General features: G+C 58.0%; 2 protein-coding genes and 1 long non-coding RNA gene across 7 annotated transcripts in view; all 3 read right to left on the bottom strand.

The window, feature by feature from the left end:
- Window positions 1-5095: 5095 nt before the first annotated feature.
- On the bottom strand, window positions 5096-32560 carry LOC141987141 (B-cell differentiation antigen CD72-like). The gene is made up of 8 exons (XM_074952204.1): window positions 32476-32560; window positions 32292-32390; window positions 24669-24758; window positions 18885-19241; window positions 17173-17315; window positions 11913-12013; window positions 5786-5977; window positions 5096-5487 (listed from the first exon to the last, which is right to left on the bottom strand). The coding sequence occupies exons 1-7, from the start codon at window positions 32558-32560 to the stop codon at window positions 5830-5832; spliced, it is 1023 nt and encodes a 340-aa protein (XP_074808305.1). The 3' UTR covers window positions 5096-5487; window positions 5786-5829.
- A 6651-nt stretch (window positions 32561-39211) lies between these two features.
- Window positions 39212-41532, bottom strand: LOC141988031 (uncharacterized). Its single transcript, XR_012639632.1, has 3 exons — window positions 41500-41532; window positions 40245-40348; window positions 39212-39560 (listed from the first exon to the last, which is right to left on the bottom strand). It is a non-coding gene; the product is annotated as an uncharacterized LOC141988031 (long non-coding RNA).
- A 22871-nt stretch (window positions 41533-64403) lies between these two features.
- The window catches only part of LOC141987136 (beta-1,3-galactosyltransferase 5-like), a 7730-nt gene continuing 7245 nt past the window's right edge, over window positions 64404-64888 (bottom strand). For all 5 annotated transcript variants that reach the window (XM_074952193.1, XM_074952196.1, XM_074952194.1 and 2 more), the window contains exon 2: window positions 64404-64888. This exon is cut by the window's right edge and continues 4254 nt beyond it. The gene's annotated coding sequence lies outside the window, so the exon portion shown is untranslated.

The following is a 64888-nucleotide window of genomic DNA, read 5'->3' as shown; positions in this document are numbered from 1 at the left end:
TGCTCCACTGATGTGGGGATTAAGGCCCAGACACCTATGTCTGTTCACCTGGCCTGAGAGGAAACAGTCCCCTTCCACCCACCAGGTAACAATGCAGCAGGTAGGGGAAACTGAGGCACACACAGGCTTCACACAAATATTACAAACGATTTCCAATTTGTCACAGTCTCACTGCAGACACTGGCTGGCTGCGTCAGTCACTAAAGAGTGGACGTGTCTCTCCCAGGGCTCTGTCTCAGTTGGACTCGCTGGTCAGAGCTCACAGCACGAAGCAGGGGGGCTGGAGCCCCAGAGACTCAGTCTCAGAGGCGGTGAGACCACGTGGCTTACTCTGGAGGAAGAGTGAGGCCTGTAGGGGGCCTGTCCCACTGACGGGCTCCTCCTAGAGACTGGTCCAAAGCTGGGGGCGTAGCACCGATCCTGTGGGACTGGGACCGCATGTCTTGAGGCAAAGTTCTCCAGTCCAGACTGGGCGGGAGACACCTCCAGCGTGGACCAATGTGCATTGCACGTCCTACAATAGGTGTCTATTAGCATTCGAAGTCTGATGCCACTGACGAGCGGGCAGAGCCTGCAGAAGGACGCTGCCAGGAAGAGGTAAATAGTGGGGTGGGGGTGGGGACCCTAGGTGAACATCACAGGTCTGGTCTGGTGCATTTGGGGGGAAGACACCCCAGCACCCTTCACCTAGGCAGTGATCTGACGGCAGGTTTTCTTCATGAAAAGGGACTTCAGCCAGGCTTGGTTGTAAAGACCAGGGTGGATTCAGAGGCAGGCCACCCAGGTGACCTTTGGGTGAGAAACTTCGTTAGACAGGAGGAGAACTTGGTAGTTCGGTTCATGAGAACACGTCTTCTGACGTGTACGGAACCGTTTGCTCCCGTCTCTCACGCTGGTTTCTGCTTGACTCGCTTGTGTTACTCAAGCGCTGTGTGTGGTACCGGGGAGGGAGCGAAGGGAAAGCTGGGGTACACTGCTCCTTTGGGAACAGGGGATCTTGGATCTCTCGGGGGATGCAGTGACTGGGGCTGGATCACAGCGTGGAGGGGACACTTTGCGGTTCCTTAGGGGCTGGGGGGATCGGCTGGCAGCCTGCAAGGCAAAGGCAGGGCTGGTACAGCCTGGCGGAGAGGACTGGAGGGCTGCCAGGCTGGGGGCAGCAGGGGGCTGGCACCGGCAGGGATAACAAGGCGACTCTCAGCCCTGGGTGCTCTGAGAGGCGTCACAGTGCGTGCACCCTGTCCGGGCAAACCCCTCAATTGTCCCTGTCTGCCTGGGGTTCTAGCCTGCGTCTGCCTTGCAGGGGGACGTTTCTCCCAGGGACACGAGAGAGCCACCCTCAGTTTTCTCCCTTGCTCCCACTTCGCGTCGGCCTTTCTCCTGGCCAGGGCAGCATCAATCCCCAGCCACGTGGCTTCCGGCTGCTCTTCCCGGATTCGCCAGGGCTGCCTCCCTGGCTCCCCCGGCACTGCAGGGTACAGCTCTCCGCCCTGGCTCTGCCGCCAGCACAGGGCCTGGCTCCGGTGGGGGGAGACGGGGCTGCCACAGCGATGCTCAGTGCAGCCTGGCTCTGCTCTGCCTCGGTTGGTGCCGCTTGCGGCTGCCTCTGGGTGGGACTGCAAACCAGCCGGACACCCCTCGCCCTCCCCAGCACAAGCCCAGCGCCCCCAGCCGCTGCTGGCGCACGGGCAATGGACCGTCCCTTGCATGAGTGAGGCGGGGCCTTCAGGATTCGGCCCCGCGTCGGCGACCCAGGAGCCTCTCCGGCTGCAGGCTGCTGCCCATCCTGGCAGCGTGGGGCGAGTCCAGTGAGCCCATCAGCCCCAGCCAGCCGGGGACTGACCCCAGAAAAGAGCTGGGGCTCCCCTGTTATGGGAAGGGGGCTCAGCCACGGCACGGCTCTGTGCTGTCCTGGGAGGAGCCCCCGGCCCGGGTGCCTCTGTCGCTCACCCTATGCGGAGAGGTGGGTGGGGGAATGATGCTCCGCGCTGCCGTGGGGCTACCCTAGGCCTTGAGCGACTGGGCTCTGCCTGGGCTGTGAGCCGCTGGGGCACGGCTTTCCCGGGTACCGGTGAGGGCTGTGTATGGGTGCGCTCAAGGGAACGGATGCAGGGGTCCCCCTCCCCTGACACACGGGCTCCCAAGAGAAGGTGAGACGGGAACATTTTAAGGGTTTATTGGTGAGCTTTACAGAGGTGGGGTGGGGGAAACAGCCCCCCCCCCGGCTGCTGCTGCCCATCACCATTGCAGCTGGGTGCCTTCCCATCAAATCTAGAGCGACAGCACGGTCCTTAGGGGGCTTCACGGAGCCTCTGGCATCCTTCCCCTTTGGGGATAAAATCGGGGTTGGGGGATGCAGTGGGGGGCAGGGGGTTCGGACAGGGAAAGCCTTGTCGAAGAGGGAGGTGTTGCAGAGTTCCTCAGAGAGGCTCTGACTCCGGATTCACCTGATCTCCAGAAGCTCATGCCACCGCCGGTCCCCTCGCCCGGGCATCCCGGGTCCCGGCTCAGGCGCTGTGCCCTGGACTCTGCGGTCTGCATTGCCCCAGTGGAGCGCAGCTGTCGGGGGGCCAGAGAGCGACAATCTGGCTCTGGCGGAGCGGGGGCTTGATCCGGTGATTGCTCTGACGGTTAGGCCTGGGCAGGACCTGGGGGCCGCTGGACGGAGCAGAGCATGGGCCTGACGGGCTCATGGGAGCCCAGACCCTGGGGCGGGTGGCAGCCGCAGTCTGGGCCAGCTGGAGCCTGGCCAGCATCTGCACAACTGGGCTAAGGCCGGGATGTGCCAGGAGCTGCTGCTCTTCGTGTGTTGATGCCGTGCCGTGCCCGGCCTTGCCCTGCACTCCAGCCTGGGATCAGACACAGCCAGCACTGGCAAGGGCTGTCCATGACAGAGTACACTGCAGGGCATGTCCTGGACAGCAGGGGACTTGGGGAGGCAGGAGTGTGGGGCCTTCGTTTGGTGGGGTCTGGGCCTGGGCAGCAGGCTTCCTGGTGAGGGGCAGTCTGGGGACGGGAGACAGTGCAGCAGGCTCTTGGGGCGTGGGGGTGCATGGATCACTGGGCTCCCAGGAGGGGAGGAGCACTGGGAGTAGAGGGGAGCAGGTCACCAGGTGCAGGGTCCCGGGGCTGGGCCCTCAGCCGCTCTCACTGGGGATCGAGGCAGGTGTAGGTCGTGTTCCCCCCAGGAAAGTGGGAGGGGCAGAGCTGTGGCCCCACTGCAAGGTGAGGGCACTCTGCTCACAGATCCAGCAGCAGGGGTCTGTGCACGACCTGTCTGTGATGTTATGAGTGTAATATAATATCTCACTGAAAGGTGATAGGGCCTGTGACGTTATTGACTTGAACTGGGACCGTATAGAACATTGTTGCAACCAAGGTCCTGTCGTGGCACCAAATCTTGTATAAAGGGGGTCAAATGAGGTGTCTAAGACACGGTTATGGTTTGCTGCTTGTGATTATGCTGTCTGTATGTGTGTATCATTTTTGTAGTTAAAGTTATGAATACTGGCTCTAGACTGTCTGTAGTTCAACCTTGTGCTGTGCTTCAGGGTGACACCCCAGACACGTTGGTGTCAGCTCTGCCTGGCCTGCTGGATGGCCCATTAAGGACCATCAGCTACACAACTGACCCATTGAGAGAAGGCAGACACGCCTTGGGACTCAGCAAGGTGTGCAGGGACCTGCCGATAGACAGAAGTCTGAGGTGTTTCCAGGCCATGGGATGGGCAGCTTGATCTTGGGACAAAGAAAGAAAGACCACATGGCAAGAGACTATCATAAGCTGCTGCAGCTCCTCCATCTTGTCTTCAGTCCTGCTTCTTTCCTCTGGAGGGACTTTGCTACATAATGGAAGCTCTGAACAAAGGATTGAATGACCCATCCCAGCTGGGGATGTTCTCCAGAGATTTGATTTGAACCTGCCGTTTATTCCATCACTGCTATAAGCCTGAACCAAGAACTTTGCCATCACTGTCTGTCATTGATTCCATTGAACCTATTCTAGCTCTCATCTCTATCTTTTTCCTTTTATGTATAAACCTTTTGATTTTAGATTCTAAGGGATTGGCAACAGCGTGATTTGTGGGTAAGATCTGATTTGTATAGTGACCTGGGTCTGGGGCTTGGTCCTTTGGGATCGAGAGAATCTTTTTTCTTTTACTGGGGTATTGGTTTTCATAACCATTCGTCCCCATAACAACTGGTGCTGGTGGAGATCCTGGGAAACTGTAGTGTCTAAGGGAATTGCTGTGTGATGTGTGCTTAGCCAGTGGGGCAAAACCGAAGTCCTCTCTGTCTGTCTGGTTGGGTTTGCCTTGGTGTGCACAGAAACCCCAGCCTGGGGCTGGAACTGCCCTGCTTGAAGCAATTCGTCCTGAATTGGCACTCTCCGTGGGGTCCCACGAGAACCAGCATCGTTACAGGATCAGAAAGAGTTAATTAACTCACAGACTGATCTGACCCATGGCCGAACTTTAGAGACTGGTTAGGAAGAGATGGAAATGAACAGAGCTTTGAAATGCAGCCTGTATTGTTAGAGGTAGAAGGGGAGATGTTTTCTCAGGTGTTGTGATGTCAGCAAACCAGTCTTGCCTATTGCTATGGCTTTGATTGAAAGATCAAAAATGGAATATTAGTATTTAGGAAGACACTTGAGTGCAATAGTGTTATTGTCTATGTCTCTTTGAAGGTTGTGGTAACCTGTGTCTGAACTGTTAATGGATAAATTACCCTAGATGTTTGGAAGAAGGAAAGTCAAACCAATTGTTTTCTCAGGCCAAAAGGCTGCAGGAAATGTATAAAAACCCTGGGACACGATCCTTCTTCATCTCAGATCGGCTCTGGGTTTCAAGAGGGGGAAACCTTAAGCCACAAGGATTGAGATCCCCAGTCACTGCCTGGAGTCACCCTGAATATGGACATTGGACTATTACATATGGACTGTTTCTAAAAGGACTTTTGGCCACTACAAGCTCAGCTCTGCTCTGTATCTGAACCTCAAGAATTGAACCCAAGTCTATCTGTATATTGATCTTTTAACCAACATGCTCTCTCTTTTTTCTTTTTTAATAAATTTTAGTTTAGGTAACAAGAATTGACTATAAGCGTGTATTTGGCTGATCCTTTGGGATTGGAAGAACCTTTTCTTTTATATGACGAGATAAGATTTTCAGTAATCACCATAATATCTGACGTGTGTCTGGGTGGAGGCCGGAGGCTGGTACTTTAAGGGCACTGCGTTGTGTGGACGTCTGAGTACCCAGGGAGGGGCTAGAGAAGCTGGTTTGGGCTGGCTGGGTAAATCTACATATTGGAATATCCACCAGCGTTTGGGGTTTGTCTGCCCTGCTCTGTTTGCAGATCGCCCTGATTGAGTGACCTCAGCTGGCTCCCACGGGCAGCACCGTCAAACCATCCGACAGCCCAGGGCCCAACACCCTCCCACAAGCCAGGTAGGAGGCGGTGGAGCGCGTCACTGGGAAGAGCCTGGGCGGAGAGAGCAGAAAAGGCAGCGTCAGCAACTGCTCCATCAGGACGTCTCCTGGGGCCTCCTTCATGGAGATCCCTGGGGGTAGCACCCAACCCTCCACCCCACAGCGGCTCGGACAGAGCCACCCCGCAACCCCCCCGCTCCCCTGTCCCCCGTGTGCCCTGCCCCCCCCCAGCTCCGCCCTGCCAACCCCCTGCTCCCCTGCCCCCCGTGTGCCCTGCCCCCCAGCCCCACCCTGCAGATGTGGACCTTGCCCGAAATGTCCCCAATACGGGGATGGTGCTGCAGACTCACAGGACTGTCCGGTAGGGCTCTCACCGATTGTCCCTCCAGGGACTCTAAGGAAACCAGCGTCTGGCTGGGCTGGGCTGGCTGGGTGCCTTCTCGCAGATCCATGGCTTTCGATCGTAGCACGAGTCCTTGTTTATGATGCCATTTCTTATTGCTCCACATGACGAAAAGCTGTAACTCGGGTAGCTCCAGTCTCTGGAAAGAGAAGGGGCATTGCTGAGACGGCCCGACCCGCCCTACGCTGGCTGTCAGCTCTGCCACCCTGGCGCACTAAGGCCAGGTCACCATCGATTTCAAGGCCAGAGTCGCTTCACCCAGCGACAGCCGCAGCCCAGCCAGGAGCCCCTCCTTCAGCGAAAGCGACACCCACTCGGCACGGAAACCCGGGGGATGGAGACTCCGCCGCGTGCCTGGGTGAGTTGTTCCACTGGTTAATTCCCCGCCCGGTTTTCTGCCTTATTTCCTGTCTGATTTTTGTCTCTCTTCGTCTTTCAGCCACTGGGGCTTGCTCTGCTCTCGTCTGCCGCGAGATTGAGGAGCCGCCTGCCACCAGAAATCTGCTCTGTATGTAGGTGCCCTGGGCCCAGATCCACAAAGACACGCAAGTCCCAGGCCTAGGCACCCTGCGCTGCAGAAAATCCCCCCTCGGCTGCCGCTGAGCCCTGGAGGAGCCTAAAGTCACTCAGCACCTAACCTTTGGCTGTCAAGGGTTCCTGGCCCTGGCTGCTCTGGTCACAGCTGAGCTTCTGCCTTGGAATCCTGTCCCCCCTGGGCATTCACACCTCCCCTGCCTGCTGCTGCTTCTGCCGGCTCCCTTCAGCCTCTCCTGCCCCTCTGCCCCTCTCGGTGGGCTTGGCACAGGGCTCGTCTCCCTGTCCACCCTGGTCCAGTCGTGCTGCTTCTGCCCCCGGCTCTGCGGTGACTCAGCTCTGCCTCTCCATACTCAGCTTCATGGATTCCCGGGCCAGAAGGGACCACTGTGCAAATCTAGTCTGACCCCCTGCACAGCACGGGCCCTAGGACCGGCCTGACCCCCTGCACAGCACGGGCCCTAGGACCGACCTGATCCCCTGCACAGCACGGGCCCTAGGACCGACCTGATCCCCTGCACAGCACGGGCCCTAGGACCGGCCTGACCCCCCTGCACAGCACAGGCCCTAGGACCAGTCTGACCCCCTGCACAGCACGGGCCCTAGGACCAGTCTGACCCCCTGCACAGCACGGGCCCTAGGACCAGCCTGACCCCCTGCACAGCGCAGGCCCTAGGACTGGCCTGACCCCCTGCACAGCACAGGCTAGAGACCTGCCCTGAAATAATTCCCAGAGCAGATCTCTTAGAAAAAGATCCCATCTTGAGTTAAACATGGCCAGTGATGGAGAATCCACCATGGCCATTGGTAACTTGCTCCAATGGGTTAATTACTCTCACTATCAAAAATGTACACCTTATTTCCAATCTGAATGTGTCTAGCTTCAACTTCCACCCAATGGATCATGTTAGATCTTGCTCTGAAGAACCCAGTATTAAATACGTGTTCCCCATGCAGGTACTGATAGACTAATCACCTGTACCTGCATGGGAATCACATGTACCTTCTCCTTGTTAAGTTAACTAGACGGAGCTCTTTGCGTCTCTCACTGTAAGGCAGGTTTTCCAAACGCTTACTCATTGTCGTGGCTCTTCTCTGAACCCTCTCCAATTATCAACGTCCTTCTTGACCGGTGAACAGCAGAACTGGACACACTGTTCCAGCAACGTTGGCTTCCTTCTGGGAGTTCCCCAGTGTTCCAAGAGTTACTGAAACTCAACACTCACTGTCCAGTTCAAGGGCCAGTTTCCCAAAGCTTAAAGCAATTGTTGGCATGGCTGACTGGGCACACCTGTTGACAGTTGGGTAGCTGTGATGGGATGGACTTGCCCCACGACAGTAGCGTTAACAAGAACTGGAATTGTTCAAGGCCATCCCACCGGATGTCCCAAATGCCACGATTTCACAAACATGAAGTTACTCTGGTCAAAAAACATCCTGCTTAAATGGAGCTGTGACAGCAGCCACAAAACATTTTAAAAAAAACCAGTGGAAGACAGGGGACTACCCCACAGGTGCTGAAAAGGCTGATGTGGGCCTGAGAGACCAGTAACCCACCTGGGTACACCGGGAGGATGGGCCATGGCCAGGTAGTGAGGAAACCCAGCAGGGGGTGCTAGAAACAGAGGGTGGTTGCAGCGGGAGGGCTGCCGGGGGAGCTTCACAGTCCCTCTCCGGGGAGTGGGGAGTGAGGAGACCTGGGGGACAGCCAGGCTCTTGCAGGGTGAGGAAGAAGTGCAGGGAGGTGGGAGCAAGGAGTCTGGTGGAGTGACCCCTGACTGCCCGGCCTAGGTCCCTTGGCTGGAGCCCGGTGTAGGGGGCAGGCCTGGGCTCCTCCACTAGCCATGGGGCAGGAGTCGTGAAGGTCCCTGAGAAGGGGGGTGGATGACTCGAAGCCCTGGGAAAAGGGTCTATGGAGCAGTGGGCCCAGAATGGAGGGTGACAGATGGGGCGGAGGGAGTGTATATTTGTTTCTGTGGGACTTTGTTACCGCAGAAGAGGTGGGGCTAAATGTGACCCAGCCAGAGGGCTGAGTCATGGGAAGAAAGAGACCACTGCAGGGCCACAGTAGTTGTCAACAGGGGGTGTGAGAAGCAGCGATCCTGCCACTCGCTGCCCAGCTGCGAAGGGGCGCACCAACCCCAACTAAATCATCCCAGCCAGGGCTTTGTCAAGCCGGGCCTTATAAACCTCAGTCGGCATGGTTTCATGGAAGGTCAGGCTTGACAAGCCCTTTTTACAGGGTTACAGGTCTGGCTGGTAAAGATACAGTGTGATAAAAGTAGCTGTGTTCATCAAGGTACAGCGTGATCAAGGTACAGCGTGATCAAGGTACAGTGACTTGGATTTCTCCAAGGCAGTTGACTTAGTACCACATGGTATTTTGATTTAAAAACTTGCAGTATAGGTGTAAGCAGGGTCTGAAAGAGCTCTCCCCTGACAGCTAGCTGGGGAGGGGAAAAGGTTTCAGGACCAGACTGTATTTACATGAACACACCCACTCGGCGTCGGTATCCAGCATTCAGCACGGTGCTGCCCAAAGTGACCAACGCTGGCTGGTGTTGGGATACAAATCACTTCACTCCTGACTGCAGGGGGGAGTGAAACAGTGTTATCCATGTTACCTTTATTGTATGACTAAAGGGCAGCCGAACCGTGCTGAGCCTGTCCTGATTGAGGGGGTCGCCCTCAACTGAAAGGAGCTTGCTAAGCCAGGGGCTCGAATGCCAGAGCCCTCCCCTGTGAAAGTAAGAGGGGTGGGGACAGGTGTCCCTGCTAGGAGGTGTGGATGATACTTATGGGTCCCAGGTACAGTTTGACCTGCCCCTCCCCACTGTTCACAGATACAGCTGAGTGCGGCGTCTTTTGTTACGTGCTCACTAGCACTGACATCACTTGTGGGGGGCAGCGTTTCTGCCCAGCCTGCTTCAGCAAGGCAGTTCCCCCCCCCCAAAAGCTGACAGTTCCTGAGAGCTGGGGGAGCCTCAAGGGACGGACCTGCCGAGGTCCCAGCAGAAGGCAGGAGGCAGTGGAAGATGACAGGGTGCACTGGAGCAGCGAGTGGCTGGCCGAGCAGCGAGCGGGTTGGCCAGAGGAACCGCGGCTGGCAGGGCAGCCAGACAGGGCAAGTGCTCAGAGGCCGGAGCAAGCCAGGTGCCTTCTCCCCCGGGTGGGAGGGGAACTCCCACAGCTGCGCCTCTGATCCTTGGGTCCTCACTGACCCAGGACAACCCCTATGAGTGGGGTGTGGTGAGGGAGCAGAGGGGGGCACAGAAAAGGAACTGTTGGTTGTAGATCTCAAGAACACGAGGCGGAAGCTCTGCCCCACGCACTGTGGGCTGGGCGTCCTGCTCACAGTTTGTGTTTATGAATCTTGTTTGTGGCATTTTCCCTAATTAATGTCAGGTGACTTTTTCCTTTCATTAAAAGTTTCTTTCCTACACTCAGCCTCAGAGTTTGTGAGAGGAGAAGTTTTGCCTCTCGAGGTGCTCAGGGGTGGGGATGTAATTGTCCCAGGTCACTGGGTGGGGGCTTGAGCCGGTTTTGTGTTGGATAGGTGGAAAGGAACCCCCAGATATTGAACCCAGCCCTGGTTGCTGCTGGCTCCACCTGGCAAAAGGTTTACAAATGGAACTAATAGGGCACATGTTAGATGGATTAAAAACTGGGAGGTTGCAAAATGTCTTTGTTCCCAACGAGCGGGGCCATTTCTAGTGGGGTCTCCCAAAGATCGGTTCCTGGTCCAACACTTCAATATTATCAAGAATCTAGATCATGATATAAAATCTTGGCTGGTAATTATGCAGGTGACACAAAGGTTGGTGGGGTGGTGAGTAATGAGGAAGACAGGAGACTGTCACAGTCATCTGTATGGGCTGGCTAAATAGTCACAATCCGACAAAACGTGATTTAATACAGCCAAATGCATGGCAGTGCATCTGGGAACCAAGAACACTGGTTATTTCTACAGGACATGAGACTTTGTCTTGGGAAGCAGCGACTCACAAAAGGACTTTGTGTGGCCTCAACCTGAGCCGTGAATGCTAGGCTGTGGCCAAAAGGGCTAATGTGCTCCTTGGGTGTATAAAAAAGGGACTTTCAGTAGAAATAAGGAAGTGATCTTAGCCTGACCATGCTGCGTACAGAGGCGATACTAGAATACCGTGTCCAGTCCTGGTGTCCGCATGCCAAATACCAAAGAATGTTCAGAGGCGGGTCACAAAAATGACCCAGAGGATGGAAAACAAGATATATGATGTGAGGTTTAAGAAGCCCAATCTAATCCGCTTATCAAAGACAAGGTTGAGAGGTGACACCGTCTCAGTGTCTAGGTTCTGACACATGGAAAAGAGAGCTGACACCAAGGGGCTTTTCAGGCTAGCAGATAAAGCCATAACAAGGTCCAATGGCTGGAAGTTGGAGTTGGACAAATTGATCCTTGAAATCAGATGCTGTTTCCTAGCTGTGAGGGTGATTAACCACCAGAACCGCTCACCATGGGAGGTGGTGGTGTCTCCATGGCTTGGAGTCTTTAAATCGAGGTCAGATAGCTTTCCAGAAGATATGTTTTAGTGCATCTTTGGGGAGCAGCGCTCTGGCCTGTGTGTGACGGATGTCAGGCTAGATAAACATCGTGGTCCCTTCTGGTCTATGAATAAATTACTGGTTGGGACTGTCCTCTGTGTGCCCACACTGAATGTGATCAGGTCGTGAGACCTCCCACACCTCTCCCAGACTGAAGTCCCTCATAACACAGGTTTTCTTCCCACGTCACAGACAAGAGGTTAGTGAGTATCCCATTCTGTTCTCCGGTTTGATTTGGTGTCTGTAACAGACCCCACCCGTGCACCCGCTGGGCTTTTTTAGCACATTCATCCATAGGCATGATCCTGCACTTCTGAGTTAGCAACACCTCTAAAACAGGTGATGCTGCCTTTCATGCAGAGTGCCCCCCCCCAAACCTTCCTAAAGAGGCTGTAACCAGTGAGTTTAACATCCCCGTCCTGTGACTCATCCCGCCAGGCCTCAGTGATGACAATAATACCTCATTTCTTCTCATCAATGAGAATTTCCAATTCCTCTGGCTTGTTAGCCGGATTCCCAGCATTGGGTCAGAGACAATTAAGAAATGTCTCCTCTTCACGTTCCCTGCCAGCGCTGTTCAGTACGTTCCTGACATCTGGATTTGTGTTTTACACTCATTTGCTCTGTGGTTTTGCCCCTTGCCCTCCCAGGAACCACCTGACTTACGCTGGGGCACTACCGATAAAGAATTTACTCAGAGGACTTGAAACTGCTTGAAACTCGTTATTTTGCAGCTTTTAGGTACATGGTGTTGCTTTAAATATTCCCCTCTGGCAAAGGGTCCACATGAGGAACTGCAGGCCCGTTGGTTCCATTTCGGGGAAACCACTTCTAACCCTTCCAGCGCACTTTAGTCAGTGGCTTTAGTTACAGTTACTAAAGTGCATGTTTCTTTTGGATGGTGCCACTGGTTAGCAAATGGAGCATCTAGCTTAAGAAATAAATATGATACTTACGGTTTAAAGGGTGAGTTATCAACCCACTTCCACTGCCACTGTGATTCCTTATTCCGGACTAGTCCAATCCAGTATGGGACGTCAGTGTTTTTCAGAAAATTCTAGGAAGAAAAGAATTCACCCCTGCATTCAAGTGACTGCTGTGAAGAAGCAGAGAACTGCAGGGAGAGGATTAGCTGGTGGAGAAAAGGATGTTTCCGTGAGCACGATCACATTGCTCCAGAAGTGGGGTTACCCAGCTAGCCAGGTGTGGGGCGGCGAACAGCATCCTCCCAGCGTGCCCTGCTATTGGTTATCCATCGTACTGGATCCCACTCACCCCAGCCCACCAGAAATGAGAGGCCCTGGGTACTTTCCCTGCTGGGATCGGCTGTGCTAACTGGGCCTACGAGTTTCCCCGAAGTGTGAGCTCAGCTGTGAGTAGTGGGCGACGGTTCCTAAGATGTCACAATACCCCTAGGACAAGAAATGTGATGGGAAAAGCTGGAGAAAGGAGACAGACTGAATTAGTCCAAATAAAAAGGCCCCCTGGTGTAACTCAAGGACTGCGTTAAGGCCTTGCCTGATAAACAACTGACGTGTGGGACCGAAGTCAAGGAGCCAAAATTGGTGTGTCAGAAATTAGGTGTAATTGGTGGACAAAACAAGGAGGGCAGGGGCTGTTCTACCCACTACTCCCTTTGGCATCCTTAAAGAAGGAGACTTTGGGAGACAAATTGCCTACTGGAGCCAGCTTCACCATCCTGGCTGCCCTTCACCCCATCTCCTGGGACCATCATTCGGACCCTGAGAGATGTCCTGTCCTGACCAGACCGGACCAGAGAGAGGGACCCAGAGGACACCAGCTCTGGCTAAGTCCTGAACACCACTTGGGATGTGAGACTTCATCTCTCCATCTCCCTTGGGCGTCCCTTTTCTTCCCCACCTTATTTCTTCCCTCCCCTGTCCTTCTCCTTTTGACTTCTGTCTCATAAGAGTCTGGGTAGCCAGCCAAGACTGTACATTTTGCAGCAAGGCTGTGAGCCTGTGACCAGGGAGGCAGAGGAATGCAATGCCCTAACCAGCCCAATGGTGGTACGAGTTTGTCAGGTCTCAGAGTGGCTGATCAGACCTTGTGCTGGGCCTGAGTCTCTCCAGAAGTGAGGCTGCATGTGAGAGTCAGCACCAGAGAGAGAAGCTGCATTTTCTCTCTTTGCTGTTCTCTTCTCTCCCCTTTTGGGTGTTTGTCTTGTTTTGTCTTTTAGGAAACAGGACTGGACTTTAACAGCAGCGCTAGCCCATCTCAGCTAACGTCTTCTCCTCTCCCCAGAAGGACAGTTATCACCATCTTTGATACCATGTAAGACAGTGGTTCTCAGGCAGGGTACATGTACCCCTGGGGTACACAGAGGTCTTCCAGGGGGTGCATCAATTCAGCTAGATAGTTGCCTAGTTTTACAACAGGCTACACAAAAAGCACCAGCGAAGTAAGGACAAACTAATATTTCAGACAGACACTGACTTGTTTGTACTGCTCTGTATGCGATACACCGAAATGTCAGTACAATATTTATATTCCAATGGATTTATTTTATAATTATATGGTAAAAATGAGAAAGTCGCGATTTGTCAGGACTAGTGAGCTGCCACGTCTGTATTTTTATGTCTGATTTTGTATATAAGTAGTTTTTAAGTGAGGTGTAACTTGGGGGTACGCAAGATAAATCAGACTCCTGAAAGGGGTGCAGCAGTCTGGAAAGGTTGACAGCTGCTCATCTAAGAGACTGTCAAAAGGGGGGCAGGTTCTTTTTAAAAACTCTCTCCAGCTGAAGGGAAAGGGAACAAGGGATGTTGTTCAAATGCAGGCCTTACGTAATACTTTAATTCCAAAGGCTTTAACTGTTTTGCCTTCTCTTCTGTATCTTTAATGAAAGGTTAAGAGGCTGTTGAATGGGGTGTTTGCCGGGGCACTCAGCAGGCCGAGGTCTCTGTAGACCAAACCCTGAACGTTGTTTAAAACTGTTCAATGCTGGACAGTGACAGGGTCGTGTTAACACCTTTGACTCTTTGGGCTGCTACACTCCCTCTAAATCAATACAACAGGCCTGCAGGCCCGGACCAGCCCAGCGCTCCATGGCTAGAGCGGAGGCTGGGAACTGGCCAGTGGGAGCTACGGGGACGGCGCTTGCGGACGCGGGCAGCGCACGGAGACACACTGTCCCCCTCCCGGCAGGGGCCGCGGAGACGTGCTAGCAGCCGGCCACTTCCGGGAGCGCCGTGGGGCCCCAGCGGGCAGCCTGAGCCCAGCTCTGCCGCCGGTCGGGAGCCGCCTGTGGTAAGTGCCTCCCGGCTGGAGCCTGCACCTCGCACCCCCTCCCGCACCCCAACCCCCTGCCAGACCTCGCACCCCCTCCCGCACCCCAACCCCCTGCCCCAGATCAGAATCCCCCCCGCACCCCAACCCCCTGCCCCAGATCAGAATCCCCCTCCTGCACCCCTACTCCCTCCCAGACCCCGCACCCCCTCCCGCACCCCAACCCCCCGCCCCAGATCAGAATCCCCCCCTGCACCCCAACCCCCTGCCCCAGATCAGAATCCCCCTCCTGCACCCCTACTCCCTCCCAGACCCCGCACCCCCTCCCGCACCCCAACCCCCCGCCCCAGATCAGAATCCCCCCCTGCACCCCTACTCCCTCCCAGACCCCGCACCCCCTCCCGCACCCCAACCCCCCGCCCCAGATCAGAATCCCCCCCTGCACCCCTACTCCCTCCCAGACCCCGCACCCCCTCCCGCACCCCAACCCCCCGCCCCAGATCAGAATCCCCCCCTGCACCCCTACTCCCTCCCAGACCCCGCACCCCCTCCCGCACCCCAACCCCCTGCTCCAGATCAGAATCCCCCTCCTGCACCCCAACTCCCTCCCAGACCCCGCACCCCCTCCCGCACCCCAACCCCCTGCCCCAGATCAGAATCCCCCTCCTGCACCCCTACTCCCTCCCAGATCCTGCACCCCCTCCCGTACCCCAACCCCCGCCCCAATCAGAATCCCCCTCCTGCACCCCTACTCCCTCCCAGACCCCGCACCCCAACCCCCTGCCCCAGATCAGAATCCCCCTCCTGCACCCCTACTCCCTCCCAGACCCTGCACCCCCTCCCGCACCCCAACCCCCTGCCCCAGATCAGAATCCCCCTCCTGCACCCCTACTCCCTCCCAGACCCCGCACCCCCTCCCGCACCCCAACCCCCTGCTCCAGATCAGAATCCCCCTCCTGCACCCCAACTCCCTCCCAAACCCCGCACCCCCTCCCGCACCCCAACCCCCTGCCCCAGATCAGAATCCCCCTCCTGCACCCCTACTCCCTCCCAGATCCTGCACCCCCTCCCGTACCCCAACCCCCGCCCCAATCAGAATCCCCCTCCTGCACCCCTACTCCCTCCCAGACCCCGCACCCCAACCCCCTGCCCCAGATCAGAATCCCCCTCCTGCACCCCTACTCCCTCCCAGACCCTGCACCCCCTCCCGCACCCCAACCCCCCGCCCCAGATCAGAATCCCCCCCTGCACCCCTACTCCCTCCCAGACCCCGCACCCCCTCCCGCACCCCAACCCCCTGCTCCAGATCAGAATCCCCCTCCTGCACCCCAACTCCCTCCCAGACCCCGCACCCCCTCCCGCACCCCAACCCCCTGCCCCAGATCAGAATCCCCCTCCTGCACCCCTACTCCCTCCCAGATCCTGCACCCCCTCCCGTACCCCAACCCCCGCCCCAATCAGAATCCCCCTCCTGCACCCCTACTCCCTCCCAGACCCCGCACCCCAACCCCCTGCCCCAGATCAGAATCCCCCTCCTGCACCCCTACTCCCTCCCAGACCCCACACCCCCTCCCGCACCCCAACCCCCTGCCCCAGATCAGAATCCCCCTCCTGCACCCCAACTCCCTCCCAGACCCCGCACCCCCTCCCGCACCCCAACCCCCTGCCCCAGCCCCTCCTGCACCAAACTCCCTTCCAGAAAGAAGACTTGTTTACAGGGACCCCACAATATCTAATAGCCCCGGGCCCACAGGAGAGTTAATCCGGCCCTGACTAGAAGTCATGGCATAAGAAGAAAATTATGACTCAGTTGGCATGAATGGGACATAGTGGGACAGCTCCCATGACTCGAGTACCAGCATTGAGGGATACAGCGTGTTCCAGAAGGACAGATATGGGGACAACGGAGGAGGTGTTTGCTGCAGGTCAGGAACGTGCACACTTGCCGCAAGGCGAAGTACGTGGCCGAACTACTGAGAGTCTCTGGGTGAGGATAACAAGGGAAAAGAACAGCAGAGGTCTTATGGATGGGGGTTGTCTGTTATAGACACCAGATCAGGACGAGGAAGTGGACAAGTCATTCTACAAGCAGGTAACGGGATTAGCTAACACACATGAGCTCGTATCAATGGGGGATTTTAACTTCTGTTGTAGGACTATGATAACAAGTCATAACGTGCAAGTTCTTAGCACGTGTAGGGGACAGCTTTCTGATTCAGGAGGAGTTGAGCAAACAACGAGGGGGTCATCCATGTTGGATCTGGTGTTGACCAACAGGGATGAACCAGTTGCGACCGTGAAGGTGGGCGGGAGCTTGGGAGGAAGTGACCATGATCTGATGGAATTCAAGACCCTAAGGAAAGGAGGACACAAGAACAGCAAAACAAGGACACTGGACTTCAGAAAGGCGGATTTCAGCGGGCTCAGCGAAATCGCAGGCAGGGTCCCGTGGAGGGGAGAGAAGGAGTCGAAGGGGGCTGGCAGTTCCTAAGAGCTGTAACACTCAGGCTATTCCGAGGCAGAGGAGAGAGAAGAGGAGCCGCAGGAGGCCAATGTGGCTGCACGAGGAGCTTTCTAGCTCTCTACAAACCCCATAGGGACAAATCCAGGGAACGGAGGGCGGGGCACGGCTCCAAGGGAGTGGACGTGGCAATAGTGCAAGCATGTAGGGACAAAATCAGGAAAGCCAAGGCAAGGAACGAGTTACAGCTGGCAAGGAATGTTAGAGACAACAGGAAGGGGGGTTCTTCCAATCTGTCAGACTCAAAAGAGCAATCCAGGACAGTGCGGGTGCGCTGCTCAGTGGAGAAAGTGAGCTGGTAACGCTCCTCCAGCCCCTGGATCATTGCCATTGCTCTTCTCTGAGCCCCTGCCTATTTGCCAATGCCCCCCCCCGCCCAGCCTGGAGACACCCCCTCTTTACGCAGTGTTCTGGCTGCGCTCACACCGGCCGTGCATGTACCGTACCGGCCACGAGTCCCAGGATTTGGTGATAAGAAGCCGAGCAGAGTTCCGTTCACAGTCTTTCTTGCTTTCTTCCCAAGTCTTCTCCTCCTTCGAGACGAACAAGCACTTTCCTCTGTACAACACCCAGTCTGCCGGGCAGCAGCCTGGAGGGAAGAGGGGGTGAGAGGCTCAGAGGCGCTCCTGGCCCTGAGTGCAGCTAACAGGCTCATGCCCTGGGCTGTACAAAGAAGGCCTGGTCCCTCCCCAGGGGCTCACACTCCCCCAGACTCCAGGCTGCCCCAGGAGCTGCTCCGAGCAGGTGGAGGGCGGGGCGGGAGGGTTCTCGAGGGCTTGGGGCAGGCTGGGAGCTGAGTCCAGGGCTCAGATACAAGTGAACTGTTCATGGGGTTCAACATTTCCCTGGTGGGGTAAACGAGCCGCATCTCCCTGTCCCTTCACTCTCCCCCACCCCCGGGGATTCAGCCACCATGAGGACAAGGGCACTGCTCCGTTATAGCTCTGGCCGGAGGGCTGGGCAGTGATGCGCAGACAGACTGAGCCCTTCTAGGGATCGGGCTGTTTCCCTTGTTCTGACAGAGCTCCTTGTTCCGTGTGAGCAGACAGCGACTCGCTGCCCTTGTCACCTGGCAGCCGCCTCCTCCCCGTGCCCCGCTCTGCCCGTTGGGGAGGCCCCAGGCTGTCTGCGATGGCGCGTCGTCCTCAGGGCTGGGATTCTGCCCTTGGCGAGGGTGCAGGGCCCTGGGTGTTTCCACCGCACCAGAGCCCCGGCTGGAGAGTCGCCCAGCTCGCCTGCCCGGGAGCCCAGGGCAGGACTGGCAGGGCCAGGGGCACCCTCAGGGAAGCTGATCTCATTTTTTAACACCTGGGATAGTTTATTTGCCTGGGGTGGTTGAAGCACCAAGAGCGTCATGGGCACAAAATATGACTCAACCTGCCCCGTGTGTGGGCATTTGCTACTAAAAGTCCCAAAGGCGAACGGGCCGTTGTGTGCTGGGCCCCATGGGCTGTTTGCGCGCGCCGGGAGAGAGGCCTGGACCTGGATTGTGGGGCTGCAGGTCGGGTCTGAGGAGCGCCAGCAGATCGGGGGGGTGGGGGCAGGGAGAGAAGGGGGGAGCAAGCAGAGCTCAGTGGTGGAGAAGCAGCCCGAATTCAGTTAGTCCAGGTGTTATCTCTTAGCCAGACTGAATCATGGGAGCTCGGCTGACTAATTAGCACGTTCATAGTTTGTATTTGGCCAGCACCTTTTCTCCAAAGATCCTAGCTTGTGTCTACAGATAAACCGTTAGACAGGCTACATGTAGCAGGCATTGCTTCGTGCACCCCTGAGACGCAGCCACCTCTGGGGTGGGATGCAGCGTGTTTAACAGCTGAAACAGCAGGGGGATTTAGGGGAGCTGGCTGGAACTGGGCCAGGACAGCGGGTTCACGTCCCAACTCTTATTCAATGGAACCAGCCAGTGCCCACCACCCGGGGTTTTCTGTCTTGTCTCCAGCACTGATACCCCCCACCCCCCCGCCGCCAATACACACACACTCCCTTGCACCATGCAGACCTGGGGGCCAGCGCTGCCTGGGGGAAGAGCTGCCCCTCCTGAATGACCAGAGCCACTTGCTGCAGCACGGCCCTGGCGCTGGGTGCTCCCCCGCCCCAGGGCTCGGCTGTCCCTGCTGGGGGGGGCGCCCCAGTGACCCCCGCCCCGGGAAGGCAGTACCTGTCTGCTCGCAGGGGCGGATGCTGGACAGGGCGCTCTCCGTTTGGTTCAGCTTCTCTTTAATTTCTCTCTTCTCCTCCTGTACCCTCGCCAGCTCCTCCTTCGTTCCCTCTAACGTGGCCTCCCGCTGTCGCAGCTGCTCCTGGGTGCTGTTCTCCTCCTGCCGCATCAGCTCCAGCTCCCGCCTGGCCTGCTCCAGCTCCCGCCTGGCCTGCTCCAGCTCCTGCCTGGCCTGCTCCAGCTCCCTGGCCGTCTGCGCCAGGGTCGCCCCCTTGGTGCTGACTTGCTGGGAGAGGTGGCTGCTCTCGGCCTCGTGCGCTCGGGATGCCTGCTGCAGATGCTGGGAAACCTGCCAGTCTGCAGGGGACAGACAGCGTGAGCCTGGCCGGACGCAGGGGCGCACGTGCCAGCAGGGCAGGGTGGGGCTGGGAGGGCGACTCGAGAAGTGGGCTCACTCATCCACCCCAGCAGGGCCCCAGGGGCACAGGGACCCTCCCGACTGTGGAGAACAGCCCTGTAATGCTGTTGTATCAACCAGGCAAGGTACTAACGAGCTTCCACAGGACTTTATTTTTGAAGTGGAAACCTCGTTACCAAGCTGCTGCTGCACCCTCGGTAGCTTTCTCCCAGCCTCTCAACTCCTCCCCGCTCCTTCCTGGTTCCTGTCCTTTCAGACTCCCAACAGCCAGTGCTCCCAATTCTAATCATTACAAGCAGCATCTAAACACCACATTCCCTCCTCTCTTAAGAAACTCTCCCAATTAAAATAAACATTTTTGTTCTAGCCACAGGAACCAATAAGAAACAAGACACTGTACTGTTGGCAGAAATATTACACTGAAAACACCGTAGATACCACATAACCTAGTCTCTAGTCCAGACAGGTGGTCGTCTGGGTCTGAGAGGCCGTCTCTCAAGCCCCGGTTCCAGGTCAATGTCTTGTTGTGTTGGTACCAAGGTGAAACCGTCCAATGCAGACTGGGTGTCGGCATAATCTCCTCTTGGTGCATAGGCAGGTGCAAGATAAGAAGCATGCCATACCCGTCCATCAGAAAGTCGGTAGGTGTAAGGTCCCTTCTTCCCTAGGATTTTAAGAGGAGCTGTGAATTTATGGTCCCCTTTGCGTAAAATTCCAGGGTTTCGTATTCTCACGAAGGAACCACACTCAAACTTTGGTTCCTTAGCACCCCGCCGCTTGTCTGTGAAAGCCTTAGACTTTGCTTGGTTCCGTTCAACTGTTTTTCCGACATCATCCTCATTTGGGGCATCCGGTCGTGCCTTTAACAATCCAGCAATGTTCAGTTTAGTATTCATCTGTTTCCCATGCAGTAACGCTGCGGGCAATCTTTGCATGGTGGCATGTCGTGTAGCCCGGTATGCTTGCAAGAAATCAGTAGTGAAGGGTATCCACAATCGCCCTTCCAGTTTAGCCATTTGCAAACTCTTTCAAACTTCTGTTAAACCGTTCGATTTCCCCATTGGCTTGAGGGTAATATAGGGATGACCTTCTGTGTAAAATGTTCCTCTCTGCTAGAAAAGTTTCAAACTCCAGGGAAGTAAATTGACTACCGTTATCTGAAACCAGTTCTTTGGGGTTACCTTCCCTGCTAAAAACTGAAGAGAGGAACTTAATTACTGTAGCAGAAGAGATTTGCGATGTAAACGCTACCTCAGGCCATTTACTGAAATAGTCTATTAAGGTGATGGCATAACGGCAGTCAATTGGAGCAGTATCAAAGGGTCCTACAATGTCAATCGCCACTTTTCCCCATGCAGATTCAGGAAGAGGAACAGTCTGTAATGGAGGGGTACATGTCACTGCTGTCTTATCATGCATTTGGCAAGTGACACAGGATTTTATGAGTGCTTCAGTTTGAGAGTCCATCCCTGGCCACCAATACAGATCCCGTAGTCGTTGTTTGGTTCAGACAATTCCTGGATGAGTATCATGTGCCAGGTGTATGAGTTTTGACTGTAATTCTTCTGGCACAAGGAGCCGGTGTGTACCTGGTAGCACACAACCATCAAACAAAGTTTATCCCGAACTCTAAAATAAGGCAGCAAAACTGGGTCAAGGTTTTTAGGGTGACTGGGCCATCTCTGTCAGAAATTCCCATAGTTTTTGTTGAACTGGACACGCTGAACAAGCAGCTTGAAATTGTTCTCTTGTAACTGCAGTGAGAGCGCTTGTAATAAGCGCAAGCACGACACCCTCATCCTCCGGTGGACCCTCTGGTGACGGGAAAGGCAGGCGAGAAAGGCAATCGGCGACCACGTTTTGGTTTCCAGGCTTATATTCCAGTTCATAACTGAAAGAGAGTAGTCTTGCAGACCCTCGAGCAATACGGTATCCTGCTCTGCCCAGTCCTTTCGTGGTGAGCAACGTCGTCAAAGGGCTGTGGTCTGTGCACAACTTGAACGTGCAGCCCCACGGGTAAGTTCTCCATTTTTCCGTAGCCCAGACACAAGCAAGTGCTTCTTTTTCGACTGTAGAATATTTCCTCTCAGCATTACTTAGTGTCCTTGAACCAAACGCAACCGTCCTCTCTGTGTCGTCCTCACGCAGTTGTGTGACAACAGCCCCAAGGCCATAATCAGACGCATCAGTAGTTACAAGTGAGGGCAATGCAGGACTGAACAGTGCAAGTACTGGACTAGGTACAATCAAGTCTTTCACCGTTTTGAAACTAGCTTGTGCATCTTCTTGTCCACACTAAGGTTGAACTTCTCCGTAGTAATTCCCGTAACGGTTCAATGACAGAAGCATAATTGGAAATGAATTTTGCATACCAGGAGGTAAGACCCAAGAATGAATGTAAGCTTTGCAAATCTGTTGGAAGAGGAGCATTTGAAATTGCCAGGATATGATCTGGATCAGGCTTAAGTCCAGCCTGTGAAATTGTATGCCCCAGAAAGGAGAGTTCCGTTTGTCTAAATTTGCATTTGGACCTATTGAGCTGGAGGCCTGCTTTGCTGAGGCAGTTTAGTACAGACTGCAGGTTATTGTCATGCTCCTCCGAAGTATTTCCAAACATGATAGTGTCATCCAGATAGCACTGAACTCCATGTTGATTGTTCAGAATCAATGACATCATTGTTTGGAAGGCACTTGGGGCTGATGCGAGACCGTATGGAACACATTTAAAACGGAATAGTCCCTCATGTGTAATAAATGCTGTGAGGTCTCTGCTATCTTCATGCAACATAACCTGGTGGTATGCGCTCTGCAAATCAAGAGTAGAAAACATCTTTGCTCCATGGAGTTCTGCAAATGCTTCTTCTATGTGAGGAAGAGGATGGCTGTCAATCACAATAGCTTTATTTGGCTCCCTTAAATCCACACAAAGGCGAATGCCTCCACCCTTCTTCTGCGTCACTACGACAGGTGAAACCCATTCCGAGGAGTCGATCTCTTCAATAACGTCCTTTTGAACAAGTTTTCTCAGTTCCTCTGAAACAGCTTTTCTGACTGAAAATGGTAAGCGCCGTAACTTCTCTCGTACAGGCTTCACATTATTCCACATTTTACCTTTATGCAGAAACCCATAAGCACAGCCACGTTTCTCCTCAACTTGGTGTTGGGTCCCAGCTGAAACTGGTGCGTGTACCGCAAGAGTGCTTTGCTGAGGAAGATCAATTCGTCCATTAACTACCCTGAGATTTAAAGCAACCAGTAAATCTCTGCCAAGGATAGGAGTGCCTTTGTGGACAATGTAGAACTCTGCAGTTACACAGCAATCACCAAAAGTAATTATTGTTGGCAGGCAGCCACATTCTGGAATATGGCTTTTCAAATAGCACACCAAGTGAAGTCTGGGTTCAGTAAGAGGCACATCTTTAAAGTAATGTAGATAGATGGAATCAGGTAGTATAGATACTGCTGAGCCAGGTTCCAACATTAGCTGAATAGAGTGTGGTTTGCCTGAAGGTACGGCGGAAATGTTTACAGTGCACTTTATCTGTTCTGGAATATGTGCAGTAGTGATTTTGTCCTCGCTCAGCACAGTAACATCTGGTATTGTAACTGTATGCACCTGTTGATTGAACTGGCTACTGCGACATACTTGAGCAAAATGTCCAGTCTTTTTGCAATGATTGCACTGAGCTACTTTTGCTGGACATCCTGTGTAGCTTGCAAGGTGTTGTGGGGATCCACAGCGAAAACATGCTTTTACTGTATTTTTAATTTGCTGATTCGGTGGTTTTTCATTAGTTTTCCTCTTGCAATTGTGTGCCTGCCTGGACTGTGCCTCCTGTATCCATGCTCATTATTTTGGCTTCAGCTGTAGCTGACTCGATCTGCGTAGCAATGGTTATTGCTTTTTCTAGTGTAAGTTGTGGTTCTAGAAGTAAGTGTTCTCTTACACGAAGCATGGTTGTTTTCTCAATGAGCTGGTCTCTAATCATCTCATCGGCCATATTCCCAAAGTCACAAGTTACAATCAGACTCCTCAGGGAAGCAATATACTGCATCATAGGCTCCCCTGTTTTCTGCTCACGCTGGCGAAATCTGTAGCGATTAGCTACTACATTCACTTTTGGCACAAAAAAGTTCTTTAATGCAGTGAGTGCCGTCTCATATTTATCATCTGCAAGGGGAAAAGTGTAAAATATACACTGCCCTTCTACTCCAAGGCAGTGGATTAGCAGAGCACGCTTTCTTACTTGAGAAATCTCTGTAGCACTGATTGCAAGCGGATAAGTCTCAAACATATGGATCCAGGCAGTAAAAGCAATTGGAGGCTCACCTGGGCTTTGCAGAAAGGTGCAGGTGGGTTCAGAGGCAGAAGATCCATCCTTGTCGCCAAAGTGTTGTATCAACCAGGCAAGCTACTAACAAGCTTCAACAGGACTTTATTTTCAAAGTGGAAACCTCTTTACCAAGCTGCTGCTGCACCCTCGGTAGCTCTCATTCCGCCTCCTCAACTCCCCCCCGCCCCGGTTCCTGGTTCCTGTCCCTTCAGACTCCCAACAGTCAGTGCTCCCAATTCTAATAATTACAAGCAACATCTAAACACCACAAATGCCAGAGCCTCCAGCAGCGGTGACGGAGACTCAGGAACGCTGGGCCGAGGCGGTTCAAACAGCTGGGAGGCGAGTGGGGGCTGCAGCCAGCGGGCAGCCTCCGAACCCACAGCGAGGGGCCCCGGGCGCCGGCCAGCGAGGGCCGGGCAGAGCGCCCTGCAGGCAGCCAGCCAGGGCCAGCCGAGTGCCAGCCCAGCAGCCTTTCCTGGCCCTGCCAGGGACCCGCCTGTGCCCTACAGCCCTTGGCCAGCGCTGGGAAGCATCAGCCCCGCCATGCGCTGACTGGCCCCAGCAGCATCTGTGCTGGTGGGCGGGCGCCAGGCGGGCACCGGGTAGAGGGCCCAAGAAACAGGACCCCGCCCCTCCCCCCATGGACCCCTCCCCAGAGAGGATTCCCTGACAGGGCCCCCCATGGCTCCCTGGTAACAGAGCCCCCATCTGCCCTGGGACAGGGCCCCCCACATCTCCCTTGTAACAGGGCCCCAGTCTTCCCCGGGACTGGGCCCCTAAATCCCCCGGACAGGGCCCCCCATGGCTCCTCAGCTGGATCCGTGTTGCTGCTGGGGAGGTTTCCTGAGCTGCAGCCAGAACTCTCCTTTGCTCGGGTTCACCCCCCCGCCCGCGCCCTGTGTCACCCTGAGCCCCCCCATGGTGCCCCTGCCCCCCACATCATCACTCCCCACATGCAGCTCCTTCCCTCTCTCCCCTGGCCGGGTGTCTGGCCCCACAAGCCCCCCACAGGCCGAGTCCCCTACTCACAGCGAACCCCCAGGCCGATGGTGGTGGCCAGGAGGAAGAGGCAGGTCCCCAGCAAGCCGAGGGGCAGGTACCGTGTGCTCCACCAGGGCTCTGCGGGAGAGAACCAGCTGCGTTAACGTGTGGGAACCCTGGGCACCAGGTCCCCCATCCCCTTCCCCCGAGAGGGCAGCGTGCCTGGGAACCCAAACCCACGGCCCAGCTCCCCCCTCCGGCCACCCAGGGAATGGGGCTCAGCCCCCCAGGAGGGCAGTGGGAGCCAGGGGAGAGCTCCCAGTGCCGTGGGGCTGCAGGGATACGACCCGCCCGGGCTTAGGCTACCGGCTCCGGTTCCCCCACAGTGCATGGCTGGCAGCCTGGTGGGGTGGGCGCCGGAGCCCTGCCCGTGCAGTGGGCCACACACCGAGGCTTTGCCCTGTGCTTCTGCCCACCCAGCTGGGGCCTCTGCCCTCACCCAGCCACACTCCCCCATCCCCATCCCCACCAGGAACAGGGACACTCTGCCTAGAGGCCGGGACAGGCTCCTGGGGGCATGGCCAGCACCAGCTGCTGGAGTGCAGGGGAGCGCCCCGTGGGCAGGTCTGGGCTAACCCCAGCTGCTGGGTCATTCCAACCTGATCCCTGAGCCAGCCGGGCGAGGACCCCACAGACAGAAGAGCCCCAGCAGCCCCCCAAGCCCGTCCCCGGTGCTGGGCCAGGTATCGCCTGGGGCCTGGCCCAGCCTCCTGGGGAGACAGGAGCCAGTTCACTATAGCGTCCGTCCCTGCCCAAGAAGTCTGTTCTCTCCCGTTCGGAGCCTGATGGGGGCCGTGTCGGAGCGGGCTGCGTGGGGGGTCTGAGCTCCTGTGAGTGGGCTCCATGCCCCTTGTGTGGGCTCTCCCCACGCATGCCCCACCAGCCGCTGGATTTCCTCTCTGTGGCCAGGCGGCCTGCTCCAAACACTGGGCCTGGGGCCTCGTGCCTGGCTGGTTACTCTGGGCGCTCACAGCTCCACTCAGAGCTGGGTGAGCGGCAGGGCCCAGGCCCCAGCCCCTCCGAGCGGCAGGGAGAGGCAGCTCCAGCCGGGCACCCCCAAAGGAGGCTCCAGCGAGCATCGGCCGCAGCAGCTCTGTAGGGCTCCACGCCCCAGGGGCTCTGCAGCCAGCGGGGACACAGGACACAGCCCTTGTTATCCTACACGGCAATTCGTTACCATGGCCCGCCTGTGATGAGGTGTGTGCGGATGTAGCTCATGCACCTGTTATACGTGTAACCCTTCCGCCCATCAGCGCTGGCAGCAACAAGGGCCGGGTTCAGTATCTGGGGGTTCCGTTTCAATAACACAATGCAACCGGCTCGAGCCCCACCCAGTGACCTGGGACAATTACACACCACCCCCTGGGCGCCTCTGAGAGGCAAAACTTCCCCTCTCGCAAGCACAGAGTCTGAGTGCAGCCAACGTCTTTTAACAAAGGAGGGAAACAATGCGGCATTATGTTGGGGAAACACCACCAACAGGATTCATAACACAACCCATGAGCAAAAGACCCACCCCCAAGTGAGTTGGGCAGCGTCCTCTTCCTCTCAGGGTCTTAAGTCCAGCAACCCAAAAGTCACCCAACTCTCAGGCGCTGTCCTTCGTCAGTGCAGCCCCAGAGTTCAGAACTTCATCTGCAGAGTTCACCTCCCAGCCCAGGTGGAAGGTACGGAGGCACCTTACACGCGCGGCTGCTCAGGGCCGACTGCCTCACTGCTGTGTGGGGTCCTGCCCCAGGCCTCTCCGCCAGCCACTCACCAATGTGCCCTCAGGGCCACCCCCCATTTAACACAGCTCTCAGTGAGTTCAGCTGTTAGCAGAGGAGCCTCGCTGCTGGCACACCTGCATAAGCTTCTTACACTAGAATCACTCGCCCAGAGCAGATCTCACGCTTAAACCCAGGTCTCGCTGATTGCAGCTCAACAGCATTTCACAGGACTCTTATCTGAATCAGCTCTATTATTACACAGTGTAAAAAAAAAAAACAAGAGGGCAGCATTTCAAAACCAGACTACCACATACAACTACAGGTTTCAGAGTAACAGCCGTGTTAATCTGTATTTGCAAAAAGAAAGGCACACTTGTAGCACCTTAGACTAACCAATTTATTTGAGCATCAGCTATAGCTACATACAACTACCTCTCCTAAGCCACAGGCCTGTGGAACCATGTCCCTTGCCTAGTGAGTGCTTCTCAGTTGAGGGAGAGCCCCTCAGCCATAAAATGCCAAGTACAGTTCTACTGTCCTGGATTCAAATAACCAGGATAACAACACTTTATTACTCCTGCCCCAATAACAAAGAGACCAGGGATCCCACAGCAGGCAAGGTGACCTTTGGGCAAGCAGTCCCATCATGCTAGGCGGGGTGGGTGTGCCCATGCAAACGAGATCAGCCCCTGAAGGCCTTTTCCACAGCTCACCACCAGATATCAGGGGAGAGCTCATTCTGACTCCGCTTACAGAGACCTCGATTCACTGCCACGACACTCTGGTGGTTGGTTGTTCCTGTGGTCAGAAATTCCCCTTAAACCCTCAACTTTCAGCTCCCCAATACTTGGGGTTTCCGTTGGGCCGTTGATCTCTTCGAAGCTCATAGACCTCAAGACGTACGCTACCTGCGGACGCTAATGTCTTACAGGAGACAGGCCTGTCGGCTGACTATCACTACAGCCGCTAAATATCATGAAGGTGTGACGAAGTGGGACAGTTCTTAATGTTTCCTCTGAATCGTGTGGGGGTGCCTCAGTTTCCCCTAGGCAGTTCTTAAGTATCTAGGGGGTGGGGTAAGGGTGTATGATCATTGCAGAGCCCTAGAGGGCAGGTGTGTGCAGGGGTCTGGACACAGAGAATGGCCGACACCCTGTTTCCTGGCAATTGATGGCCTGGGCCCTTCCCTCCTGCAAGGTGAGTGCTAAAGGGTTGGAGAACAAAGGAATCAGGTGCCCTCCTGGCCCGGGAAAGGGACAAAGCCCATAGGAGGGGGCGCTGGAGAGAGTTTCAGTTTGGGGCTGGCTGGGGACATGGAGTGAAGGGCAGATGTGGTTGTCTGGCTCACTGCCCCCAAAATTGGACCCAGCTGAGGAGCGGCGGTGAACCAGCTGAGCAGCGGGGAACAGCAGAGCAGCACACAGCAGGAGTTTGCCTGGGAGTTCGCCTGGGGTGAGCCCAGTGAGGCTTATATCTTGCCAACTTCTCTGAGGAAGCTCATAGTAGGAAGGTGATATGGAAGCGGGGGGGTTCAGCTATTGTGACCTGCACTGGATGTGCCATGTTTGTCTTTCTTCCAGAGGACAGAAGCGACTTTGTCTGTACAAAGTGCAAGCTGGTCTCCATATTGGAAGAGAAGATTGAAGGTCTGGAGCAACAGATAACGACCCTGCGTTGCATACAAGAATCTGAGGATTTCCTGGACAAAAGTCAGGATATGCTTCTACGGGCACAAAGCTCTAAAGATTTAGAGCAGGTTGCACAGCGGAGCCAAGAGGCCAGTGAAGAAGCTTGGCAACATGTGACCTCCAGAAGAAGAAGGGGGAATGTCCAGGTTCCAGCAACACGGACACAGGTAACTAACCGCTTTCATGTTCTCTCCACAGGTACCATTGCGGAGAGTGGACCAGATGATACGTCTGGGGGGAGAAAGCAGAAGGAGACTCCACTGGTTGGAAGGCATGAGATGCGCTGTCCTGAGGTTGGGGGTTCCACGACCACTGCTCCCAGGAGAAGGAGGCGTGTGGTGGTGGTCGGGGACTCTCTCCTCAGGGGGACTGAGTCATCTATCTGCCGCCCTGACCGGGAAAACCGAGAAGTCTGCTGCTTGCCAGGGGCTAAGATTCGCGATGTGACGGAGAGACTGCTGAGACTCATCAAGCCCTCGGATCGCTACCCCTTCCTGCTTCTCCACGTGGGCACCAATGATACTGCCAAGAATGACCCTGAGCGGATCACTGCAGACGACGTGGCTCTGGGAAGAAGGATAAAGGAGTTTGAGGCGCAAGTGGTCTTCTCGTCCATCCTTCCCGTTGAAGGAAAAGGCCGGGGTAGAGACCGTCGAATCGTGGAAGTCAATGAATGGCTACGCAGGTGGTGTCGGAGAGAAGGTTTTGGATTCTTTGACCATGGGATGGTGTTCCAAGAAGGAGGAGTGCTGGGCAGAGACGGGCTCCACCTTACGAGGAGAGGGAAGAGCATCTTTGTGAGCAGGCTGGCTAACCTAGTGAGGAGGGCTTTAAACTAGGTTCACCGGGGGAAGGAGACCAAAGCCCTGAGGTAAGTGGGAAAGCGGGATACTGGGAGGAAGCACAGGCAGGAACGTCTGTGAGGGGAGGGCTCCTGCCTCATACTGAGAAAGAGGGACGATCAGCGAGTTATCTCAAGTGCTTATATACAAATGCACAAAGCCTTGGAAACAAGCAGGGAGAACTGGAGGTCCTGGTGATGTCAGGGAATTATGACGTGATTGGAATAACAGAGACTTGGTGGGATAACTCACATGACTGGAGTACTGTCATGGATGGGTATAAGCTGTTCAGGAAGGACAGGCAGGGCAGAAAAGGTGGGGGAGTAGCACTGTATGTAAGGGAGCAGTATGAATGCTCAGAGCTCCGGTACGAAACTGCAGAAAAACCTGAGTGTCTCTGGATTAGGTTTAGAAGTGTGAGCAACAAGAGTGATGTAGTGGTGGGAGTCTGCTATAGACCACCGGACCAGGGGGATGAGGTGGATGAGGCTTTCTTCCGGCAACTCGCAGAAGCTACTAGATCGCACGCCCTGGTTCTCATGGGTGACTTTAATTTTCCTGATATCTGCTGGGAGAGCAATACAGCGGTGCATAGACAATCCAGGAAGTTTTTGGAAAATGTAGGGGACAATTTCCTGGTGCAAGTGCTGGAGGAACCAACTAGGGGCAGAGCTCTTCTTGACCTGCTGCTCACAAACAGGGAAGAATTAGTAGTCGAAGCAAAAGTGGACGGAAATCTGGGAGGCAGTGACCATGAGTTGGTTGAGTTCAGGATCCTGACACAGGGAAGAAAGGTAAGCAGCAGGATACGGACCCTGGACTTCAGGAAAGCAGACTTCAACTCCCTCAGGGAATGGATGGGTAGGATCCCCTGGGGGATTAACATGAAAGGGAAAGGAGTCCAGGAGAGCTGGCTGTATTTCAAGGAATCCCTGTTGAGGTTACAGGGACAAACCATCCCGATGTGTCGAAAGAATAGTAAATATGGCAGGCGACCAGCTTGGTTTAACGGTGAAATCCTAGTGGATCTTAAACATAAAAAAGAAGCTTACAAGAAGTGGAAGGTTGGACATATGACCAGGGAAGAGTATAAAAATATTGCTCGGGCATGTAGGAATGAAATCAGGAAGGCCAAATCGCACCTGGAGCTGCACCTAGCAAGAGATGTCAGGAGTAACAAGAAGGGTTTCTTCAGGTATGTTGGCAACAAGAAGAAAGCCAAGGAAAGTGTGGGCCCCTTACTGAATGAGGGAGGCATCCTAGTGACAGAGGATGTGGAAAAAGCTAATGTACTCAATGCTTTTTTTGCCTCTGTCTTCACGAAGAAGGTCAGCTCCCAGACTGCTGTGCTTGGCAGCACAGCATGGGGAGGAGGTGGCCATTCCTCTGTGGACAAAGAGGTGGTTCGGGACTATTTAGAAAAGCTGGACGTGCACAAGTCCATGGGGCCGGACGCGTTGCATCCGAGAGTGCTAAAGGAATTGGCGGCTGTGATTGCAGAGCCATTGGCCATTATCTTTGAAAACTCATGGCGATCGGGGAAAGTCCTGGACGACTGGAAAAAGGCTAATGTAGTGCCCATCTTTAAAAAAGGGAAGAAGGAGGATCCTGGGAACTACAGGCCAGTCAGCTTCACCTCAGTCCCCGGAAAAATCGTGGAGCAGGTCCTCAAGGAATCAATCCTGAAGCACTTACATGAGAGGAAAGTGATCAGGAACAGTCAGTATGGATTCACCAAGGGAAGGTCATGCCTGACTAATCTAATCGTCTTCTATGATGAGATGACTGGTTCTGTGGATGAAGGGAAAGCAGTGGATGTATTGTTTCTTGACTTTAGCAAAGCTTTTGACACGGTCTCCCACAGTATTCTTGCCAGCAAGTTAAAGAAGTATGGGCTGGATGAATGGACTATAAGGTGGATAGAAAGTTGGCTAGATTGTCGGGCTCAACGGGTAGTGATCAATGGCTCCATGTCTAGTTGGCAGCCGGTGTCAAGTGGAGTGCCCCAGGGGTCGGTCCTGGGGCCGGTTTTGTTCAATATCTTCATAAATGATCTGGAGGATGGTGTGGATTGCACTCTCAGCAAATTTGCAGATGATACTAAACTGGGAGGAGTGGTAGATACGCTGGAGGGCAGAGATAGGATACAGAGGGACCTAGACAAATTGGAGGATTGGGCCAAAAGAAACCTGATGAGGTTCAATAAGGATAAGTGCAGGGTCCTGCACTTAGGACGGAAGAACCCAATGCACCGCTACAGACTAGGGACCGAATGGCTAGGCAGCAGTTCTGCGGAAAAGGACCTAGGGGTGACAGTGGACGAGAAGCTGGATATGAGTCAGCAGTGTGCCCTTGTTGCCAAGAAGGCCAATGGCATTTTGGGATGTATAAGTAGGGGCATAGCGAGCAGATCGAGGGATGTGATCGTTCCCCTCTATTCGACATTGGTGAGGCCTCATCTGGAGTACTGTGTCCAGTTTTGGGCCCCACACTACAAGAAGGATGTGGATAAATTGGAGACAGTCCAGCGAAGGGCAACAAAAATGATTCGGGGCCTGGAACACATGACTTATGAGGAGAGGCTGAGGGAACTGGGATTGTTTAGTCTGCAGAAGAGAAGAATGAGGGGGGATTTGATAGCTGCTTTCAACTACCTGAGAGGTGGTTCCAGAGAGGATGGTTCTAGACTATTCTCAGTGGTAGAAGAGGACAGGACAAGGAGTATGGTCTCAAGTTGCAGTGGGGGAGGTTTAGGTTGGATATTAGGAAAAAAAATTTCACTAGGAGCGTGGTGAAACACTGGAATGCGTTACCTAGGGAGGTGGTAGAATCTCCTTCCTTAGAAGTTTTTAAGGTCAGGCTTGACAAAGCCCTGGCTGGGATGATTTAGTTGGGGATTGGTTCTGCTTTGAGCAGGGGGTTGGACTAGATGACCTCCTGAGGTCCCTTCCAACCCTGCTATTCTATGATTCTATGGGTCCTGTTCTCTGCACCTACAAGCTCTATGTTAGACCATGTTCCTGTCGTCTAATAAACCTTCTGTTTTACTGGCTGGCTGAGAGTCATGTCTGACGGCAGAGTTGGGGGGCAGGACCCTCTGGCTTCCCCAGGACCCCACCTGGGCAGACTGGCTGTGGGAAGTGCAGGGAGGGGCAGAGGAGGCTGAATGCTCCGAGGTCAGACCCAGGAAGGTGGAAACCTTTGAGCTGTGTGTCCTGCAGACAGGCTGCTCCCAGAGAGACTTCCCCCGAGTCCTGCCTGGCTTCATGGGGAGCAGTTCCCGAGCATCACCCAGGGACTCCGTGACACCTGCCCGGCTTGCTCCCCCCGGGACCCCTGGGCTAGGGGCAGGGCGAACAGCCACACACTCACCTTTGCTCTGCTCCGCCCCTTGCCCCCGCCTCACCTCCCCAGGCTGGGCCAGCTGGATGTTCTCGTAGGTGAGCTCTGCCTCCTCCTCGTCTGCGGGCGCTGCAGGGAGGGAGAGGGCGCTGGTTAGTCTGCAGCCTGGCTCCGGGCAGGGGGCGGCACCACGCAGGGGCAGGTCAGCTCTTACCTGCCTCCTGCGACCTGGAGCACACGCTGCTCCCCACAGGGGCCTTCACGAACTTCAGGTCGGCATAAACGACGCTCTGGGCCATCTGGGAGCCGGCTGCAGCTCCGGGGCTCGCTGGGGAGGGGCTGGCAGTGCCTGCGCGGTGCTGGCTGGAGAGGGACAGGCTGTGCCCGCGGCGCCGGCTGTGGGTGAACCGGCTGTGCCCGCGGCGCCGGCTGTGGAGGAACCGGCTGTGCCCGCGGCGCTGGCTGTGGGGGAACCGGCTGTGCCCGCGGTGCCGGCTGTGGGGGAACCGGCTGTGCCCGCGGCGCAGGCTGTGGAGGAACTGGCTGTGCCCGCGGCGCCGGCTGTGGGGGAACCGGCTGTGCCCGCGGCGCCGGCTGTGGGGGAACCGGCTGTGCCCGCGGCGCTGGCTGTGGGGGAACCGGCTGTGTCCGCGGCGCCGGCTGTGGGGGAACCGGCTGTGCCCGCGGCGCCGGCTGTGGAGGAACCGGCTGTGCCCGCGGCACTGGCTGTGGGGGGACTGGCTGTGTCCGCGGCGCTGGCTGTGGGGGAACCGGCTGTGCCCGCGGTGCCGGCTGTGGGGGAACCGGCTGTGTCCGCGGCGCCGGCTGTGGGGGAACCGGCTGTGCCCGCGGTGCCGGCTGTGGAGGAACCGGCTGTGTCCGTGGCACTGGCTGTGGGGGAACCAGCTGTGTCCGCGGCGCCGGCTGTGGAGGAACCGGCTGTGTCCGCGGCGCCGCCTGTGGGGGGACCGGCTGTGTCCGCGGCGCCGGCTGTGCGGGAACCGGCGGTGTCCGCGGCGCTGGCTGTGGAGGGACCGGCGGTGTCCGCGGCGCCGGCTGTGTTCGGACCGGCTGTGTCAGCGGTGCTGGCTGTGGAGGAACCGGCTGTGTCAGCGGTGCTGGCTGGAGAGGAACCAGCGGTGTCCGCGGCGCCGGCTGTGGAGGGACCGGCTGTGCCCACGGTGCCGGCTGTGTTCGGACCGGCTGTGTCAGCGGTGCTGGCTGTGGAGGGACCGGCTGTGTCCGCGGTGCCGGCTGTGGGGGAACCGGCTGTGTCCGTGGCGCCGGCTGTGGGGGAACCGGTGGTGTCCGCGGCGCCGGCTGTGGAGGGACCGGCTGTGCCCACGGCGCTGGCTGTGGAGGGACCGGCTGTGTCCGCGGCGCCGGCCGTGGGGGAACCGGCGGTGTCCGCGGCGTCGGCTGTGGAGGGACCAGCTGTGTCTGCGGCGCCGGCTGTGCGGGAACTGGCTGTGCCCCCGGCGCTGGCAGGGGAGCTAGCTCACTCTCTCTGTGGCAAAAGAAAAGGGAGCTCACAGACAGCAGGAAGCAGAAGTTTGCATAGATCTGGGAGCAGGTGGGGCCGGCCAAAGGCAGACGGGCTCTCGCCAGCAGCCAACTTCTCTTTTACTTTCTCCAAGCAGAGAAAGTCCCGACCCCCCCCTGGAGCTAATGAACTTACAGGAGCAGGCTGGAGGGGCTGGAGCGATTCACCCCACGCTCTGTACGGAGTTGCCCAGCCTGGCGGAGGCAGAGTTGGTCCAGACCCCACCGGGGTTACCGGGGAGGGGCCTTTGTGGCTGGGTGACTCTGGGGAGAGCAGAGCAGCTTGTCTGCTGGCAAGAGCTGCAGCATTGATTTGCCTGGCTACGTGCAAGGCGCTGCTCAGACAGGGACGGAGACGCTGTCCCTGCCCTGGGAGCTATGCTCGGCACCGGCTCCATGCAGAGGGCAGGGCGCTGGGAAGAGGAGCCTCTGGCTTGGCCTGTGGTTGAAGCTGGAGACTTTGTGAGTCGCTGCCATGCAGGGCTGGGGCCGACGCTGACCGATCTGCCAGCCTGTCTCTGTCAGTTCAGAGCGTGACGACGTCACCCCGAACGCCGTGCCATGCTGGCAAAGCCCCACGTGGATGCGGTTATCCCGGCTCCAGGGGCCGAAGCCGGGGCAGCGTGTTCCCTCCAGGGCACTGGTCTAAGCGACGCCGGCACTCGCACCCTCTGGTCAGCCCAGCGGCGTCTCCCGCGTGTCGGGGTGTCTGGTCTGGCAGGGCCTCCCAGGGCAGACAAGGGCTCCGGGGCCCGTGGAGGAGGAGTGGCCGGGATAATGGGAGTGGGGGGGTGCCTTGGGGGTGCGGCCGGGGCGTGGCACTGCCGGACTCAGCCGGAGGCGTCCGGGGAAAGGTCTTTCTCGTGTTTCTGGGAATTGTCTGTTCATGAAACCGGTGCCTCCGAAGGGGGCTGCTCTTGGACTGATGGCAGCCTGGCTGAAGCTACGGGCGGGGCGACCCGCCTGGCCCCCCTGCTCTCCGTGCCCAGCCCCAGGGGGCGCGTGGGGACAGTGTCACGGAGTGTGGGGGAGTCCAGGCCCTGCACCCCTCTTCCTGGGACTCACTGAGACTCTCAGCCAGCCAGTAAAACAGAAGGTTTATTGGACAACAGGAACACAGTCCAAAACAGAGCTTGTGGGGACACCCAGGACCCCTCAGTGAAGTCCTTCTGGGGGAGCAGGGAGCTTAGACCCCAGCCCTGGGGTTCCCTGTGTTCCTCCACCCAGCCCCAAACTGAAAAACTAAACCCACCCAGCAGGTTCCCTGCTGCAGCCTCCGTCCACATTCCTGGGCAGAGGTGTCACCTCCCCCTCCCCCTCCTGGCTCAGGTGACAGGCTCTCAGGTCTCCCGTCCCCAGGGCACATTCCCAGGTCAACACTCCCCCCTCCCTGCTGCGTCACATCCTCACAGACAGCATGTGCCTTTGGCAGGGCGTGAGGGGGACAGAGAAGGGGCTGAGGGCGGAGCGGTTTGGGGGGCCCTTACAGTGGGGACGAGGGGGTTGAGTTCCAGGCGGAGGGCGGCGGGAAGGCAGTGCTGGGTCCGGGCACAGAGGCGATGATCCCTGGGGCCTCAGCTGCGGGCTTGGCCTGGACAGATGCCCCATTCGGGGCCGAGTGCAACCTCAGCCTGCAGGCACGCGGTGGCACAACAGATCCGTGGGGATACGGCTCACAGCCCGCAGGCCCAGGGACCCCCGGGCCCTCCAGCCTGCTGGCCCTCCTCTGGGCTCTGCACAGACGTGTCCTGCCTATGCCCTGCCCTGTCGGTGCCGGTCGGGGGCTCCCCCGGCAGCCTGTTTGCAATGCACGTCGCTCCGCTGCCTGGCAGAGGGCTTTTCTCGGGCCAGGCCCTGCCTCTGGCGGGCTGTCCCAGAGCTGCCCAGCAGCGAGCCCGGGGTTAGCCACGAATGGGCCTGTTAGCTGCCCCCAGTGGCAGGGCAGTGAGTGGGACCAAGGAGGCGCGGGGTACATGGGTACAGGGATCCCCTGGCTCTCAAGAAGGGGTCCTGAAAGGTCTCTAATGAAAGGCTGTGTCATACAATCATTGCGAGATGTATGTATGGAAAACATAAGGCGTTGTGTGTGTGTGTGTGTGTAATGAAACGTATGTTTTCTAGGTCTGGCGTTAAAAGCAGGTCACTCAAAGGTAGCATGTGTGACTACGTGGGAATGTTCTTGTCACGGAGTCCCCGGGCGATGCTCTGGAGCTGCTCCCTACGAAGCCAGGCAGGACTCTGGGGAAGTCTCCTCTTGGGGAGCAGCCTGTCTGCAGGACACACAGCTCACACGGCTTCCACCTTCCTGGGTCTGACCTCGGAGCATTCAGCCTCCTCTGCCCCTCCGTGCGCTTCCCACAGCGAGTCCGCTCAGGCGGGCTCCTGGGGAAGCCAGAGGGTCCTGCCCCCCAACTCCGCAGTCAGACGGGACTCTCAGCCAGCCAGGAAAACAGAAGGTTTATTAGACGACAAGAATATGGTCTAAAACAGAGCTTGTAGGTGCAGAGAACAGGACCCCTCAGCTGGGTCCATTTTGGGGGGCAGTGAGCCAGACAACCCCATCTGCACTTCACTCCATGTCCCCAGCCAGCCCCAAACTGAAACTCCCTCCTCCTCTGGGCTTTGTCCCTTTCCCGGGCCAGGAGGGCACCTGATTCCTTTGTTCTCCAACCCTTTAGCTCTCACCTTGCAGGGGGGAAGGGCCCAGGCCACCAGTGTCCAGGAAACAGGGTGTCGGCCCTTCTCTGTGTCCAGACCCCTGCACACACCTGCCCTCTAGGGCTCTGCAATGATCATACACCCTTACCCCACCACCTAGATACTTAAGAACTGCCTAGGGGAAACTGAGGCACCCCCACACTATTCAGAGGAACCATTAACAACAGTCCCGCTTCGTCACACCCAGTCCTTTGATCTCGAGCTGGGGATTGTTCAGTTTCCCTAAGGAGAGATGGGGCAGTCGGTATCCGCTGGGTTCTTGGGTGCTAGGTGCCAATGTCTTGGTGTCACAGAGTGTGGGGGAGTCCGGGCCCTGCACCCCTCTTCCTGGGATTCACCGTGACTCTCAGCCAGCCAGTAAAACGGAAGGTTTATTGGACGACAGGAACGCAGTCCCAAACAGAGCTTGTGGGTACAACCAGGACCCCTCAGTCAAGTCCTTCTGGGGGAGCAGGGAGCTTAGACCCCAGCCCTGGGGTTCCCTGAGTTCCTCCACCCAGCACCAAACTGAAAAAAAAAAAACCCCCCCGCAGGCTCTCTCCCCCTCCCCCCAGCTCATCCTCTAGCCTTTGTCCAGTTTCCCAGGCCAAGGTATCAGCTCTCCCAGCCCCCCTCCTGGCTCAGGTTAGAGCCTCAGGTATCTTCCTTCAGGGGAAGTCTCCCATCACCAATGCAGACAGTCCCAGTGAACTCCCCAGCAACCCTCCCAGGGCAAATCCGCCCCACTCCCTGCTGCGTCACGTCTGGCGATTGGATTTGCCCCTGTCGTCTCAGATGCTCCACTGATGTGGGGATTAAGGCCCAGACACCTATGTCTGTTCACCTGGCCTGAGAGGAAACAGTCCCCTTCCACCCACCAGGTAACAATGCAGCAGGTAGGGGAAACTGAGGCACACACAGGCTTCACACAAATATTACAAACGATTTCCAATTTGTCACAGTCTCACTGCAGACACTGGCTGGCTGCGTCAGTCACTAAAGAGTGGACGTGTCTCTCCCAGGGCTCTGTCTCAGTTGGACTCGCTGGTCAGAGCTCACAGCACGAAGCAGGGGGGCTGGAGCCCCAGAGACTCAGTCTCAGAGGCGGTGAGACCACGTGGCTTACTCTGGAGGAAGAGTGAGGCCTGTAGGGGGCCTGTCCCACTGACGGGCTCCTCCTAGAGACTGGTCCAAAGCTGGGGGCGTAGCACCGATCCTGTGGGACTGGGACCGCATGTCTTGAGGCAAAGTTCTCCAGTCCAGACTGGGCGGGAGACACCTCCAGCGTGGACCAATGTGCATTGCACGTCCTACAATAGGTGTCTATTAGCATTCGAAGTCTGATGCCACTGACGAGCGGGCAGAGCCTGCAGAAGGACGCTGCCAGGAAGAGGTAAATAGTGGGGTGGGGGTGGGGACCCTAGGTGAACATCACAGGTCTGGTCTGGTGCATTTGGGGGGAAGACACCCCAGCACCCTTCACCTAGGCAGTGATCTGACGGCAGGTTTTCTTCATGAAAAGGGACTTCAGCCAGGCTTGGTTGTAAAGACCAGGGTGGATTCAGAGGCAGGCCACCCAGGTGACCTTTGGGTGAGAAAATCAAGGTGGGACATTTCCAGCACAAATACAGGTTTTCTCTTTGGATAAGCTATTACCAGCAGGAGAGTGAGTTTGTGTGTGTGTGTTTTTTGGAAAAAAGGGTGGGGGGTGAGAAAACCTGGATTTGTGCTGGAAATGTCCCACCTTGATTTTCATGCAGGTTGTAAGGAGAGTGGTCACTTTGGATAGGCTATTACCAGCAGGAGAGTGAGTTTGTGTGTGTGGTTTTTGGAGGGGGGTGAGAGAACCTGGATTTGTGCAGGAGATGGCCCACCTTGATTATCATACACATTGTGAAGAGAGTGGTCACTTTGGATGGGCTATTACCAGCAGGAGAGTGAGTTTGTGTGGGGGGGGCGGAGGGTGAGAAAACCTGGATTTGTGCTGGAAATGGCCCAACTTGATGATCACTTTAGATAAGCTGTTACCAGCAGGAGAGTGGGGTGGGAGGAGGTATTGTTTCATGGTCTCTGTGTGTATATAATGTCTTCTGCACCTTCCACAGTATGCATCCGATGAAGTGAGCTGTAGCTCACGAAAGCTCATGCTGAAATAAATTGGTTAGTCTCTAAGGTGCCACAAGTACTCCTTTTCTTTTTAAGGGTTTATTGGTGAGCTTTACAGAGGTGGGGTGGGGGAAACAGCTTCCCCCCGGCTGCTGCTGCCCATCACCATTGCAGCTGGGTGCCTTCCCATCAAATCTAGAGCGACAGCACGGTCCTTAGGGGGCTTCACGGAGCCTCTGGCATCCTTCCCCTTTGGGGATAAAATCGGGGTTGGGGGATGCAGTGGGGGGCAGGGGGTTCGGACAGGGAAAGCCTTGTCGAAGAGGGAGGTGTTGCAGAGTTCCTCAGAGAGGCTCTGACTCCGGATTCACCTGATCTCCAGAAGCTCATGCCACCGCCGGTCCCCTCGCCCGGGCATCCCGGGTCCCGGCTCAGGCGCTGTGCCCTGGACTCTGCAGTCTGCATTGCCCCAGTGGAGCGCAGCTGTCGGGGGGCCAGAGAGCGACAATCTGGCTCTGGCGGAGCGGGGGCTTGATCCGGTGATTGCTCTGACGGTTAGGCCTGGGCAGGACCTGGGGGCCGCTGGACGGAGTGAAGCATGGGCCTGACGGGCTCATGGGAGCCCAGACCCCGGGGCGGGCGGCAGCGTGGGGGTGCATGGATCACTGGGCTCCCAGGAGGGCAGGAGCACCAGGAGCAGAGGGGAGCAGGTCACCAGGTGCAGGGTCCCGGGGCTGGGCCCTCAGCCGCTCTCACTGGGGATCGAGGCAGGTGTAGGTCGTGTTCCGCCACAGGAAAGTGGGAGGGGCAGAGCCGTGGCCCCACTGCAAGGTGAGGGCACTCTGCTCACAGATCCAGCGGCAGGGGTCTGTGCACGACCCGCCCGACAGCCCAGGGCCCGACACCCTCCCACAAGCCAGGTAGGAGGCGGTGGAGCGCGTCACTGGGAAGAGCCTGGGCGGAGAGAGCAGAAAAGGCAGCGTCAGCGACTGCTCCGTCAGGACGTCTCCTGGGGCCTCCTTCATGGAGATCCCTGCGGGCAGCACCCAACCCTCCACCCCACAGGGGCTCGGACAGAGCCGGGCTGGGGCCCCAGAAACCAGATGCAAACTGCAGCTCAGGGGCCCCTGGGCCCCCAGGAACCAGCAGCAGGGTGTCCGAGGGGATTGTTCCTGGGAGCACTCGGTCATGAGAATGCTGGACCCATCTAGTCTGGTCTCTTGACTCTGCTGCAGCCTGGCTGTGAGGCCACGGGCAAGGCGGGCACTGCCCCTTGCTGGTGCCAGCTGTAGGATGGGGGCACCTGGGAGTGCAAACAAATCCACCGTGTTCCTGCAGCTCAGCATGACAGGACGTGAGGGGAGCCCCCAGGGATCAGCTACAGCTGCTGGAGACCCTGCTCCCGGCCCCCCCGCGCGTGGAGGAGGTGGGGGGGGTGGAGCTCTGTGCAGCCGGCATAGCAGGCAGGGAGGGTGGGGGAGCTGGGGAGAGCAGGCTGTGGGCAGCTCCTCTGCCTGTATCGGAGGCAGGAGCATGTGGGAGCGTCCCAGCACCCCAGGGTCCTGGAGGAGGCCCCAGTGGGCAGTTCTCTCGGGAGCCCTGGGAGGGGAGAGCCGTGGGGCCGAGGCCTGGGCTTACCTGTTCAGTGCAGAGCCGTCCACCCACTTCCAGTCAAGCCTGGCATGTTCCTTCTTCAGCCCGATGTGGAATGTGTTGCTCTTGGACACACGCTGCAGGAAGGCCTGCCACACAAGGAGCCGATGAGTGAGTCCCCGCTCCGTGTCACACGTGTCCACATCCTCACACACGGGTGCACACACGCTCGCACGCGCTGCACTACGCAGCCCGAGCCGCTGCGGCAGAGCAGTGCGGATGGCAGCCCGGCGCGGTCCCAAGGGCAGCTCGCTCTCAGTGGTACGAGGTTGGGCAGTGCCCGCCTGCACAGAACAGCCGGCTGCCTAGCGAGCAGCCGTGGTCTTGGGCCCAAACCCAGCCGGGCTGGGAGAAGGCAGGGCTCTGTGTGTCTGAACGGCACCTCTAGCAGCCCCCCACCTCCCCCCGGAGCTTGGCTGGGCCAGCACCCTCCTCGGAGAGCCCCACGCAAGGAGCCCACTCGGCCGGTTTATACCGACACGCCGCTTTTGGGCTGCCTTGTCTCCTGGCCAGTGCTGGGACAGAGCCGGACGTGGTTTTGCCTGGTATCAGACGGGGGGGGGGGGGGGCATTTTGAACAGCGCGACGCTGCGCCCCCCACTGGCGTGCTCTTGCCTACACACTCTGTGCGAGGTCAGCCCCGCGGGTGTGAGGGCAGCACGCTCGTGAAACCGTCTGGCGTCACCGTCTGGCGGGATCCCACACGCACCATGCATACGGGGTCACCCCGGCAGGGGCGGGGTCACCCCATTCCCAGAAGTGCTGGAATGTCCAGTATTCTGGGAACGTGCAACCCCCACGCTCCCCGCAGCGCAGCACCCCCTGACTGTGCAGGGAGAGCGCCTCCTACTGCGCCCGCCCTGCTCTCTGGGGCACGTGAGCGTTCCCTGGAGAGCTCCCGTCACCATGCACCCTGCGTGGGAAGGGCGCCCTGCTCGGTCTACATGCTGGAATTGCACTGGCAATGGCAAAATCCTCTGTGCCGGGGTGACCAATGAAATCTGCCAAGAACCCGCCAGCCCAGTGCCAGGCCCCTGCTCCCTGCAATAGGCCTTGCCCCGGAAAGCGTGGGGCCGGGGCCCTGCACTCCCTTTGCCAGCTCCTCCAGGCATTCAGCGCCATGGCCAGGGAGGGGAGGGTGGCTGGGTGCAGGGCCAGGAGCAGGTTTGGGCAGCACACACAGTGCCCCAGTCCATGGCCCCCTGGTGCAGCTGTCCTGGCCCTGGCTCCGAGCACTCACCAGCGTGGCGTTGGCTCTGATGGTGACAAGCTGGGCGCCTCGGGAGCAGCAATCCTCTTGGCTCTTGGCCCAGTCCTGCTTGGCCGAAGAAAAGTAATAGCACTTCCCAGTGTCCCAGAGCCAGCTGGCTGGGCAGAACTGGCACCGCCCTGTATGGAGAGAGGGCAGCTGACAAAACCAGGGAGCCCAGCCCACGCTACGGCAGGGCCAGCCAGAGCAGGAGGGAGCTCCAGACCTGCCTCTCTGCCCCAGCCCTGGGGTGCGAACAGCTCTGCCTCGGCCCAGCTGATCGGAGGTCCTAGGATGAGCCGGGGGGGTCTCCCAGCGCTCGGGCTCCCAGGCCATTGAGGGCTTGGTGGGCTGGAAGCAGCAGGAGGTGATGGGCAGCCAGGGCAGAGCTGGGGGTGAGCGTGCTGGAGCACTAGACACGAGGCCTAGATGGTGGGTGCCCACAGCCAGTGGGGAAGGACTCTGGGCTCCTCAGTCCTACAGGGCTGACTCTGGGGGGCAGCGAAACTCTCCCCAAGACTTTCCCAGGACCCTGCCGCACTCGCGTACCTGCCAGGAACCTCTCCCACTGCTGCATCCTGTGTTCGAGGCTCTCTTCCATGCTCCTCAGCTTCGGGGCACAGCTCCCCACTTGCCCTAAAGTTGCAGACTATGAACACAGGAACTGCCAGCCTGGCTCAGCCCAGGGGCCCCTCTAGCCTGGCCTCTGGCTCTGGCACTGCCCAGTGCCAGCTGCGTCAGAGGACAGGACAGGGAACCACGGCATGGCCAGTTGTGGAATAACTAGCCCATGGGGGAAATTTCCCCACCCTGCCAGTTAGGGCTTGGCTCAGGCCCTGAGGTTACTGGGATTACAGCCCATCTAAAAGCTCCTGTCTCCTCTCTGCTGGAGCTCTGGACGCCCTCGTTAGCCATGCCATGTTTAATCCTCATTTGGTTCCTGCTGAGCTTTTGGGCTCAGTGTGTCATGGGGCAGAGAGTTCCCCAGGTGCACGGCAAAGGTGTTTTCTTGTCTCAGTTTCAGGTTTGTTACCTCTGACTCCCTGGCTGGGCCCTTGTCCCTGTTTCATGAGCTAGGGAGAAGAGAAGTTCCCAGTGTCCCGTCCCTACCGGGCAGGTTATTCTGTGCCCCTTTGTCCCCCTCAGGCCTGTCCTCCCTGACCCGCACAGGCTCACCTGTTCAGTCTCTTCGAAGGGCAATCTCACCAGGCAGTGACTGGTTTTCATCGCTAGTTTCTGAACACCCTCTGACCGCGCAGTGCCCAGCATCCCGGGGCTCGCGGGCAGCCCACAGAGCTATACGGTGAAACTGGAGAATTCTCCAGTCTGTTCTCCAGCCGGGGCCTTTTGCAGCCGGACGTTTCGTTGGCTTTCCTGCCTGCAGCAGCGTGCTGAGCAGGTTTGGCTGAGGGTTCAAGTGACTCCTTTCTTTGGGCATGACTTTGCATTTGTCGTATTGAATTTCATCTGCCACCCTACAGCCCGGGCAGCAGCCTGGCCAGGCGCTGGTGAGAGCGTCCCCTAGACGTGCTGGGGTGGGGGGGCAAGAGGGGAGGCTGCAGCTCCCCCTCTCCAGGGGCTGAGGGAGGATACCAGAAGCTGGCTATGCCAGGCAGCTGCTTTGGGGCTACTTGCCCCGGGCTAGTCCTCTGGGAACCTTTGCACAGCCCCCACCCCAGCACTCAGCTGGCCCTGGCTCCGAGCAGGATCCTGACCCCCCGGGGCCATGTGGGGCGGGTGCTACAGGGGCCTTGGGGTGACAGTGACGGGCCACTGCCCATACTCACGGTGCAGGCCCAGGCCGAGTAGCGCTGCCAGGAGCAGGATGCACAGGAGAGCCAGGCCGAGAGCCACCCGCTGCCAGGGGGAGGAGGGGAGCCGCTGCAGGGCTAAAGGAGAGAGAGTCCGTCGGGGTCACCGCTGGGGGGGCTCAGCACAGCAGGGTCCCCCAGGTAACATCTGGAGGAGCTTTCGGGAGGCCTCAGCATGGTGGGGTCCCCCTGGGTCCCAGCACACGGATTGCTGGGGGGGAGACCCCGGGGGGGACACTCAGCACAGTGGGTTCCCCTGGGTCCCAGCACACAGATTACTAGTGGGGGGAGCTCTCTAGGGGGCTCAGTGTGGCGGGGTCAGGCTGCGGGAGGGCTGCCAGCTCAGCCTGCCCTGTCAGGGAGTCCCCTTTGGTTGAGTCTCTGATATAACCTGTGTTTTGCCCGTTCCCCGTCTCTGGCTGCCCGCCCAGGGAGCTCACAGCTTCACGGACATCCGTGCCCTGGCTCTGGGAGAAGGACTTCAGCATCCGCAGCATGGCAGCATGGGGAAACCCAGGCAGGGAGAGGGGCCGGAGCTCGCCCAGGGCCACAGAGCTGGGAATAGAAGTCAGATCCCCAGCGCCTTGTCCCCTGCTCCGAGACCTCCTGAGAGCAGCAGGTCTCACAGGCAGGGTGGCTGCGTGTGCGTGCCCGGGCATGTGTCCTCGTGTCTCTGGAGTGAGGGTCCCTTAGCTGGGACCCCAGCTTTAGTGATCCCCCTGTTCCGCCCTGTCCCCTCCCCAAGCCGCTAGCTCCTTCATCGTAGGCCTAGCCCCCTGAGAAGGGGCGGGGTGTGAGCGCCGCAGGGGGTCCGTTACCTGCTGGTGGGGCTGGTGGGGGGAAGTGGATGTCGGCATACACGACCCCCTCTGCCATCTCATGGGCTCCATCCAGGCTCCCTGCCACGGCAACACCCCCGCCCCCGCGCAGCCTGGTGTGATGTGAAATGGAAAGTGTCTCTGCACGTTTCCGTCCCCAGAGACGCCAGCTGGGCCGGCGAGTACTCGCGGGGGCGGCAGCCGGCTCGGCACAGCCCCAGCGGTCTCCCAGGGGAGACAGGGCAGTCCCAGCAGAGCCCTGGCACAGGGAACCGGCTAGGCTGGCCATGCTGGGCTCCAGCTGCTCTGCCAGGGCACGGCCATTGGTCCAGCCCCACACGGAGCTGCCCCGAAGGCGACAAAGCCCCCCTTGCCGGTGCCTGGCTGCTCTGTGATGCAGTACACACCTGCCGGGCTCTGGTTTCTCCCTGTCATGGCTGGTGGCTCATGCATGGAGCACATGACAGTGGCCCTGCGAGGACAGACAGATGTGTCGTGGGCGGCCTTCCTGCCCCCGGCCACCACTGCCACAGGCCTCAGGCTGCTTTGTCTTGCCTCTATGTGCCCGGGACTGAGGGGAACAGGGGCAGGCAGGAGAAAGTAAGCAGGGAGCTGGCTGCAGCCCTGCCCATCGAGGCCTGTGCCCAGCCCGGACCTGGAGCAGGGAGCTGGCTGCAGCCCTGCCCATCGGGGCCCTGTACCCGGCCTGGACCTGGCACGGGGAGCCCCGGCTTAGCCCTGCCCATCGGGTCCCTGTGCCCGGCCTGGACCTGGCACGGGGAGCCCCGGCTCAGCCCGGCCCATCGGGGCCCTGTGCCCGGCCCTCTCCTGGAGCGGGGAGCTGGCTGCAGCCCTGCCCATCGGGGCCCGGGACCCGGTCCGGCCCGGGCGTGGGGAGCCCCGGCTCAGCCCGGCCCATCGGGGCCCTGTGCCCGGCCCTCACCTTGAGCGGGGAGCTGGCTGCAGCCCTGCCCATCGGGGCCCTGTGCCCGGCCCGGACCTGGCGCGGGGAGTCCCGGCTCAGCCCTGCCCATCGGGGCCCTGTGCCCGGCCCGGACCTGGCGCGGGGAGCCCCGGCTCAGCCCGGCCCATTGGGGCCCTGGGCCCGGCCCGGCCCTGGAGCAGGGAGCTGGCTGCAGCCCTGCCCATCGGGACCCTGTGCCCGGCCCGGACCTGGCACGGGGAGCCCCGGCTCAGCCCGGCCCATCGGGGCCCTGTGCCCGGCCCGGACCTGGCATGGGGAGCCCCGGCTCAGCCCTGCCCATCGGGGCCCTGTGCCCGGCCCGGACCTGGCACGGGGAGCCCCAGCTCAGCCCGGCCCATCGGGGCCCTGTGCCCGGCCCATCGGGGCCCTGTGCCCGGCCTGGCCCATTGGGGCCCATCGGGGCCCTGTGCCCGGCCCGGACCGGGCCCGGGGAGCCCCGGCTCAGCCCGGCCCATCGGGGCCCTGTGCCTGCCCCAGCCCTGGTGATCCGGCCCCGGGTCTGGCCCTGCCCCCACAGGCAGGCCCCGAAGGGCCCCAGTCCCAGCTGTCTCGCTGTGGTCCAGCGTCTCTCTGCTGCTCGGTGGCCCGTGACCTGTGGCTGGAAAAAAGGCTGAGGCGGCTGTGTCTGACGTGCCGGGAATCAGACACCGGGGCCCAGCGCAGCCGGAGCATGACTGCAACTGCCACCCCCAGGGAAACCCTGCGTAAATACTCCCCCCCGGGCCTGTGCAGGGCCCAGCTACAGCCCTCACCCACCACCGCCCCCCGGCCAGGCCTGTACGGAGCCCAGCTCAGCTGGGGATGATATTAAAACTGTGTTCAGTCAGGTTGACTTAAGTCAGCCACAGGAAAGAAATAATCCTGAATCTGTGTCTACTAGGGGCAAGGATTTGCCGATGGAGGGTTTCTCCAATGTCTGTATGAGGAAGATAGCTGTTTATCTGTGCAAAGAAGCAGTGCATATGTGGAAGAAATTTCTGAGTGTCCATCTGGTATCTCAGAAGTGAATCTGGAATTAGATAAGGCTCAGGGAAATATTTCTCTAGAGCAAATTAAAGTTGGTGATCAGGTTAAAGCCCTAACTGAGGAAGGAAGGGGGACAGTCTTGCTGAGTGATGGATTGCTGGCTAAAAAAGCTTGGGAAAGGAAGCCTGACGCAGGTAAAAGTGACGTGCTTAAAGTAGCTCGGTGTCATAAGACACTATTTGTGGAAACAGCAGTTTATCTGTTAAGGGAGGGTGTCACGGAGTGCAGCCGCACCCGGCAGCACCTCCTGCCGGTCGTCTCAGGGAATTAGCTTCCAGCCTCTGGAGCGCCCTCTTCAGGCCGGTGTCTCGCCGCCCCTGGCCCCCGTGTCCCTCCCGGACCCCGGTGCCCTTGTCTTGGGTGCTGCCCCCTGGCAGTACCCCACAGTTCTGGGTCTCCCCCTCCCAGGGGAACCCCCACCCACTATCCCCACCTCACCTCAGTCGTAGGCTACTGCCAGTCACCGACTAGCCCCGCTCCCTGGGGCAGACTGCAGTATAAGCCACTCATCACTGGCAAGGCTGGGTTTGGACCTGCTGCCTCTGCCTACCTGTGGCTGTCCCCCTGCAATCCTGCACCTATTCGGCTTGTAGTCGGGCCGGCAGCCTGGGGCTTTCCAGGCCGGACTCCCAGCTCCTCTAGCCCTTCCCCAGCCCTGCTCCAGTCTGGGTGTCCTGCTTGGCACTTTGTAGCTGGGACCTTCTCCCTCTACAGGCAGAGGGAGCCTCTCCCTGGGCTCCTGGCTCACAGCCTTTATAGAGCCAGCTGGGTCCTGATTGTGGCGTGGCCCCAGCTGCCGCCACCTCCCCCAATCAGCCGGGGTTTCACTCCCTTCCCCAGCCCCAGCCCTCTGCAGGGCTTTTCCAACCACTTTGGGGCTGGAGCGGGTGCTCACCCCGCTACAGAGGGGAAGGCAAAGGGAGTTTGGATGAGCCTAGGCAGCCTTCTGGGCTGATGGCTTTGTGTAATCAGCAGTTTGGGGCGGCAAGGTTAGTGGAACGTGAGTATCCCTACACCTTACCTGTTACCTGTGTGGAGAATTGTGACAGTGAAGGAAATGTTCCTGTGTCTGTCAGGGGTAATGACTTGCCCATGAAGGGAGCTACCCCAATCTCCAAGCAATTGTCCGTGAACAGCCCTGTGTGCTGGGACAAGGGAAATGAGATCCCAAACTGTGTGTCTGGTAAAGGAGAATGTTTCTCCAGCTCTTTTCTGTCTGTAAAGCAGACAGAAGAAGCCTGTCAGCCTATGACGGTTGAAAATTTATCAGCTGACCCAGAGTTGATTCTGGATATAACTAAAGCCCAGGAAGGAAGTGGTCCTGAATTTGTGTCTGCTAGGGATGATGACATTGCAGCTAGGTTGCATCCAGTTGATGTCATAAATAGCTCCCAGAGACCAAGGGATTCTGGTGTTTCTATTTTGCCTGTTGCTAGTGTGTTGCTGAGTAAAGATACGACAACCTTGTCTGATCAGGGTGCTATCATAGCCAGGGCACAAGGAAAGCATAAAGGTGATTTAACTAGGTTACCCACTGACAGTGTGGAAACTTGTAACAAGGAAGAGAATGCTTCCAATCTTGTGACTATGAAGTCTAGTAGTTTACTTGAAAGGGGTTTGTGTGAAAATCCTCCTGATGGGCCAGAGGTGATTGTGGATGTAAGTGAAACTCAGAAGGAGTTTGGTGATTTGTCTGTTGTGCCAAAGTCGGGTCTGGACATGAATAAAGCTCAAAAAGAACCTGTTGCAATGCAGGATATTGCAGAAGGAAGGAATTTCTGGGTGAAGTCTTTGAGGTCTGTGAAAAGGAATTGTTTCCATTGACTCTTCATGGGCCATGGTGGATAGTAAACCGTCTCTCTTCTGAGGAACGTGTGTTGGTGCCTAATGGCCAGAGTCTTTCAAATGAAAATGAAGCCACTGAATTTGCTTTGAAAAAATCCATTGTGGATAGCTTTGAGGAGATTTCAGATGGAATAAAAATTGTTAGAGAGTTTAAACAGCCCTATAAGCTTAACCAGCTTGTCGGGGAGACAATGGTGTTGGGACAGGACCGTCTCCATGTTGATTCGTTGAGTGAGCATTCTGGGATCGAGAGAACCTTTTTTTTTTTACTGGGGTATTGGTTTTCACAACCATTCGTCCCCATAACGAGTGGCACTGGTGGGGATACTGGGAAACTGTAGCGTCTAAGGGAATTGCTTGTATGACTTCTGGTTAGCCAGTGGGGTAAAACCAAAGTCCTCTCTGTCTGTCTGGTTTGGTTTGCCTTGGTGTGCAAAGGAACCCCAGCTTTGGGCTATAACTGCCATGACCTGAGCAATTTGTCCTGAATTGATACTCTCAGTAGTAAGAAAAGGAGTACTTTATTTGAGCATGAGCTTTCGTGAGTTACAGCTCACTTCATCGGATGCAGTAGTGTCCCACAAAAGGCCACTTCCTTACACTTGCCTGTAGTTGTTAGCAAAAAGGACACACCCAGCCAGCCAATGGATTCTGTGAAGCAAAGGAGCTCAGATTTTGACCCTCTGGAACAGAGAGAAAGGGAAAAAGTTCATCATACTAATGAAAGCCACAGGTTAACCCTAAAATGCCAAAATCCCAATAGTATTGAGCCAAAGGTGTGGCATGACAAAAACGATTGTGAATGTACACCTGTAATACATTTCATGGTAATGTTACTGCTAATGTTAACTTTTGTGACTGTTTCAGAGTAGCAGCCATGTTAGTCTGTATTCGCAAAAAGAAAAGGAGGACTTGTGGCACCTTAGAGACTAACTGTGACGATGTGACGCAGCAGGGAGGGGAGAGTGTTGACCTGGGAATGTGCCCTGGGGACGGGAGACCTGAGAGCCTGTCACCTGAGCCAGGAGGGGGAGGGGGAGGTGACACCTCTGCCCAGGAATGTGGATGGAGGCTGCAGCAGGGAACCTGCTCGGTGGGTTTGGTTTCGGTTTGGGGCTGGGTGGAGGAACACAGGGAACCCCAGGGCTGGGGTCTAAGCTCCCTGCTCCCCCAGAAGGACTTGACTGAGGGGTCCTGGGTGTACCCACAAGCTCTGTTTTGGACTGTGTTCCTGTTGTCCAATAAACCTTCTGTTTTACTGGCTGGCTGAGAGTCTCAGTGAATCCCAGGAAGAGGGGTGCAGGGCCTGGACTCCCCCACACTCCGTGACAACTGGTGGCAGCGGTGGGATCTACTGCACCCCGTGAACGGCGCTTCCTGCAGTAAGTGACTGGGGAACAGTAAAACGAAGGGGGATTGACGGGGACCAGGCGTGCTGAAGATTCAGAGAGAGACGGTTTCAGGGGGCGGTTAACCCCTGGGAGTGTGTGACCAGAGAGAAGGACTTTTGCAGTAACAGGGTCCCCCGGGGGATTGCAGCGAGCGGTCCCAGGGGCGGAGGAGTCTGCAGCTCGACCCTGGCAAAGAGGTGGTGACCTCAAGAAGGACTGGCACACTAGGGGCTTTTCCTGGAAACCGTGGACAGCTGCCCGGCCTGCGAGTGGCCAGCCGGGAGATGTACGCTAAACGCCTTAAGAGCGACCTGGTGGAGCTGTGCAGGCAGAGGGGGCTGCGCGTCGGGAGGTCCACCAAGGAACAGCTGATTGCCCAGCTGGAGGAGAGGGATCGCTTGGATGACCCGATCCCTGTCCCTGAGGGAAGCCGCCCGGCGGACGCAGCGTGGGCCCTGGGGCCTGACCAGGCTGGGAGGGGTCAGACTGCTGCCCAGGACACCCCGAGACCCTTCCTACCTATGCCTGGGGGAGGGGTTGTGGGAAGCCCAGCGAATACCGAGGGCCCCCTGACCCCAGCAGCCAGCAGGGGATCCTCCCAGCGGAGCTCCCCATCCCTGGAGTGGATGCGGCTGGAATGGGAGAGGGAGAGGAAAATGAGGGAGCTGGAGGATCATGAAAAACAACGTCAACATGAGGAGAAACAACGTCAACATGAGCAGGAGGAGAAGGAGAAACAACGTCAACATGAGCAGGAGGAGAAGGAGAGGGAGCGTCAGGAGAAGGAGAGGGAACGTCAACATGAGCAGCAGGAGAAGGAGAAACAAAGACAGCATGAACTGGAGCTGGCCAGGCTGAGGAGCAGTGGGGCCCCGGCTGCGGTGAGTGAGGGGGGACCCAAGACTGCAAGGAGCTTTGATAAGTGCTTCCTGGCCCAGCGGAAGGAGGGGGAGGACATAGATAGCTTCCTGACGGCCTTTGAGAATGCCTGCGAGCTGCACAGGGTTGACCCTGCAGACAGGCTCCAGTTCCTCACCCCCTTACTGGACCCCAAAGCCGTGGAGGTCTACAGCCGGATGACAGGGGCAGAGGCAGGGGACTATGAACTGTTCAAACAGGCCCTGCTCCGTGAGTTTGGGCTGACCCCCGAGATGTACCGGAGAAGTATCCGGAGTCAGCGTAAAACGCCTGAGGTCACCTACCTACAACTGGTCAACAGGATGCAGGGATATGCCCGCAAGTGGACAGCAGGGGCCCAAACTAAAGAGGACCTGCTTGACCTGTTTGTACTGGAGCACCTGTATGAACAGTGCCCTTCCGACCTGAGGCTGTGGCTGGTGGACAAAAAGCTCGCGAACCCCCAGCATGCAGGGCAGCTGGCCGACGAGTTTGTGAACAGTCGGTCAGGGGGTAGCCGGGAGGAGTCCCAAAAGAACAGGCCCCCCCCGATGCAGAGAGAGAGTCACCATGGGGCCTCCCAGCGGGGAAATAGGGAGAACCCCCTCCAAAGGGGAACGCCTGGTGTCGGGCCCCTCCGACCCGTTCGAGGGGACCAACGTGACCTGAGCTGCTATCACTGTGGCCAGAGAGGCCACGTACGGGCCCAGTGCCCCGGGCTCAGGAACAGACTGAGCAGACCCAACCTACCCAGGGTTAACTGGGTAGGGACTCAGCTGGACGAGGGGCAGGCGACCCAGGAAAGGGGGGCTACCAGTTTGCCACCTGCTCAGGAGGGAAGAGTACCCCCAGCCAGCCCCGCCAGAGGGCTGGAGGCTCTGGACTCAGGGTGCTCGGTTTACAGGGTGGGTGCGGGGCTGTCCCTCCGGAGAGAGTGCCTTGTTCCCCTGGAGGTGGATGGGAGGAAGGTCAATGGATACTGGGATACGGGCGCGGAGGTGACGCTGGCCCGGCCCGAGGTGGTGGCCCCAGATCGGGTGGTGCCCAACACCTACCTGACCCTGACGGGGGTGGGCGGGACCCCATTTAAGGTGCCCGTGGCAAGGGTACACCTGAAATGGGGGACCAAGGAGGGCCCCAAGGATGTGGGGGTACACCACCATTTGCCCACTGAAGTTTTGATGGGGGGAGACCTAGAGGACTGGCCAAGCGACCCCCAGACCGCCCTGGTTGTGACCCGTAGCCAGAGCCGGCGAGGGGCACTGCGACCTGACCCTGGGGAGGGTACCACACTGGAGGCGCGAGACCCTACTCGGGTGGGGAGGGAGCGCCGAGGGGCACGGCTCAGAGAGGCTGCGGCCTCAGACCTGGCCACGGAGGGGGAACCGGGCCCCATCCCTTCCCCAGCCGCTGAGTTCCAGGCCGAGTTGAGGAAAGATCCCTCCTTGCAGAAGCTCAGGGACCTGGCCGACCTCAGTGAGGGACGGACCATGAGGAGAGGCTGCCAGGAGAGGTTCCTGTGGGAGAAGGGGTTCCTGTACCGAGAATGGGCTCCCCCAGGGGAAGGGGAGTCCTGTGGGGTCAGGAGGCAGCTGGTGGTCCCCCAGAAGTACCGCCGCAAGCTCCTGTCCCTGGCCCATGACATCCCCCTCGCAGGGCACCAGGGAATCCGGCGCACCCGGCAGAGGTTGCTACAGAACTTTTACTGGCCCGGGGTCTTTACCACCGTCCGGCAGTATTGCCGATCCTGTGACCCCTGTCAGAGGGTGGGGAAGGCCCGGGACAAGGGGAAAGCGGCGTTGAGACCTTTGCCCATCATAGAGGAGCCTTTCCAGAAGGTGGCCATGGACATCGTGGGGCCTCTCAGCAAGACGACCCGGTCGGGGAAGAAATACATTCTGGTGGTGGTAGATTTCGCCACCCGCTACCCCGAGGCAGTGCCCTTAGCTTCCATTGAAGCAGACACCGTGGCAGATGCGCTCCTGACCATTTTCAGCCGAGTGGGGTTCCCCAGGGAAGTCTTGACAGACCAAGGCTCCAACTTCATGTCGGCCCTGCTCCGGTGCTTGTGGGAGAAATGTGGGGTCCGGCACGACTGGGCCTCAGCGTATCACCCCCAGTCCAATGGGCTGGTGGAGAGGTTTAACGGGACGCTAAAGATGATGCTGAAAACCTTTATGAACCAGCACCCGCACGATTGGGACAAGTACTTACCTCACCTGCTGTTCGCGTACAGGGAGGTGCCCCAGGAGTCTACCGGATTTTCGCCTTTCGAACTGTTATATGGAAGGAGGGTGAGGGGCCCCCTGGACCTGATGAGAGACGAGTGGGAGGGGAAGGCCACTCCCGATAGAGAGTCAGTGGTGGAGTATGTCCTGACCTTCCGAGAGAGACTGGCTGAACTCATGGGCCTGGCCAGGGAGAATCTGGCCAGAGCCCAGAGGAAGCAGAAGGTCTGGTATGACCGCACGGCGCGGGCCCGTGCCTACGCCACCGGGGATCAGGTGATGGTTCTCATCCCCGTGAGAAAGAACAAACTACAGGCCGCCTGGGAGGGCCCGTTCAAGGTCGTCAAGCAGCTCAATGAGGTAAACTATGTGGTGGAGCTGTCGAACCGGGCCCACCACCGCCGGGTGTACCATGTGAATATGATGAAGCCATATTATGCCAGGGGGAATGTGGTGTTAGCTGTGTGTGGTCAGTGGGAGGAGCAGGGAGATGACCCTTTAGTAGATCTATTCCCTGGGACCAGAGCTGGTTCCCCCCTGGAAACAATCCCCCTCTCGGATCAGCTCACCCCTGCCCAGCAAGCTGAGGTCAGGGGGGTGCTGCATCCGTACCGACAGCTGTTTTCCAACCAGCCTGGACGCACTAATCTGACTGTCCACCGGGTGCAGACAGGGTCGCACCCGCCGATAAGATGCTCCCCCTTCCGAGTCACAGGGAAAACTGCTCAGGACCTGGAAAGAGAGGTCCAGGACATGCTGGCTTTGGGGGTGATCCAGCCATCGGCCAGCCCTTGGGCCTCGCCGGTGGTGCTGGTCCCCAAAAAGGATGGGTCAGTCCGGTTCTGTGTGGACTATCGGAAGCTCAATGCCATCACTGTATCGGATGCCTACCCCATGCCCAGGCCGGACGAGCTCCTAGACAAGCTGGGAGGAGCTCGGTACCTTACCACCATGGACCTTACAAAGGGCTATTGGCAAGTGCCGCTGGATGCAGATGCCCGGCTGAAATCGGCCTTTATCACCCCTCTGGGGCTCTATGAGTTTCTGACCCTGCCTTTCGGCCTCAAGGGAGCGCCGGCCACCTTCCAGCGCCTGGTGGACCAGCTCCTGAGGGGGATGGAGAGTTTTGCCGTGGCGTATATTGACGACATCTGTGTCTTTAGCCAGACCTGGGAGGACCACGTGTCCCAGGTTAGACAAGTGCTGGACCGACTCCAGGGGGCTGGGCTGACTGTCAAAGCGGAGAAGTGCAAGGTGGGGATGGCTGAAGTATCTTACCTGGGCCATCGGGTGGGGAGCGGCCGCCTAAAGCCGGAACCGGCCAAGGTGGAGGTGATCAGAGACTGGCCCGCTCCCCACACCAAAAAGCAGGTCCAAGCCTTTATTGGGATGGCAGGATACTACCGAAGATTTGTGCCCCACTTTAGCGCCATAGCCACCCCCATCACTGAGCTATGCAAGAAGGGGAAGCCAGACAAGGTGGTCTGGACCGAGCAGTGCCAGGAGGCTTTCTGGGCGCTGAAGGAGGCTCTGGTCAGTGGCCCAGTTCTAGCAAACCCAGACTTTGACAAGCCCTTTGTGGTGTTCACCGACGCCTCCGACACGGGACTGGGGGCAGTGTTAATGCAGGAGGATGAAAAGGGGGAGAGACACCCCATCGTGTACCTGAGCAAGAAGTTGCTACCCCGGGAGCAACACTACGCGGCCATCGAGAAGGAGTGCCTGGCCATGGTGTGGGCCCTCAAGAAACTAGAGCCCTATCTCTTCGGGCGACACTTCACCGTCTACACCGACCACTCTCCCCTGACCTGGCTGCACCAGATGAAAGGAGCCAACGCCAAGCTCCTGAGGTGGAGCCTGCTCCTGCAGGATTACGACATGGACGTGGTCCATGTGAAGGGAAGTGCCAACCTGATAGCGGATGCGCTGTCCCGGAGAGGGGGCCCCGAACTTCCCCAGGTCACTGGTCACAGTGACCCCGCTCAGTTCAGTCTCGAAGGGGGGAGAGATGTGACGATGTGACGCAGCAGGGAGGGGGGAGTGTTGACCTGGGAATGTGCCCTGGGGACGGGAGACCTGAGAGCCTGTCACCTGAGCCAGGAGGGGGAGGGGGAGGTAACACCTCTGCCCAGGAATGTGGATGGAGGCTGCAGCAGGGAACCTGCTGGGTGGGTTTAGTTTCAGTTTGGGGCTGGGTGGAGGAACACAGGGAACCCCAGGGCTGGGGTCTAAGCTCCCTGCTCCCCCAGAAGGACTTCACTGAGGGGTCCTGGGTGTACCCACAAGCTCTGTTTTGGACTGTGTTCCTGTTGTCCAATAAACCTTCTGTGTTACTGGCTGGCTGAGAGTCTCAGTGAATCCCAGGAAGAGGGGTGCAGGGCCTGGACTCCCCCACACTCCGTGACACTAACCAATTTATTTGAGCATAAGCTTTCGTGAGCTACAGCTCACTTCATCGGATGCATTCAAACTGGACAGTCTCTACGTAAAAGAATAAATGGACACAAATCAGATGTCAAGAATTATAACATTCATGAACCAGTCGGAGAACACTTCAATCTCTCTGGTCACGCGATTACAGACATGAAAGTTGCGATATTACAACAAAAAAACTTCAAATCCAGACTCCAGCGAGAGACTGCTGAATTGGAATTCATTTGCAAATTGGATACAATTAACTTGGGCTTGAATAGAGACTGGGAGTGGCTAAGTCATTATGCAAGGTAACCTATTTCCCCTTGTTTTTTTCCTACCCCCCTCCCCCCCGCCCCTCAGACGTTCTTGTTAAACCCTGGATTTGTGCTGGAAATGGCCCACCTCGATTATCATGCACATTGTAAGGAGAGTGATCACTTTAGATAAGCTATTACCAGCAGGAGAGTGGGGTGGGGGGAGAGAAAACCTTTTGTAGTGGTAAACACCCATTTTTTCATGCTTTGTGTGTATAAAAAGATCTTCGATACTTTCCACTGAATGCATCCGATGAAGTGAGCTGTAGCTCACGAAAGCTGATGCTCAAATAAATTGGTTAGTCTCTAAGGTGCCACAAGTCCTCCTGTTCTTTTTGTGACTGTGGTGCTGATACCAAGAACTGTAAAAATGTACAATGTGCCTGGTCTCTTGAAAAACCCCTTAAACATGTTAAGAGTGGTGCATAATAGAAACCCTTGTGATTATGCTGTTTGGTTCAAAAAGAACACACTTTGTATTAAAAAGCCTAATACTGTTAAGATTTCACAGCTAATGCATAGGCACATTTCTAAAACTTTCCACAGCAGAAAAACCACGACAAGCTTGAACGGCTGTGCACAAAGGGAAACTGCGGTACAACACCTCACAGCCTTCACGGCTGAATGTCAGAGTAAGTGCTCTTTGAACAACACCAATGGCTATGTTAACACATCGAGCAAACCCTGGAATCACTAAAGTGTTTCACAAAGTACGGACTTACGTTTTTGGCTGAGGCCAAAGCATGCCTCAACAACTTGGCCTTACAAAGAATTCAATGTGAACACAGCTCATATCAATGTTGGAAGGTCCTTAGGGTGTATCCAGGAGCTCTAATTTCGCCCTTCTACACCAGTCTCACATTGGGGGTGTGACGCATGGCTAGAAAGGGTTAAACATCCTGCAAAATAAATAACCCACAGAAGACAAGTGGGGAGGTAATGTTTGTGTTTTTGTGTATTTACATATGTTTGAGTAGGGTCCACAGTGTACTCATCAGTCTCTGTCTGTGCTGTATTCTGATCATTCAGAGGTCAAAAGAAGATCCTAGCATTTAAATGAATTGTAAACACGGGCTATCTCGGTATTCCTCTCTCTTTGAAATGTACTGTGAATGGTGGAGGAAAAAGCAAATGGCCTTATGTTAACTCGTATAGCTCAGTACCGGTGACGGACCTCCCGCAAAGTCATCCTAATTATCTTTTGTTCCGTGAGGAAATCCCAGCTTGTCAAAGAGGACATGAAATTGCATAAAAGATCCTTAGGACCTGATTCTGTCATCTCAGATCTGCTTAGGCTTTATCAGGGGAAGTTTGAGTCACAAGACTGAGGTCCCAGTTATGCTGGAATGCTCTGAATATGAGATTTGGACATTTGGACTATGACCTATGAACTGAATTCTAAAGGAACTCTTTGCAACTACAAAGCTCACCATCTCTGCTGTGAATCTGGACCTCAGTGAATTGAACTCCTGTCTGTCTGTATATTGATCTTTTAACCACACTCTTTCTCTCTTGTTTTTTAATAAATTTTAGTTTACTTAATGAATTGCCTGTAGCGTGTATTTGGGTAAGATCTGAAACATTCATTAACCTGGGAGGTGATGTGTCCGATCCTTTGGGATTGGTAGAACCTGTTCTTCTCTATGATGAAATAAGATTTACAGAAATTTTCATCATATTTGACCGGGGTACCTGGATGGAGGCCTGAGGCTGGATCACTTTATGGGAACTGTGTTGTTTGGACTTCTGAGTAACCAGTAAGGTAATCAGGTTTCAGAGTAACAGCCATGTTAGTCTGTATTCGCAAAAAGAAAAGGAGGACTTGTGGTACCTTAGAGACTAACCAATTTATTTGAGCATGAGCTTTCGTGAGCTACAGCTCACTTCATCGGATGCAGTGAGCTGTAGCTCACGAAAGCTCATGCTCAAATAAATTGGTTAGTCTCTAAGGTGCCACAAGTCCTCCTTTTCTTTTTGCAGTAAGGTAATAAAGAAATTGTTTTATGCTGGTTTGGTGAATCTTAAGTATTGGAATATCCACCAGTTTTATGGGGATTGTCTGCCCTGTTCTTTGCAGTTCACCCTAATTGAGTGACCACAGCTGGCTCCCCACTAGGACCCCGTCACACCCCCATATCTATCTGTCCCTGTCCATCTGTCCGTCCATCCCCAAATCTATCTGTTCCCGTATCCGTCTGTCCGCCCACCCCCTTATCTATCTGTCCCCATCCCCATCCATCCGCCCCCAAATCTATGTGTCCCCGTCCCCATCCGTCCATCCGACCCCAAATCTATCTGTCCCCGTCCCCATCCGTCCATCCGCCCCCAAATCTGTCTGTCCCCCCATCCCTAGGCCTGCTCTCCCTCCGCCCTTCCCCACCCGGCCTGTCTGTGTCTGGCTGGCGGGGGCGGTGCCGGGCTCCCCCTGCCCGGCTCGGGGCCGCCCCGGGACTACGTTTCCCTCGGGGTGCGGCCGGCCGCACATGCTCGGTGCCCCGGGTGAGCGCGGCCGGCGGCGGAGCCGGAGCGGGGACCGGCTGGGCGGTGGGTGGCACCTGTGGGCGGCACTCGGGTCCGGGGCTGCCGGGCCGAGCTCGGTGGGGAGGGGGCAGGGACCCTGCGATGGGGCAGCTCAGCCGGCCCCGGGGTCGGGGCCAGGTCCTTGCGATGGGGTGTCCCTGCCAGTGCGGGGGTCAGTTCAGGGGGGTCAGGTCCCTATCACAGGGCATCCCAGCCACCCGTGGACAGGGGCAAAGGGGGCTGGGTCCTTGTGATGGGAGTGGGGACCAGGGGGCAATGGGCTGTCCCAGTTGGGGCGGGAGGGGGTGGGTCCCTGCAATGGGGCATCCCAGCCAGCCTGGGGATTGGGGCAGGGGGCCCTGGTCCCTGCAGCGGGGTCAGGGTAGGATCGGGTCCCTGCGATGGGGCAGCCCAGCCAACCTGGGGATCCAGTGTGGGGGCAGTCCCTGCGATTGCCCTCTCCCCACCAGCTGCCTGAAGGGCGTCTCTTGTCTCAGCAGGTGCCCTTCCCGAGGACCCCCGCGCGGCGCAGGGCGTGGCACACGGACCCCGGCCCGTGATCGATGCCCAGGGGACGAGCCTGCACCCAGCAAGAGATCAGCTGCCTCCTGGCTCTCATCAAGGGCTCCGGGGAGGCGACGCTCCTCATGGCCTCCACGTCCCGGCCCAATGAGGCCCTGTGGCGGGAGCTCTCCCAGGGGCTGGCAGCCACTGGCTACGGCCGCAACGTGGCACAGTGCCGCTCCAAGTGGAAGGCCCTCAAGCAGGCGGGACGGCCCGTCTTCGGGGAGCGGTGCCTCCCAGGTAAGGGGCCCCGGGACCCTGTGTTACCAGTGGACCCTTGTTGCTGGGCATTAGTTAGGGGCGCCAGAGCAGGTGGGCCGGGAGCCCAAGGCTCCCCCACTTTTTACCAGCCATAAGGGCAAGCAACGGGGAATGGGGCGAAGAGCAGCAAGGGGGGGCAGGGCCTCGGGGGAAGGGGCAGCATAGGGGCAGGGCCATAGTTCAGGTGCCCGTGGCCTCCCCCACTTTTAGAGACCTTAGAATCATAGAGTATCGGGGCTGGAAGGGACCTCAGGAGGTTCTAGTCCAACCCCTCGCTCAAAGCAGGACCAACATCAACTAAATCATCCCAGCCAGGGCTTTGTCCAGCCGGGCCTTATAAACCTTTCTCCGCTCCTGGTGTTGGCCCAGCCACACTCGGCAGCCACGTTCCCTGCTCCCTCCCGCAGGAACGGCCCCTCCGTGGCTCCGAGGTACCGGGCTGCGTCTCTCCTGTACCGGGGCAGGGGGCATGTGGCGGGGGTGTCCTGGGGCCGTCGTGCCCAGGCTGAGAATGGAGCGCGAGACTGACAGAGGCGAGCGGCTGAGCCCTTACTCCCTGGCTGCGGTTTCCATTGCCAGGTGACTTTGCTGGCTCAGTCGTTCCCTGCCCTGGGCTGAGCCGCCTTTCCGTTCCAGACCTGGTGAACTTACCTCCCGGGAAGCGGAGGCCACGGCTCGAGGCCCAGCCTCCATCCTCACCAGGTACCCGTGGGGCAGGGGAGATGGGGCATGGCCCGCTGTGACTTGTTGGGGCATGGGGATGCCACGGGGCAGCAGGGGCTGTGTCCTGCCCCAGCCCTGGAGCAGCGCTAGCACCGGAGGGGCAGGGGACAGCGTTACTAAGCAAGGGCTGCAAGGGTCCTGTGGGACTGGAGTGTGTTGCTGTCCCCGGATGGAGGGGGAAGGGCTCTTGTTCCTCCCCTCCCCGCAGGGTGTTCCCTCTCTGCCATTTCCCCCCCACCAGCCCCAAGCATGTTCTTGGCTCCTGCACCCCCCACCTGCTCTGCCAGCCCCGCAGCCGCGCTCTGCCCCACACACTGTGGTGCTGGCCCGTTGCTCTAGCTCGTTTGGCTAGTGGGGCCCAGAGCCAAGCATGCTGCTCCGCGTGGCTGAACGTTCCTGCGGCTGGGGCCTGCCCCCGCATGGGCCCGTAGGGCCGTTTGGCTGGTGACCCTGGCTCTTGTGGCCAGAGGTGGTGCTGATCCAGCGGGCAGGTCGCTGCCTGAGAGCCCACAGCTGCCCGCTCCTGGAAGATGAGTGTGTCACGCCCCGCGGGTCTTTCCCCCCCCGGCACTGCGATGCTCTTTCCTTTCCCATGTGCAGGGCACGTCATCCACACGAGGCCACCGTCTGCACTGGGGCAGAGCACCAAGAGCGAGCCGGCGAGCCGTAAGTACCGCTCTGCCCGCCAGCCTCCTGGGAAGCGGAGCCAGGCCCTGTGGAGTGTGAGAACAGGGAATGGAAACCTTGGGGCCCGCCTGGCTCAGGACTCTGGCTCCAGGCCGCTCCAGGGTAGGGAGCTGGGGGGACTGGCTGACTCTGGGGTGTGTGGAACAGGGTATGGGGCCATTGCACTTCAGGGGGCACTGGCTCTGATCTGGCCCCAGGTGGATAGTAAGTAACCCAGTAGTAACATCAGATGGGGGAGCGCGTGGAGGGGGGGGATGAGTCTACGCCACAAGAAGACCATGCAGCTGGCTCTAGCTGCCCCCTGAATGTGAGCAGCGGGTCGCCCGCATCAGTGGCGCCAGGACGAGCTGTCTGTGGTTGGGAAATGATGGTGGTGACATGTCCATCGTTTGTACTGACCCAGAGCTCCAGCAGGGGGCACTGTGCTCTTGGAGCAACAGACAGTCCTTGGAAGAGATATAATATCGAGGTCTTGGCCATTAAAGATCCCACCACACTTCTCGCAAGTCAGGGTGTGACCCCTGCTGTCCCGGCTAGATTCCATATTGGATAATTACATTCTGTCTCCCTAAATTCCCCCTGCAGTTTCAAGTGGATGTGGGATTCTCCTTCCCTTCCTGTCCTAAACTGTTGTGTAGCGTTGCTGTGCACTGTTAAACAGCTGCTACGTTCCACCCCAGAGGTGGCTGCATTACAGTGGTGGGTGAGTGACTCCTGCTTTTGTATATAGCTTGTGAAATGTTTGAGACCCTGCAGGGTCTGTGGAGCTGTGACTAGGGCGTCAGCCTGCAGGGCTAGCCACAGCAGGCTTTCCAGACCCTGCGCCGGTTGTGTTCTCTCTGCAGCCCCCGTCAGGCTGGGGGTCTCTTCTCTCTGGTCTCTCCCAGCAGCTGCCATGGACGAGGCGTCCCAGATGCAGACAGCTCCCTCTGCTGTACCCAGTAAGACTTTCTTTACACTCCTTCGCCCCGGAAACTCTCCGCCCCGTGAGTAGAGGGCTCCGATGTCCTTAATTCTGTTCTAGTTCTCATTGCAGACGCCGGGCCCCCGTTTGCTCCCCTCCCCACCCTTGGTAAGTCTACCACTGCCCGCTCTGCTCTCCTTTGCTCACACCCCTGGGACTGGGACGGCACCACCGGCTTACCCACAGCCTCCGCTCCCCTGGCAGACACCCCCCGGCCTTCGCTGCCTTCCCACCGATAAAGCAGGAGAGTGCGGACCGGGAGGCTGGTAAGAGACCCTGCTGCTTCGCCCCATGTGCTCTGGCTGGGCAGGCTGCTGGGGCTGGCACCTGTCTCCTGCCGTGGGTGGGGTTAGACGTTGAGCCCGAGGCCACGTGCTGTTGATGGCTCAGCTGGGATTTGGGGCTAACGAGGGCTGAGCGCCTGGGAGCTGTGTGAGCGGCTGGGCTCTGCCCTTGGCCCTGCAGCAGCCGCACCGAGAACGTGGTGGCCCTTTGGCCCTCTTGGTGGTGCCACGGGGCTGGCGGGTCACATGGCTGGTGACTGTGTGAGACCTACTGGCCGAGGCTGCTGTGGAACCAGTGGCCACTGGCTAGTGGGTAGGTGGCCGTGGGGTCAGTGGGGATGGACGGGGGCTTGTTGAGCAGGGGGTCGGGTGGCCTAAGGGAGACTTGCTCTCTCCCCACGTGGAATGGTGCTTGCGCTCCCTCTGCGAACTGCACAGATTCTCCTGTGGCGTGCCAGGCGCCCGCGGGGCAGGGGGCAGGTGAGCGGGCGCTGCCAGTCACCGTCGGAGACCAGGGCTCACCTGAGACAAGAGCTGGCGGTGAGCACCCCTTGCTGCGTGACCAGGCCTCGGCTACAGACCTGCAAGGTACGCTTCCCCGTCACACCCATCCCACTGGCCCCAGCCCAGCCCTGAACTGGCCAAGTCCCTCGGGCGCCTGGCACTGGTTCATCTCAGCACTAAGTGGCCATGCAACTAGGAGCCACTCTTTGTTGGCAAATAACTGTGGGAGTCTCTGTGCTGTGCCCACCCTGGCGGGCATCTCTGGCCCTTTGCTCCTGATTGGCCACCTTGGTACCGTCCAGGGCCATTCCCAGTGTGCAATGAGTTGGCTGGGGCTCAGTCTAGTACAGACCCGGCATCGCTCTGACTGCCCCGGCAGAAACCAGAGAGGCCACCAGGCTCTACACCCCATCCCTGCCCCAGGGCACTTCTCTTGCTAGCTCCCCCGTGCCTGTCGCAGGAGCAGGACAGGCCGCGGGATCCGGATGGAAGGGACCCTCGATGCTGGTGGGGAGGGGCACAGTGGGGTTTGTGCAGTTGGCACTGGTGGCGGAGGGGGATAGGGTGGGGGTCTGCGCGTTAACCCCTGCCCCTTGGTGCTGGTGGGGGAGGGATGCAGGGGGGGGCCTGCCCCGTGGTGCTGGTGGGGAAGGGATGTGGGGGGGCTGCGCGTTAACCCCTGCCCCATGGCGCTGGTGGGGAAGGGATGTGGGGGGGCCTGCACTGTGGTGCTGGTGGGGGAGGGATGCGGGGGGGGCCTGCCCTGTGGCGCTGGTGGGTGAGGGATGCGGGGGGGCTGCGCATTAACCCCTGCCCCTTGGCGCTGGTGGGGGAGGGATGTGGGGGGGGCTGCCCCATGGCGCTGGTGGGGGAGGGATGCAGGGGGGGGCCTGCCCCATGGTGCTGGTGGGGAAGGGATGTGGGGGGGCTGCGCGTTAACCCCTGCCCCATGGTGCTGGTGGGGAAGGGATGTGGGGGGGCCTGCCCTGTGGCGCTGGTGGGTGAGGGATTCGGGGGGGCTGCGCATTAACCCCTGCCCCTTGGCGCTGGTGGGGGAGGGATGTGGGGGGGGGCCTGCCCCGTAGCGCTGATGGGGAAGGGATGTGGGGGGGGGCTGCCCCGTGGCAGAGATGGAGGAGGGATTCGGAGGGGGGCTGCGCATTAACCCCTGCCCTGTGGCACTGGTGGGGGAGGGACGTGGGGGGGCCTGCTCTGTGGCACTGGTGGGGTGGGATGTGGGGGGGGCTGCCCCATGGCGCTGGTGGGGGAGGGATGCGGGGGGGGGGCCTGCCCCGTGGCAGTGATGGGGGAGGGATGTGGGGGGGGGGCCTGCCCCGTGGCAGTGATGGGGAAGGGATGCGGGGGGGGCCTGCCCTGTGGCGCTGGTGGGAGAGGGATCTGCCCGCTCACCCTGGCACTGTCTCGTTGCAGGCCCCCAGCGTGGTGAGCCAGCTCCGGAGCACGCAGCAGCTCCTGGTGCAGACCCTCCGCACCGCGCAGCAGGTGCTGCTGGAGAGCCTGGCCTGCGACACCCTCTCCCACCTCCACCTCATCTCCGAGAACCTGGTGCAGGTGGGCGAGACCCTGCACGAGCTGCTGCTCCAGGCTCACGCCCGCTCCGCCAACCTGCCCACCCCGCTCAGCCACTACGCCCCCCCTCCTGCCCATGGTGCCCCGCTCGCCCTGTACCCCCAACCCCCCTCCCAATTCCCACGACCACAAAGAGGAACCTGTGGTGCCATCCGCCTCTGGTTTCCACCCCCACCAGCTGCCCCCCCAGAGACTTGGTGCACATAGCAGGGGGCTGCCTGCCCCCTTTGTAAACATGTACAGTGGTGGAGGGGTTTTAATTTTTTAAATAAAATAAAGGTTTTTTTTAAACTAGTAAAAATAATTCCCCACACACACCCTGTCCTGGGGGATCCTCTGCCCTTTCTCCCTCGGGAGGACAGCAGCAGGAGTCGGCTGATCACAGCCTCGGGGATGAAGGGAAAGCCCCGAGCCAGAGCACTGAGAGGAGCCTTCTCCAACTGATCTCAGCAGGCTTGGTCCCACAGCTCCCATGGTGCCCCATCTCCAGGGGCCTTGGGGCTCGAAGGAGAGAAGCCAGGCCAGGCTGGAAAGGGAGAGGTCCCAGCCAGGGCAGTGTATCAAGGGGGGAGAGCCTGGGAGGGCAGGCAGAGGGAAGCCCAGCAGGGGGCTGTGTTGCCCTGGGACGGGAGTCTGCAGCCCTGGAGAGGCTGGCTGAAGGACTGGCATGGGCTTTGGACTCCCCTTCAGGCCAGAGGAGCAGGAATGTATCGGAACGCTAAACGAACCTGCCAAGGGCAGGACCGCTGAGGGGAGCGGCCCTGGGGCAGGCAAGGGGAAATCGCCTGTCGCTGGGCCATCCCTGACGTGGCAGCTCCTTGGCAGAGGCCTGCAGCGGAGCAGCTGCCCAGGAGACCTCGCTGGGGGCTCTGTCCTCACGCTGCCCCCAACCCCCAGCCTTGCCTCAGCCCCTGCTTGTCTTTGTGCTGGGACCCAGGGAGCCCCCTACACTCCTGGAGAGGAGCGTGGGGCCGGGCAGGAAAAGCCAGGCCAGAGCTCCAAGGAGTGGCATTTCAGTCAGGCAAGAATGACCCCAGTCCCCCAAAAAGTACCTCTCCCATGGGCAGCTATTAGTAACCTTTATTGCAGGACAAAGCCTCAGTGAAAGGCAGCTGTTAGCTACCATCTCCCTCCCCCAACAGCTCTGTCCCTTCTGACCATTCAGAGAAAACAGCACCCAGCACTGGCTGTGGCCCTCCTGCTCCCTGGCCATCACAGGATGGCCCCTCGCTCAGTGGCTCTGTGCCAAGTGGCCAGGTCCACCCCGAGGGAAGCGGTGTGGCTAGGAATGTTTAAAACCAACTGGAGAAGGCCCTGGAGAGTAACCTGCCAGGAGCAGCTGCACCCGCCTTCCTGGCAGAGGGGGAAATGGGTTGTTTGTACAGCACCTCACGCTCTGGGTCCTGGGCCATGACCAAGGGGCTACAGTAATGCAAGTTCTCTAGGCCTTAGGGTCCGGCTCTGAGCACACTGCAGCCGAGGTGGGAGCAGCATGCCCGGCTGGCAAAGCACCAGGTTTGAATAGTGTTTCCCTCCCCTGCTTTTCCCTACAA

The sequence above is a fragment of the Natator depressus genome, chromosome 5 (assembly GCF_965152275.1).
Source record: "Natator depressus isolate rNatDep1 chromosome 5, rNatDep2.hap1, whole genome shotgun sequence".
Classification (NCBI taxonomy): domain Eukaryota; kingdom Metazoa; phylum Chordata; order Testudines; family Cheloniidae; genus Natator; species Natator depressus.
The sequence above is the reverse complement of the archived record's forward strand: the minus strand, read 5'-3'. Positions and strand labels throughout refer to the sequence as shown.

What these genes read in the sequence shown, in the direction of transcription:
- LOC141987141 (XM_074952204.1), bottom strand. Translation starts at nt 32,560, where the DNA reads ATGGCCCAGAGCGTCGTTTATGCCGACCTGAAGTTCGTGAAGGCCCCT. An exon ending in AGGGGCGGAGCAGAGCAAAG is followed by an intron (nt 24,759 to 32,291) that starts GTGAGTGTGTGG and finishes TCTCTCCCGCAG; the next exon opens with AGCCCTGGTGGAGCACACGG. An exon ending in CATCGGCCTGGGGGTTCGCT is followed by an intron (nt 19,242 to 24,668) that starts GTGAGTAGGGGA and finishes TGTCCCCTGCAG; the next exon opens with ACTGGCAGGTTTCCCAGCAT.